At 44.9% G+C, this 64,424-nt stretch overlaps 2 protein-coding genes and 1 long non-coding RNA gene across 3 annotated transcripts; 2 read left to right on the top strand and 1 right to left on the bottom strand.

Moving 5' to 3' along the window:
* Positions 1 to 5,472: 5,472 nt before the first annotated feature.
* LOC113592155 (uncharacterized) lies at positions 5,473 to 41,044 on the bottom strand. The gene is made up of 3 exons (XR_003412282.3): positions 40,899 to 41,044; positions 7,291 to 7,466; positions 5,473 to 6,324 (listed from the first exon to the last, which is right to left on the bottom strand). It is a non-coding gene; the product is annotated as an uncharacterized LOC113592155 (long non-coding RNA).
* Positions 36,358 to 39,451, top strand: rbm7 (RNA binding motif protein 7). The gene is made up of 5 exons (XM_035524860.2): positions 36,358 to 36,584; positions 37,246 to 37,408; positions 37,504 to 37,591; positions 37,679 to 37,781; positions 38,126 to 39,451. Exons 1-5 carry the CDS (start codon positions 36,492 to 36,494, stop codon positions 38,468 to 38,470), a joined length of 792 nt encoding a protein of 263 aa, XP_035380753.1. The 5' UTR covers positions 36,358 to 36,491; the 3' UTR covers positions 38,471 to 39,451.
* A 2,102-nt stretch (positions 41,045 to 43,146) lies between the features above and the next one.
* barx2 (BARX homeobox 2) lies at positions 43,147 to 56,941 on the top strand. The gene is made up of 4 exons (XM_027032919.3): positions 43,147 to 43,565; positions 50,145 to 50,457; positions 53,546 to 53,630; positions 55,085 to 56,941. Exons 1-4 carry the CDS (start codon positions 43,379 to 43,381, stop codon positions 55,394 to 55,396), a joined length of 897 nt encoding a protein of 298 aa, XP_026888720.2. The 5' UTR covers positions 43,147 to 43,378; the 3' UTR covers positions 55,397 to 56,941.
* Positions 56,942 to 64,424: the final 7,483 nt, after the last annotated feature.

The raw sequence follows: 64,424 nt of genomic DNA, 5'->3' as shown, positions 1-64,424 counted from the left end.
TTCAGGTGTGTGCTCTTCTCAAACATTACGAGCTCTAGTCCAATCTTAGGTTGGTCAGGACTGGGCCGTGTGTGTTTGGCTACTTTATTGCTAGCTTCGCGCAGTGAGTGGGCTACAGGCAACGTCTGGTTACAGATCAGTGCAGTAAGCAGCATATTTAACATGGTTTTTCTTTTTTTTTTTTTTTAAAGGATCGATTGTGTAGACATAAGACTCTCTTTGGAGAAAAGAGTGACTGATTAAATGTCAAAATGAAGTAAATATCTGGGACCAGTGTCTCTGACCAGAGAGTTCTGAAAGGAAAAGATGAAAAGGTTTCTTTTATTACCACAGCGCAATGCACACGGACATACACACCTTAGGCGCCCAGCTCTCATAGACAAATCACTTCAAGAAAGAGGTCGAAAAAACACTAAGACTTTTCATCACAAATCATTTGTATGCAAAGTGTGTATCTATGCATTAATGCATGTGTTGTAAACTCAGGTGTATGTATATGTGTGTGTGTGTGTGTGTGTGTGTGTGTGTGTGTGTGTGTGTGTGTGTGTGTGTGCATGTGTGTTTGGGGTTAATTGTTTTTTTATTGAAGTGGCTCTGAATGGCTTTGACTATTGGTCTAGGTAATGTTTAAGTATGATTCTTGTATGATTCTTACTCACAATAAAACTGAGCCTGTGTAACACATAGGGTGTGATTCAGTCTTCACTGACTCAACTGCTCAGTTTCATTCACATTCTGTGTTTCCAGCAAAAAAATAAAAAATCAACATCAGAATCTGCTGAACAATCTAACGTTATGCTAAACTAGTAATTGAATAGAATAAAAAAAAGAGTCATATTTCTCGCCCAGAAAAGTGTTTATAGTTGTTACATGCAAACAGGATGGAGAATGTGTTGCCCACAAGACTAGAAGTGCACTCTGATCTGTGCAAGGTTTATATATGTTCACACTCGACATCTGCTGTAGCTGACACACCTGTCATGCCACCTGTCTCTGGTCACTTTGTCATTTACACCTACCGTACATGTTCTTGGTCCGAGGTTACGCACTGCAGCTCTTCTGATGGTCTCTGCAGCTTCCCAGCCACTCCCTCCCCACACCCAGTGACGTTCTTAACACAGCGGTGACTCTGGCATGGTAGAGGTGTCACAATGGCTGTTCTGGTGGCATGAGTGCACCAGCGGTGCTGCGGGTGTTTTTACACGCGTCTGATGGGTGGAGAGTAATCTGTTGGATTGAGAGTAATCTCAACATTTCACCTGTGCTCCAACATCACCACTACAGAGATGGTGTAGGATGCCTTTGGCAAGAGATGGGGGTATAATCCAATTTCTGTCACACGCTTCCAGTGGTCATATCTTTATTTTTTGTTATCGAGGCCCGGGGGTTTGAAGATGTAGCATGTTCTTCGTCACAGAGAGTCACTCTCCCGGTGAAAGACTCGGAGCCCCAGCTGCCTCTATCCATACTGGCTCCACGTTTATGTTAACCTTCACGTTCTCTAAAGTTCTTCTTTCACTCTCTGGTATTTCTTTACCTTGTCACATTTTTTCCTTTGGATGGCTCCAACACTCCCCCCAACATTCCCACATCTGTTATCCCTGCTGTTTTTCGTATCTTATCCATTTGGCTTTGGAGGTCTGCAGGACCTTAAGTGCCCTGTTCTCCACCACTCTCTGTGGCTTTTTCCATATGGTGCCTTGCACACGTTCCTGTATATGATCCCTGCTCCATTTTAGGTGTTTCTCAGCATGTTTTCCTGCCAGCATCTTGCATCATGCTGTCAGGTGTTGGATTGCCTCAGAGGCTCCTTGGGTCTTGTCTGGTGCGATACATCCCTGCTTCGATCAACTTAGTGCTTAGTGACTGATCTTGTGCTGCTGTGAATAGTGATTCTACGCTGTACTTCAGCCCTGCCTTTTACAGGCATTGGCAGGACCATCTGATGTCAGCCACATCTGCTACGTTACACTCTACGGAGGGACTTACCCTACCAGGTCACCACCTCTGTATCTGTGGTATCCGTATCCCCCCATCGGTCTTTGGATGTTGGATGTGGTGTGAAGCATCCCACGCGATCTGAGCCAGCTGGGGTATCTGGTGACTCGCAGGGCATATTGTTTTTGGCTTTGATCTTATTGTTCCCATTCATCCAGCTCTTGAGGACCTGTCCGACCCCGCGGAGGGACTTGGATGTTGCGGTGTTTCTAATCTCTGCCTCGTCGTTCCAATGAGATCAGAGAATCCTTGGACATTTGTAGCTTCCCTCAAGGTTGTTCCTTTCCCTCTGTCCTGATCACATTTTTACCATGAGCCGAGCACACTTCTTCGGCCTGAATGACATTCTAGTGTCCTTGCCGTAGATCCTTGACGGGTGGATCAGTGAGTCGATGTCCCGTTCCGTCGTGCTGTACAGCTGGATGTCATCCATGTACGGGAGGTGGCTGATGGCAGTTCTGCTCCTGAATCTGTACCTGTACCCACTCTTATGGAAGATCTGACTCAGAGGATTCAGGCCTGTTCAGAACAGCCATGGGGATTGCCTGTCTATCTGTCTACCGCTACAGAAGTACCAAAATTGAATGAAACACACAAGGTTTCCAGAGAAACAGGATGTTTGAGACAGAGGTCCTTCATCAGCTGTGCAAACAAAGCATTTCTGAAGTTGGTATCGGTTTTTGTTCAAAACAGTAGATGTTTAAATCATAACATTCACTCCATGGTGTTCTAAAGTTCAGAGAGTGTAGATGAGTTCTTTTTCTTTAAGTTTTCCTACTTCATTGCTGCCATAGCAACAGTGGCAATGCAAAAAGATATGTCATTAATGCAATGCCTTGTCACTGGAAACAACTTATCCTTAATTCAGGTGCTCTGAAGTTGTTCAGAATTTCTCTTGGTTTCTGTGGTGTATCAACTGATCCTTTTGTGCTAATTGTTTTTGTGGCTGTGTTAATAGATTGACATGTAGCACATCTATAATCAGTTTTATATATATATATATATATATATATATATATATATATATATATAAGTGTTTGCTGTTTGTAAGTATACACAGGGAGTATATATAGAAAGTGTCGCTGTTTAAGTATATTTACACACACACACACACACACACCTCACTTCATACTTTTTATAAATATGTCAACCCATCTTCCCAGGGAAAAGAATAACACCTAGAAAACAAACAAAAAAACTGACAAGATGTTCTTGGTTCTTGTCAGTGTTCTGGCTGGGGTGATACAAAAAAACCCACAAGAAATTATGTAACATTTTTTTATTTCAGTCAGATTACATTGCTGAACCAGACTCCCACCCCATAAAAACTGTAAAGAGAGACAGAGAGAGAGTTAGTGAGAGAAGGAGAGAGAGAGAGAGAGAGAGAGAGAGAGAGAGAGAGAGAGAGAGAGAGAGAGAGAGAGAGAAACATCAGACTATCGAGTTTCTTTTAGAAAACTTAGCATCAGCTGGTCCACAGAGCCTAAGGCGAAGATGTTCCACTTCAGCCAGAGAGGTTGGAAATGCCACTCTTACACGCCGACGCAGTCACTCATACTGCCCTTCATTACGCCTGACACAGCTCAGTCGGCTAAATGTTTCAAACGTTTGAAAAGGTTACGGTGGAAAAGTGAAGTGAATTGTTCATGTTATGTTCTGTCCAATTACATACATTTGTGATGTTGCGATGTTTTGAGAAGACCATCCAGGCTTTCTGGTGGGTGGCAATTACATGAAAATCACTTTACAGCTCTGCACCCTGGACAAGTGCATTTTGTCATGTCTAAATATGTAACAATACAGCTGTGTTGTGCAATTGTGTCCACATGGTGTGGCTGTCCTAGCCTGGCAGGACCTGGATGTGAGCCTTGCTGGCTGCAGCAAACTTGGTCTCACAGTCTATTTTCGGCGCTGCGGTTATTTGGCTGCTATAACGCGGCCTTAGATGTGTCACTTTAAGATTATTGTGAAATTCCAAGTTTCTTCAGCAATTCGTGGGGGAGAGTTGCGAACTGTGACCGGTGAAGTTGTGCCTGCATGGCGGCCACGGCGGTGGTTTGCTGAGTACTCCCTGCACCCAGGCGTTGTTTAAAATACAGGATCCACATTATCATGTGGGGCTGTTCCCCCGAATGGGATAAACTCAGAGAGACTGATCTACGTAAGGCAGCAGACAAACTCTGGGGGCGCGAGGAATGCACTACAACTGAGACAGTCACACGTAGTATATGTGTTTGGTGCAATCAATTCACAAGTGGCAAAAGGGTGAAAAAAGAAAAAGCAATGTGCAGTGATGAGGAAAAAAGTGTAAAACACACACACACACACATACACACACACACACACACACACACACACACACATACAAAGTCCACAAGGAACAGAGATTCACTTTGGATTTCTCCAAAGCGTTAAGTCTGCCTGATCTAAACAGCTCTTGAAGGTCACACGGGTTGCCCGGAAGGAGAAACCACTTCAGTCATTGTGTGCTCTCAGACTTGGACGTGATTACTGCCACTGAATCATACCCCAAAAGACAGCTTAACTCCCACTCCTCTGCAGCGGTTTGGCTCAGGGCTCCAACGCTAGAAGTCAAGAACTCATTAATCAAATTAAAACAGATTCAATTCATATAATGTTCTGTGTTCTGAAATATTCATTTCTTTGCCAGTGAGATTGGAATTGAATTTGTATTTGAATTTGTGAGGATTCTACAATTGGTTCATAATCGACAAAAGACACCCAAACATTTCAGCGGATGGGGAGACACCCAGCAGCAGGGCCCTAGTCATGTATAAGCAGATCATTTTAGTAAAAGCAAGATTTTTAGAGTCACATTGAAGTTCAGAGATAAAAGCGACCTGTTTCTCTGCCTTTCACTTTTCTCTCCTGTCGATCTTGTCACGGCACGCTCTGCTTCCCACTGTTCACGTGGTACGGCCCGCCGCATGCAGTGGGAGCTCACTGACTGTCTGGTTTGTTCCCACACCCCTGTTGTTAACACACACCTGCACCTGGTGTGTCTTTATGTGTGTATGTATTAAACCCCTGTTGGTGTGTGCCTCATTGTTGGTCTTTGACTCTTGTTTGTGGTGCTGTTTGCGACTCTGTGTTTGCCGTTCCTCGTGTTCATCCTGCTTGTTCCACGTGAGTGCCATTGTGTTTATCGTTCATGTTGTGTCTAATAAATGTCTGTCTACGTCGAGAGAGAGGTCCGTGCGTCCTGCTCCTTGCCCTGCGGCACTCGGGCCGTCGCACATCATTTCTAGATATCTTTTCTTGACCCCCCTCCCTCTATTCCAAATGCAAAGCAGACCTAGTGAACACTTCCTAGTGTGCTCTCTTTCTCTCTCTCTCTCTCTCTCTCTCTCCCATCCCTTTCTCTTTCTCTCTCTCTCTCTCTCTCTCTCTCTCTCTCGCTCTCTCTATATTCTTCCTCCCTGCCACTGCATTTATCATCACACTTACCTTTATAACACTTTTACCTTTGTAACATTTGGCAGACGCCCTTGTCCAGAATGACAAAAGTTCTTTGCAGTCTCAAAAACATCCTCATGCTAGTATAGAGAGAGGTTAGTGTCAAGAATATTATCAGGCAGAAGCAACAAAGCCAGTAAAGTTTCTGTCTTTTTTTGTTAGTGGATATTTAAGTGCTCAGTGTGCTCAGAGTTGTACAGGCATCCAGGGGACACCGTCCTGTAGTGTCACAGCTGTACAGACGGCCAGGTGACACCGCCCTGAACTGTCTCAGCCATACAGACAGACAGGGGACACCATCCTGAAGTGTCTTAGCTGTACAGCCAGGGGACACTGGCCTGGAAGGCAGCCTGGTGCAGAGTGGGGTTGATTAGTGCTGTTAGGTAGGTGGGAGCAGGTCCAGGTTTGGCTTTGTAGACAAGCGTCAGTGTTTCAGATCTGATGTGAGCTGCTGCAGGAGTCAGTGGAGGGAACGCAGCAGGGGTGTGACATGGGAGGACTTCAGGAGGTTGAGAAGAAGCCACGCAGCTGCATTCTGGATGAGTTACAGGGGGTCTGATGGCACAGAGGGGAATATCCTGCCAGGAGCGAGGTGCAGTAGTCCAGTCTTGAGACCACAAGGTACCGAACAAGCACCCGAGTGCCTTCCATGGAGAGAAATGGCCAATTTCTCCTGAATTACCCCAAGGTTGCAGGCCTTGGCAGTTGGAGTGATCCAAGAGTTCTCTAGTGAGATTGCAAGGTCTTGACTTGGGGAGACATCTTTGGGGTTATATAGCAGCCCAGTCTGGCTGGGATTTAGCTTCAAGTGAAGTCGTCTGCTGAGGATGCTGTGCTATGAGTAGAAACCTTTTGGAGTGTTGGAAAGTGGAAAAAGAAAATGAGTTGAGTGCAATCAGCAAAGCAGTGGTTTGTTACTTTTGAGCTTACAATAAAGTGACTTTCTCTTCTCCTTTATTGTGAAGGTCAGAGAGAGAGGCAGTAGCCATGATGCACAGGCTCTAGAGGTTTTGGAAACCTGAGGAATGGCAGGTTCCTACTCCTCCAACCCTAACCCCCTATCCCCTCCAAGCCTAACCCCCTATCCCCTCCAAGCCTAACTCCCTACCCCCTCCAAGCCTAACCCCCTACCCCCTCCAAGCCTAACTCCCTACCCCCTCCAAGCCTAACCCACTACCCCCTCCAAGCCTAACTCCCTACCCCCTCCAAGCCTAACCCCCTACCCCCTCCAACCCTAACCCCCTACCCCCTCCAAGCCTAACTCCCTACCCCCTCCAAGCCTAACCCCCTACCCCCTGTGCTACAGGTGCCCACCTCGCTGCCTGCATACAAAGGTTCCATAGCCTGTTGGTCCAGTGCTGGAGTCAGACAGCTTTAATTAGCTCTGCTACAGCAGTGGCTAACAAGCTCTGGAATGAATGCTTTGTTTACTGCTTTCACAGACTAATTTTTCTGCCAGAGAACTGTTTTTAATAAAGCAATTAAACTTCCTGTAGTATCCCCAGGGCAAAGTCATTTGAATCTTCTAATAAAAGGAATAAATAAATAAATAAAACAGTTGTGGCTAATAATAAACCTGGCCACTTAATCCCTTTACTGTTGCGTCATTAAAATCGAACTAAATCTGGAGTCCTCATGTGGAGCCCGAGCATGTGAACTACACGCATGTCAGTCACTTTCCATTGTTGTTTTGAACAATTATGTGTTGAACAAATGAAAGGCAAAACTGCTTGCCTGACGGTAGCCGTCCCTGGACTCCCTGGTTCAAATAAGTGACAAAGGTGCAAAATAAATGTTTTGCTGACAACCTTTTACCTGTACCTCCCAGGCTGAAGTGAGCGAACCAGGCGGGGGACTCCCAGCACGGCATGAGCAGAAGAGGTGTCATGAATCACTGGACCTAATGACTCCACCAGTCCACGAAGTGTTAGACCGAAAAGTGGATCCCGCTGGTGTTGTTAGTGTAATTAGCTTTTACCATGTGCCGGGTTCTTTGAGAAGAGGGGGAGAGAGAGCGAAAGAGAGAGCGAGAGAGAGAGGGACAGAGAGAGGTTAGCGAACGCCACATAAAATGGAAAGCATTCAATCAGTCATTTATAGCCCAAAGAGAGAACCTGTAGATAGTGCTCCCTAATGAAACAGGTGAGAGAGAAACCGGCACTGCAGTAGAGGCTCTGCCTGTGTAAGTGTCCCTGAATGGAGCCAACGCAAGTGTAGTGGGCAGGTGTGAGGGGTCTGTCAGGTGGAGCAGAGGGACAGCGTGACCTCTGCTTGATGGGAACACTTCAGATAGTCTTGCATCAGGAAGATGAGTCTCGTACTCCACATCTGCCCACTTTTAATTAACTCAGTCAGTTCCAAAGGGAAAGACTTGAGTGTGTGTGTGAGTGTGTGTGTGCGCGGGCGCGTGTGTGTATGCATGTGCGTATTCAGCTTTTTTATCTAGAAAGATGAAAAGACAGAAAGCCTTCCACCAGGCTACAGGGAACAGAAAAGTGTGCTAAAAATGGCCACAGATATTACCGAGCTTGAACATTAACAGGCTGTGGTGAGTATGGGTCCCCAGCTTCGGCTGGTAATGGAGCCGGCAGTCATTTGGGGGAGAAAAGCATTGTAGGGAGATTTAAGAGGGTCACCTCCACCCTGGCAGCCTGCATCTCTGTTTCCGCACCCCGGGTTGGGCTCCCACGCCAGCCGCTGGTCCACCGGGCACGCTCCGGCACAAAAGGCTACACGTGCTCTCGGTAGGAGAGGACAACCAAACACAGATGAGCTACACGTTTAAAGACCAACGCTCGTCTCTTTGGCAACACTCGGGTACCTTGCTGAAACACTACCTTTAATCGCCGGTTTCACTTACGCAAGAAGAGCGCGTCTGTAAACAAACCCGAAAAGGGCCGAGAAGGTTTATTTCGGATCTGCTTAACAGGAGGGCATAAATAGTTCATTGCACGCCGAGGGAGAGGGGATCGATCGGCCGCTGCCATCCTCGCCCCTCACTCTTCTTCACGTGGCATCTCCGTGTTCTTGTGGTGAGCAGGAGTGGATCGGCGGCCCAGCCAGCATGGGTGGCTGGGTCAATGTCACCTTGCCTGGTGCGGGGAACAGCACATCCCGTGGGAATAGGTGTAAGGAGAACCTGGTGCAGACAGGGTGAGTCCGATGCTTCAGAGTGACACAAGGCAACGTCACTGAAATTTACACTGCAGATGAGTGAAAAGAGCAATGACTATCTGCTCTAATACCTCTGATTGAAGAAATCAGCTTATTATCCAAGCAGAGAATGAAAACCCTAAACCAGGCAGCAGGCTTGAAGAACTGCCACTGTGTGTACATGCTCTGCTTTGCCTTTTGATGCGTATTTGTCCTATTGCCATGACGATAGCTGCAACACAGGAGCAGCTGTTCTCTTAGATCACACGACCAATCACATTCATTGGCGGCATCACTGTTTGGTTGCAGTTACAAGACTTTGCTTGTGTAGTCTGAGAAAGGCACACCAGATTGTATTCTCCTGTTCTCCTTTCCATTTCACTCCCTGCCAAATTCGGATTTTGCTGGAAACCCATATTGGCCTTAAAGGTAAAGTGTATAAAACACAGCGCCCACCTGATAGCAACCTTAGTATCTCAGCCCCTCCCACCTGTCTCTCCCACAAACCTGCAAACCTGGCAGTGGCTAAAAATACCTGACATTTAGCCTAGCTTGGAGGAGAGAGAGAGAGAGAGAGAGAGAGCGAGAGAGAGAAAGAGAGAGAGAGAGAGAGAGAGAGAGAGAGAGCAAGAGCAAGCAACCTTGAGGCTCTCTTCCCATCTTCCTCTCTGTGGTGCGTTGGGATGTTAATTGCAGGTCATGGTAAGGTTATGAAGACCAATAAAAGTGAAGAGTGTGTGTGTGTGTGTGTGTGTGTGTGTGTGTGTGTGTGTGTGTGTGATTGTGTGTGAGTGTGTGTGTGTGTGTGTGTGTGAGATTGCGTGTGAGATTGCGTGTGAGATTGTGTGTGTGTGTGTGTGTGTGTGTGTGTGTGTGAGAGAGAGAGGGGGGGGAGAGATCATGAAAGCAGCATAGAGAGGATAAGAAAGAGGCCGACCCTGGCGGTTGACTTCGTTTCTAGTATTGTATCACAGCGACGGGGGCGTATCTCTGGGCTAGTTAATATGTGTCAAGAATATTTCAATGACAAACTGCCCTTACAGATATGTTGGCTAAATGAGGTGGGCAAAACTAGAGAAGGAGAAGAATGGGAATATTACAAAAATGCAATTCAATCTACGACCCTGCTATAGAGAGTTACTGTACATTTCTTTAGAAAACTAGAATTAGAATTAGGGGAATGTATGAGTTCAATGGCATACTGTCATACAGCGGAGACCAAGGCAAAGCAAAGTTTATCTATAAAGAACTCTTCATACACAAGGCAAATAAAGGTGCTTCACAAATATAAAACTTTAATAGACAAGTGATTTAAGGAGAAAGTATAAAGTTAATAAAAGTTAAATTGAAATAAAAAATAAAGGCAGGTAAAGGATAAGAGAGAAAAGATCAGCAAGAACACTGTCCCTGAATGCAACAAGCAAAAAACAAAAACAAACATACAAATAAACAAAACACTGCTTTAAACGGGAAGCTTGTGCTAAAAGGTTGGTCTTCAGTTGCACTACTGGGGTGCTTCTAAGGTGCTTCTAAGGTTCTTCAGCATATAAGTGCTGCTTCTCTGTGTTATCATGTGGATGGAACAACCAACTAGTTCCTATTGGACTCATTTCTAGGGGTGTAAGAGTCCTGCTTGGAGTATATTGTTTGAGCATATCAGACAGACATGTTGGCCATAAACCTTTTAGCGATTTATAGACATATGTAAGAGTACTTTAGTGAAGTAAGCAAAGTGTAAGACCGAACTGAGATATATTCAGGGTTGTACCTTAGTAAGACAGAGCCGAGATATATTTAGGGTTGTTCTTTAGTAAGACACAACTGAAGTATATTCAGGGTTGTACTTTATTACAATTTATGGTTATGCTCCAAATGGCTTTTTAATTAATCATTTCTTCATTGTGTTCTGTTTATTTAAAGATTACTTTCTAGACACGGGCTACTAAACGCAATGGGTTCTGTTTGAGAACAAACACACAAAACAAAAACACACCAGGTCTGCTGTGCATTTGGAATAGAGGGAGGGGGATTAAGATGTCCTCTGTGGATGTTGACGTCTGGAGCAGCAGTGTGTCCAGACCACTGCCCGAGACCTCAGCATCCAACAGCCTTCGAAGAAGCTCCATCAAAGTTTCATCAGTCCATTCAGCATCATAGTACACAACACCTGGGCAAGCCATAAACTGCAACTCTCAGTCTCACTCTCCATTCACGTCTCTCCCATTAGACTGGCAGTGCCGGGACCCGTATGGGATGCCAAGCCTCTGACCAACTCAGCACCGCAGGTACTCGTGAGGCTGTGGCCCCGGGTCATTTTTAACACAAAATCCGCACTATGAGGTGAACTTTGAGAAAAGAAAACATTGTAAAATATAACTACAAGTTCACTCACCGGGACTAGACTGCAAAACAGAGCAGCAAACTGCCCCTCCCAAACTGGAGCTGAAGCAATCTAACCCGCTCATCTTCTCTTTTGTTATTCCTCTTTATTGTCATATATATGCAACGGTGACATATATAACAATGAAAAGGGTGATGTTAACATTGCAATGCATACCTGTATGTAGACACAACTGGGCAGCAGAAATGGCCTAGGGTACTAAAAAGAGGCAGCATTGATTTGTTTTCTTCCCATGAATCAGTGAAACTTGCTTTTGATATTCTATTCTTAGGTCAGCCTTGCCACCCCACAACTGCCATTAGCAGTTACAAGCCTTTAATCTTCCGAATATTCCCACACCCCAAATTATTTTTTCCATTTTAGGTTTATTAAAACAAATTAAGGAGGATCTGGTACCAAGACATTAGCAGTAGATCCTTTATGTCCTGTAAGTTGTAAGGTGGGAACTCCATAAATCAGATTTGTCATTCCTGAAGAATTTTTGCAGTCCCTATCATTAGTTCTCCAGTTCTTCCTTGGACTGCTTTTTGTAGGTACTAACAACTGCAATCCTGCAACACCCCACAAGACCTGCCGTTTGGGAGACACGCTCTCCCAGTCATCTTACTCATCATGGAGTCACTCCAGCCCTTGCCAGAGTCACTCAGATCCTTACAGTTCTTTCTGCTTCCAACACATCAAGAGCTTCAAGAATTGACTGTTCACACGCTGCTTAATATATCCCACCCCTTGACAGGTGCCACTGAAACAGGATTACCAATGTTATTCATGTCAGTGGTTTCAGTGTTATGCCTGCTAGGACTAGGGCATTCTGTCTGCTAACAGCATTTTCCAGGTGTGTGTGGGCAGATGCCCCATCACTGCCCTTCAGTGCCAACTGCCAGAACATCCTCCCTACTAGGGTTCCAGGGAAACCTGGGCAGCTGATAACCAGGGTAGCACTGGAATGGGGTACATGCAGAAGATGAATGGATCAGGCTTTCTGGGCATATTTGGCCCCTGGGAGAAACCTACACCAGTCACCATGCCATCTCCGCAGTATCTGTGGAGATAACAGACAAATTCCTCATTGAGTCTCTCTACCTGTCCACTGGACTCAATGTGATGACCTGAAGGGAGACTCTGATACCCACATGCTCCATAAATGCTCCATAAATTACTAGAGAGAGCAGATATCTGTGAAGTGTGAAAAGTATAGGCCCTAATATTGAATCTTGCTGGACTCCCATTCCAATAGTTCCCACAAATGGAAAAAACATTTGCCAATATTAGCTGAAAAGGTTTTTACACACAGACAAGAACCAGTATCAAACAATTCCCTTCAAGCAAATTATGTGCTCAAGGCATTCAGTAAGAATTTTGTGTGTCATCTGTAGCACTGAGATCTTACAGGACAGAATAGTAACCAGACTTAATCATTACATCACCTTTAGTAAGGCAGATCTTGTGCTATGAAAGGTTTTAAACCCCACTGAAACATTTTGAGGAGATGCCTTTTTGTTTTTATTTTAATTAAGCCACTATTGTGCAAGAACTGCCTTTCCCATAACTTTAGAAAGAAATGGAAATTTTGCCCTGGGCCAAACATTATTGTGGAGCTCTGTATCAAGATCAAGAGAGGGAGATCGACTGATAAAAATGGCAATATAACTTGTGATGGTTAGAAGATTAAAAAGAGAGGATGTAACATGACCTGACATTTGTAATCATGCTAATAAAAAATGCAGAGACACATCTATACTATGTTTCAACTGGTTGGTATAATACACAGCTAATTGTATTATATAGCACATTTTATTTCTGTGGTGAATTCTGTATATATTCTCAGGAAAATATTCTCTCTAGTTGTTTTATTGGCTTGTTGAAAGGCACTAAAATCTCATAAGACACTTGAAATTTGCCATGGTTCCACTTTTTCTTTTTTTTATTTTCTCAGTCAAGAGCCATGTTAGTGTCATCCAGTTAAGTCAGGGATTTTAACATGGGTCGCCACATTTTAGAAAAAGAGCAAGAGTGCCAAGAATGGTGGAAGAAGGAGAACAAAAAAGTCTAAAATGTTCCTTTGCACTCAGTTTAGGAGATACGGCTACGGAAAGGTTGTTACAGAATAATTTATATAAGCATCTGAGAAATGACACATAGGGACCAGAGAAAGGGCTAAAGATATCTTAAGACCGCATGACAGAGTGCAAAGCACCCAGACGCTGGACAGGATGTTGATGTTTACAGCACACTGACGTCCTCTTCTCCACTGAGCACTTAACATCAGTCTCCAACCAGCTTGTTCTACCTTTAATCTCCTCTGACCTTGATGGAGCTCTGGAGAATCTCAAACAGGAGAATATTCTGGAACCTGCTTCATATCTTTTGAGTTAGTCTGTTCTGGCGCTTAGGCTGGAGGCATAAATACAAACACGTGCACACATACGCACGCACGCAAACACACACACACACACACACACACACACACACACACACACACACACACACACACACACACACACACACACACACACACACACACACACACACACACACACCTGACACTTACAAACACTTCTCTGGTCCTTGCACTTATCGCCCCTGTTCACCAGCCAAGAGGGAGGAGCAACAATTTGCTTGCTCCTGAGCCTAGTGATGCTCTCACCTTGGCACTGAGCCAGGGGGGCGAAAACTGCCTGCAGGAGCTGGGCACTGCCCGTGGTGAGGCTGGCCAGGTGGCATAAACCAGAGGTGGCAGACAGATGACTTACATTGAATCACAATGATTAAAACATTTTGCATCTTTTTTTTCATTGGGTTGAGTATCAGGACAGGAGACGTGATGGACCTGCTTTGAACCTCATCTGGAACCTGTCTCTACTTGCCTAGTTGATTCACTGTCTCGGTGCAAATTCAGCATCTGCTGTGTGTATTAGTATGCCAATTAATATTTAATTTCCTACTTTCTGTGAATGTATCCATGAATGAGTCCAAATATGAAACATGGAGTATGACAGGTAGGATATATCCAGCAATGTTTAAGAAAGTTTACATGTGCACTGTGATCAGTTTGCCAGCTGAGTGGATGTAAATAGAAAGTTTGGTCCATGAAACATGCTTTTATACTGTACTTTCACTGTAACCAGGTCCAGCCACAGTAAACGCTGCAGCTCTATCACAATGATTTATTTCTTTAGGAGTCCTTCTTATTTTATACCAGCATTTTATACTGTCATCCCTCTAGAATCAAAAAGGCTAATAGACATCGTCAGTGTCTCTATGTTATTTCTTAGCATGTGTAAGAGACACACACAGGCCAGAATGGGTTTTGCTCTCTGAGGCTCTGATATATGACACATTACTGAGGAAGGCTATATTCAGTTATCACCTCACGGCAGTTGCGAGAGGGAGAGAGAGAGGGAGTGAGTGAGTGAGGACAGAAACAGAGGAACAGATAAGTACAGCGAGGGAGAAAGATGGGAGATTAATAGACGTACATGTTGAGGGAAACGGGGATGGGAACGAAAAAGGCAGGAAGACGAAGAACAAGACGGCGGGAGCAGTGCAGTGCCAAAGAGAGAGAGAAAGAGAGCGAGAGAGAATCACTGCTGGGATGAATGCAAGTGCTGGCGCCATGCCCAGTGATCCATGGTGGGCTCCGCCCACACAGAGGAACTGGGCGGAGCCCTCGGCCCCTCTCGCACTAGTCCCGGCGCCTTGTCTGAGAGTGAGTCACGGCGCTTTGTGGGCTCGGTGTAGCAGCAGTCTTGGCTCCGACCCAGGGGCAGGGGGGCAGGGGCTGGGGTGTGGCGGCATCCCGCGTACGGCTACTCCACTCCCGTTGCTTTCGCATCACTGCTGTTTACACGCCATGCCTTCGGTTACAATTAGCAGATTATACGCTACAGATGGACGAAGAGAAAGTCTGGTCTTGGCAACCCTGTTTACCAACAACGTGCCGGCGACACCCTGGCAGGGGCACCGGCATTGCCTGGGTGCAGACAGTGCTTCCCCACCCTGGGAAACGCACATGTCTTGCCTAATTTCTTGCCTCCAGTGTTTTGCCAGACTGCAGAGTAGGTGGTGAGTGAGTCAAAGCTTGTGCTATGCAGAATGCTTCCGCACAATAAATCGTATCAATTATGCTCGTTGAGCTCCTCTCCAGACAGACAAAGACACAATTGCCAATCCATCGTAGAAAGCTAGCCTCTCGCAAAGATAATCACAGCCCAGGATTATCTCTTGTGTTATGATAATCCCAGCAAAGCTGGGAATGCTGTGGATGTACACTGAAAAATGTACCTTCTATCCAGAGCTACTCAAGTTTCCTTCTTGAGATCTTGCACCATCCTTAAATGAGTTCTAACACACTTTGTGCTAATATTCCGATGCCACTGAAGGTCTCGATGAACTCAATCGTGTGTGTTAGATTAGGGAACTTTTTGGACCCAGAGATGGGTTCAATTCTATTCTCTCTAATGCAGGATGATATTGGGTGAAGACTGAGCTCTACTGCAGCATATGTGCAAATACGAAACATTAGCACACTTCCTCGAAATGTCTTTAAATCTCCTAGAATCTGTGATATGATCAAGCTCAGTCTCTCAGTACACCATCATGCCTTTCCAAGAAGCCTCTTCCATCTTAGACTCACAAACTTACAGATCCTTACAGATCCTTCACATCCTGTCCAATCATTTACCCTTTTTGAGTAAGCCTGGTGTTTAATCGGCGTCCGTCCTAGGTGATGGGATCTATGTGTCTTTGTGGGGGTGGTTGTGGGGAAGCATGTCTCAAAGTTGACACACACACACACACATCAAAACTGACAGGAGCAGCAAGTGCCCAGTGATCTGGGGCTACAAGTGTAAGCTCCTCATCAGAGTTGCAGCTAAGGAGGCACACGCGCCTTCATTGGATGGCCCTCGTACAGCTCCTCGTGTGTTCTTGAGGTGTCCCAGCGGTCACGGACAACCTCTGTCAGCTGCCTTGACCCGTGCCAGCTCCAGAAGCAACACTCCTCTCTCTCTCTCCCGCTTCCACAGTCTCCCAATGAGAAGAAAGCGCGGGAAGCAAAACGAACCTGATAACTGACAGCCTGTCTTTCCATGTTTGTGTGTCCTTGAATTATTTAGAAGGCCTGCATTCCTTGGGCAGTGCCACTGACATGTTTACCTCTTTTCATCCTTCATTCAGCCTTTCAGGGGGAGAAATTGTAGGAAAAACCTGAAAGGAAATTGTTATTCACCAACAAGTCTTCCCAATAAATGATCAGTTCCAAAATAATTCAGTTTAATGGCTGAGGTTTGGGACACTGCTTCACTGAGAGTCGGTGATGGCGAGGTTAAGGAAGTCGCTCGTCCAGAGCTTCATGATTTCATGAAGACATTATCATAATGTCTTCATGTGTGTAGGCTGCCAAATAGCAGAACATCAAAATGGCCCACGCGATGACAAGAGCCAGTGAACAAGGTCTTTTGGAGGTAAACGTGTCGGCAGCCTGCAAGCGGTGCCGTACAAGCGTCTGGCTTCAGGGCTCCCACAGGCCAGACATGTGCTAGTGCGTCGCACGGTTGAGCAGTCATGCCGTCCTGAAGCCAAAGACGGTAAAGAGTGAGGCGAGTGAGAGACCGGCACTTCGTGGCTATTATTAACAGCTGCAGGCTCATGTCGCCAGGCGTACGTGGGACTGTGAGCCCTCCAGCCGGGTGCACACGGGATTGTGAGCCCTCCAGTCCGGCGCACATGGGTCTCAGAGCCGACGCAGCTCCGTAGTGGACTTGGCGGAGGGGCCGGCGCCTCCTCCGCTTGGATGAAGGGCGCTCCTTGTTTGGGGTTTTGCGTCTGCAGCTCCATCACTTCCCATCTTCCTCCCTCCTCCCTCCTCCTCGCAGGCCTGTATGCCACTGCCCCGCCACACCAGCTAGTGTCAAAACAGTTACGTTTAAAGGCTGAGGTCAAAGCCCTGCATCCTTATAGATGCTGTATGACACCCAGTGCTTGGTTTGGCCTGCGTCGCTCACTCCTCACTCCCCGCACACACCAGGCGCTTGCCGTCCTGCGTGGTTCTGTCTGTAGCGTGACTTGATTTTCCCCTGCTGTTGCTGTGAGACTGGCTTTTGACTTTCGTTTTACGGCGTTGTACTCTTTGCATCCAGGCAAGTGTAGCATCTAAATTGGGAGGCTATGCAGATTATGTCCCCTCCCTCATGTCTCTGATAGACACATCACCAGTCCTTTTCCACTGCATCAATCATGCCTAAAACTAGTAACACAATCAAAACAGCTAATGGCAACCACCACCAAGCAGGGCTGCTGACGCAAGTTGTATTTTTTGCTGATGTGTGTGTGTGTGTGGGTGTGTGTGCGTGCGTGCATGTGTGTATATGCATATATGTGTGTGTGTGTGCATGCATGCATGTTGGCATGTGTCTGTGGGTCTGTGTGCGCACATGGGTGTATATGCATGTGTGTGTATGGTGTTTGCGCATGTTTTTGTATGCGTGTGTGTGTGTGTAAGTGCACGTATATGTGTGTGCGCGTATGTGTGCGTGTGCGTGCACGAATGAGGCTGTGAACACAAGTGTGAGGCTGACCACGGCATGAGTGTCCCATCCATTTTGATCAGGTAGGATAAGGAGGAGAGACGAGGTCCTGCCAGTGTGACGGGTGTCCTTGACTCCTGCCTGCCGTCATTCCTAAACACTGTCAGCTGAGAGGAGGACCCAAGGGAGAGCAGGCGACGGGCTTTGATGGACACGTCGGTCGATGCGGGCCGCGCTAGGGGTGTCTGGGGTGAGCAACAGGCACAAGTGACGTGATGTCTGTCTGCCAAACCGTGCAGTGTGCGGGGTCATGTGTAGACAAGCGTGCGCACACACACACACGCGCACACACACGGCTTAAGATGTGCTCATAGCTCAAAGACCACCACACTAGAGAAAAAGCCGTTGGCGTGTCCTGCTGGCGGTGGAGTCCTGGTGAAGAGGTCAGCCTGGGCTGGGAGCTAAGCTGCACGCCTGTGTGGAGGTCATTTCGATGCAGCACAACTCTTCCTCTCTCTTTATTACTGGGATATACAGCAATGATGCTACTCACTCTTGCGTGAAATTGAAGAACTGACATGCTATGTTTACTTTTTCTCTTCCCCCCCCCGGTTTGTCTTTGCAAAGTTCAATATCAAATGGGAAGGTGGTCACTTAACTTTTCCTTTCTTTCGATCTTTTGTTCTTTCGCTCTTTCTTTCTATTTCAGAATGCCCGGCTCACCAATGTGTGACTGCCCTTTCGAGGATTTAATTCGCCCCCAGGACCCCTCACTTTCCCCCTCCTTGCAGACGAACACAACGGGCGCGCGCTGTATCGGAGGAGTGGCCGGCGCTTGACCCGAAGACAGGTGGCGCTTTTCCCTGCGGTCAGACCCCCCCACAGGCAGGGGGCGCCATCCTTGCAGGCAAAAGGCCACCGGCGCCGTACGCGCCTCTGACTTGTTGGCGCCGGCAGCTGAAGGCGAGTGGGGCCTCGGATGTGATGTTATCTCCGCAATAATATTTACACAGCGAGCGAAGCCATGGGGAGCAGAGCCAGCGCAGGGCTTATGTAAATCACGGCAGCGGTGCCGTTCACGTCCCATTGGTTCTCTCGCTGTGTCATGTTGGTGGTAAAGGCCTCTGCTCTGTGATGATTAAGTCAAACACCACATCCTGTTCCCGGAGAAGGCTGGGTGTGCAATGAATCTCTGACTCCAGCATTAGTTTAGCCATTATGAACCCTTTTACTAGCTAGTAGATACAAATGCCCTTCTATTAATTTCAGCATCATTATGAATCGGTCTCCTATAACGACATGAAACGAAGTCCGAATTTACGATGACCTCTAAACGAGACAACACTCTTGTTGTTGGCTAACTGGGAAGATGGGAGGTGCTGTATTTTTTTCTCCTTCAAAAACACAGCAGAGTCATCCTTTCACATCTACAGCACGCACTCACACCTCAGACACAGCGTGTCCAGAGGGCGGCGTTGGCCAACAGGATGCCGTGGAAGGCGATGGTATGGTCAGCGAAAAATGGCCGGAGTTGCACGTGATCGGTAGCGTTTGGAAAAAGCAAAACAACTGCAGTGGATATTGGAAGAACTTTTTGTTATGCTCAGCAGGAAAGCCCTTTGCTCAGTTTGGCTGCTGGCCTGATCTTTATGAAGCAACCCAGGACATATGAAGCGCCTGATTACACATCCATTCATGATGACCGTGGGAACAAACTTTTCTGCCATTGAGGGATGCGTGGTGAATACAAGCCATGATCCGTCGGTGTCAACCAGGTCAACCCACAGTAGAATTCATTATATCCTTCACCTGGAAATGAGGGGAAAATGTCAGTATGATCCAGAACCCTGCAGAATTGCTTTGCTGTTGCATGACCCTACAACTGCTCCCGGGTAGCCTCCGTGCACACCCCGCAACCTGCAACCCTGCGAGACCTGAGGTACACCAGATCCTGCTGGCATAGGCCAACCCACGCTCACCGGCTTGCTTCCCACCATCCATGCTCGTTAATGCTAGGACACACCGCCTGGCACCTGGGTGTCCTGGAACGCCGGCCTCCGCCGACTTCCCCCAAGCTGCCTGGTTGGCGGTGAGGGCAGGCCAGCTCAGGTGTGCTCCAGGCTGCTTTGAAATGCTCAGGTGCGTCCAGGAAAGCTTTTAAGACTCAGAATTCTCAGCCTTCTCATGCACGCCTGCTGCCTCCCGAGCACTAGCGCTTCTTCTCTGTCTGTCCATTCATTTTTGTTGCGTCCCATCGGGGCGCTGAGGCAGCAAGGCTTGTACAAACCTCGTCATCTTGACTGTTCAGCAGGACTTTTGTTCTCCTCTGCCAGAATGTCCCCATGACTCCTGCCCTACTTTCTGCTTCCATTAGGCTCTATTCCCACAGGCTTGCCAGACTTCTTTTTTATTATGTTCTTGTTCCTCCACAGGTAAAGTTGAAATTTTTCCCCCCCCCCAGTACACTCAAATTTACCTGGAAAGGGGATTTGATCTGATTGACAAGTTTGCTCGTCCATGGCACTCTCAGTCATTTCCTACACACGATGTCCTTGCCTTGTCCTTGATCTCAACATTTGCTCTCGGTATATGGACTGTTTACTGTAGATTGGTTTTGGTGATAGAGCGTTTGACATGGGGGGCATGTTAATGACATTGATTTACTCCTGATTGACTTTCTGGGTACCACGGGGATAAAGAAAAGCCTTGCATATATGGAAAACTGGAATTTTGATTTGGATATCCATTTGGGAAGAGAGAGAGGTAGAAACGAATGGTTAGAAGTAGTCGGAGAATGATAAAAAATAATTAAAAAAAGAATAAGAAAGAAAACAGAGTGAAAGAGAGAGCCATGTCCTTAGGGAGCCATGCTGGAAAGACAGAAGGAAAGAGATAGTCAGAGGGACAGTCAGAAACAGAAATAAAGAGACAGGGATGGAGAGAAAGAGACAGATGGCAAAAGAGAAAGAGAAACATATGGACAGAAGGAGAGTGAGACAGAGTGAGCGAGCAGAGTAAGACACATTTAGACACTGCCCGTCTCGGATTGAGGATGGGTGGGCGAGTGAAAGGGACGATGGGAAACGCAAGGAGCTCACACACTCACCGTTCGCCATCTGCATGTGGGAGACGCAATGTGACAGCTGAGCAGAGCTGGAAGGCCAAAACGGAATTCACGGGCACTAACCGCGGGGTCAAGGGGACAACGTGGGAGGAACGCTCGAGGGCGGGGTTGGCTTGAAGAGGAGGGGCTCGGGAGATGGGCGATCGAGGCAGGGCTAAGAGCAGGGAGCGCTGATTGGATGCACAGCGCATGATGAAGGAAGGACTGAAAGCCTTACTACAGCTCCCAGTGTCCTTTGCAGTCAGGTGACACCGGGGCGAGAAGGAACCGTGGGGTATGACATAAGAAGGGCAGTATGATGAATGACCATGGCAACACATTTCTTTGGCTCCAAGGGTCCACCGCCAGGCCGTGAACACCCTATGCAGCTTCTGACAACTCACAATGCCTTGTAAGATCACAATGGCATGAAAAAAGTGACACACACTCCACTCTAAAGTTGCAAACATCATGCTATGTTTATAGCGTAATCTTGCGACCTCCCTACTGCAGCGTGAAGGATAATATTGCATCCCGGCCGCATAACCCTTCAGCAATAATGAACAGTGGCAATCGCTTATGGACAGATATGTTAAGCGCCACGGCAGATTAATCTGAAATGTCGGATGCCATCCCACAGGGAAGCACCCTGCCGCCCACCCCACCCCCCCACTCCCGCCGCTTCCTGCCGTGGGAGACGGGAGATAAGTGGAGTGGGTGCTGGGCACGTCTCACCGCCGGCACCCGCTCCCTAAAAATAAACACTCCGTAATTTGTCGCCCGCAGAGCCGTTTAGCATTCCGGAGCCATCCGCTGCGGATCTGGATCTTTTGAAGCCTAGCCCACCTCGACTGGAATCGAGGCCTGGCTGATGTCGTGGTTCCACCAGAGACACTCCTGGGAATGACACGAGACTCTGCTGAGATGTTGCCTAGGCAAAGTTATAGGTTAAAAAAGGAGAAAAAACACAAAACTAAACTAATAAAGCCCAAACTAAAAAACATATATTTCTGCTCCATGGCCCCGCTGTTGCTGGAAAGATGGAGAAGCAGAGGGTCACTCACAGCCTTCTGGGGTGCTGGGGTAGGTGAGGAAAGTTTGAGGTTTGCTTGTTAATTCCCCTCCCTCTCACCCTCGCTGAGGAAAAGATAAAGAAAGAAGGCAAGAAAACAAAAAAATCGACAGCAACCCACATTTGCTGGTTAAAAATATCCTTCCTCCTCTGCTTCAGGGACAAACCCACACACGGCACCTGCCTTTTGTTTGTTTATGTCACGCCGGCAGGCGAGCGGGCGACCTGCTCTGCTGTGGCCCTGCCAGCCGTATCACAGCAACTCTGGCTTCCAGCCCCCCCCGGAAACCCCGTGTCTGTCCACACATCCCTCCTCCCCACCCCAACAGAGACTGGCCACCTACACTGATCGCCACACTGCAAATGTCATTAAGGGACATTCTATCAGGCACCTTTAAACACAGGTGAAGAGAGAAGTAGATAGCTGGATAGATAGATCGATAGATAGATTGACAGACAGACAGACAGACAGACAGAAAGACAGACAGACAGATAGATAGATAGATAGATAGATAGATAGATAGATAGATAGATAGATAGATAGATAGATAGATAGATAGATAGATAGATAGATAGATAGATAGATAGATAGATAGATAGAGTAAAAAGTTAATGTGAGAAAAGAGTGACAAATCCTCCATCTTTATGGGTAAGGGGCAATATTTCTGTGAAGTGGGTATGAGGGCGAATCGGCGCGGAGGGAATCAGGCCGAGCCACTCGAGCGCAGCGTCAAGCCAATCAGCTCTTTCCCCTTGCCGCAGACCAGCTAATCCGAGCAGCAGACTTGACCATAATTGGATGAGGCCAGGGTGGTGGTTGTGGGGGGTGGGGGGGTGGACTCTCTCCTCTCTCCATGCACCGCACACTAAGAGTGGGGAAAAAAGCACATCCCTCACATGAAGCTTTTTAAAGGCAAACTAAGCCTCCATCTCTATTTTATTCAAGCTCCATAGATACTACCTCTACTAGCCATCCTACTCCTATTGCTACTAAAGATACTAAAAAAAAGAAAAATGTTCTTAAAAATGATGTTTTTTGCATGATTACCAGAATAATGCAAACTAACCAGAGGATCCTCAAGGACATTGTTGAACAGCTCAGGTCTAAAAAGGGTAGTGAAGCTGAAATACAAGTGCTCTTATTTGAAATGAACATGTTGAGTCAGAACAACAACAACAACAACAAAACAAACAAAGAAATAAACAAAAAAAAAAACACCACACATGCTCCTCTCCAGAGACCCCTGGGATTGGTGTCTGGCAGAAAAAAAATCACTTTTATTAAGATATAGATTATATTGTAGTACTTTATTAGTACTTTATTGGTACTTAAATATAATGTGCCTGCTACTTCAGGTCTACAGCTGAGAACCTGTAAACATGTACAGTTCAAGATCAAGTTTATTGATATAGCACATGGCATATTCAGGTTCAGATTCAAGGTAATTTACATAAACTGAAGTAAAAAATAAACATAATTGAGAACAAATACAGAATTTAAAAGAAAGGGTAATCAAAATACAATGAAGGTAATGGAGAAAATGGAGAAAAATGATGCAAAATGTAAGAAACATTTATAGATCAAAGTCAGGTTTAATGATCCCAGGAGAAACTGCAGAATGCTCTGAGACCAAAGCGAAAATCAAAAAACATTTTCAAACAAGACGTGCTACAGTGAGCACCGTTCCGGTTATGTGTGGCATCCTGGTGCTAGTCAGCTTGTTCTGCCACTCCACCGGGCACGCTCACTTCACCGGACACGCCCACTTCACCAGACACGCACACTCCAGTGGGCACACCCACTCCACCAGACATGCCCTCTCCACCGGACGCGCCTATACCACTGCGCAAGTACACTCCACTGGACATGCCCACTCCACCAGACATGCCTACTCTATCGAACAAGCCTACACCACCAGACACGCCCACTCCAGTTGCATAAACTCTTGCAAAAAAGTGCTTCAAAAATGGTTATGCTTATATTGGCTGCAAGGCTAATGTTATGGAACCAATACTTGAAAATATCACCCACCCTGCTTCTCCACAGCCTGGATCTTCACATCTTGGTCCTACTCAGCCTGGTCCTTCTCAGCCTGGTCCTACTCAGCCTCGTTCAAAGTCTCTTGTGCATTGTGGTGCACAAGTCTTTTTTCACAAGTCTTTTTTCATAGAGGATGTCTGTTACTAATACAATACTACAACCTGTACCTGTGTGCTTCCTTTATGATATTCCACCATAAGCAGCTGGCATTACCACTCTATTTCTGTTAATCTGTATCTTTTCTCAGGAAAAAATGACACAGACATCACCTTCTGATGTACTCTAGATTATTTCCAACATCCTAACCGTGAAGCAGCCCTCTCCAGGATTAAACAGGGTTAAACAGTGGACACATGGGACTAATAACACTGTCTATTTCCCAGGCTCCCCACTCAGTGGAGCCCCTTAGGACCACTACCCCATCCACGCTTTCATTCCAACCCGGCTGTCAGTTCTGTTAAACCAGGTAACCAAGGAGAGTGTCATTTATCTACCGCACAAATGTAAAGAACCGGAATGTAATACAAGTGGTAACCAGCCGCGGGTCCTCAGGGAATAGCTCTGGTATAAAATGGACACAACGCCACTGGAGTGGAGCTAACACAGAGACTGAAAACTCTACAGTAAGCCTTGCGGGCTATCACGCTCAGAGATCAGGCCATTTTCCAAACTACTGTGGTATTGATCTTTTTACGTTTCATTCATAAATTACCCTTTCTCATGTTTTACACTGCATTTGTGCTCATAATTCATATGGCTTAAGTATTATGGATAGTTCATTCACTGGCTGCATGTGTAAGAAGGCCTCTGTTCCAACCCTTGCAAAGGATACTTGATATGGTCAGACAGACATCCTTTGGAACAAAGATAACGAACGGATTGGTAGCCGCTGAAGGAAGCAATTGGCTGTTTGTAACTGGGCAACAATGTAAACAGAGTCTCATATATGTCTCTTTAAGTCTTCTTTCTCTCTGATGACTAGTGAAGGGTGACAACACCCATGTTAGGACCTTTAAAAGTTTCCTCTTCAGAGATGGTAAACACATGCTCCCCAGCTGTGAGTGCTAAAAATTAACTAAGAATTTGTGGCTTCCTGGCTCAAGGCTAAAAGAACACTAATTTCCACCACCAAAGGCATTTTATCTTTTTTTTGGGGGGGGGGGGGTGCCTCATTATTGTGTTACAAATCACTGTTTTTCGTGAATCTCCTGATGGTTTCTTAGGAAGAGTAACATGATCTGATAACACCCAGTGATTAAGTAAACAGGCACTAAAGTGTGGAATTTTAACAGCTACTTAAGATGTTCACTCTGCAGCCCCTCAGTGACAGTCACTGTGCATTATAATAACTCGGCTCATATGACACGAGAGGAAATTGCCCCATTAACATTTAGCCAAGTGGCAAAATAGCAGAAAACAAACACTACCACCTCTGGGCATGATACAAAATCAACTCTAATCAAACCTGAGCAAATTAGGAAAGCATTATAAGTGTGGAGCCCAAGCACACACACACGCACGCACACCTGAATATTCACCTGCTTTTTTTCCCAAATGCATCCAAACAGTGCATATTAGCACAAAGACTGAGGATTTATTACCCATACTGTCTTTCTCTCTCCAAATACCCAGGGGAGGACCTTTGTTTATATCCAGTGTTCTTCTGAAGTGCTCTTATATCTGCATGCATAACCCCAACGTCAATTCATATGAGCCATGTAGCCACTTCAGTCAAGCTCTCGCTGATTCATGCTACCCTAAACCCAGCCACAAGCTCCCATGTACCCTGTGCAGTCTAGAACCTTGGTCAGGCTTCTAGCTAAACACATACACCCTAACCAATCCCTTCACCCTCGTACTGTATAACTACATACAACTTGTCATCTCCATTTTACAGGTATGAGGTCCTGTGTGTGCGCAGAAGACCCACATGGTAGGGTCAGACCCATGTCCTGTGCCCCGCAGAGCAGTGCAGATGATTTATGGCAATCTCTCACCTCTTCCATATTCTGCCATCCATACATGGTCTTATAATTACACTGAATGTCTCCCCTCCCTGCTGCAATCATGTGGATTGATGTGCATAATTTATTTACTTTCCCACAGACTTCAGATAAGAAGTGCCAAGCTATGACACAACCTTGGGAGGTTCTCTAAGCGGACTTCTAAAGCCAGCGTGTGGTGACAAGCCACGCCCTCTGTCGTGGGCCGGTTAATATTTCACGGGCTGGTCCTCAATTAGAGCGCGTGGGTGGGGTGCATAAACCAGAGAGCCACGCCGTCTGAGTGAAATTAAAGAACACGTGGCGAGGGGGTTGGGGTTTCAGCCGCATCCAACCAAATAGCTTAGTGCACCCTGTGGAGCGGAGTTTAGCGCACAACAAGTCAAGTGAGAACGTGCCTCCTCCGACTGGTGAACTCTTTCCAAAGGTTTGCTTTGAGGCGCATGCAGGGTCCACAGAGCACAGGTGCCCGGTGCGGCGTGTCGACGCTGAGGAGTGCTACTTCACGCCACAGGCAACGCTTTTCCGCCCACATCCACGGTTGTAGGCCTCCGAATTTAGAAAGCAATATTTCGCGCTGCACCAATGGGACGTCAGCCAAATATGTGTGGACATCCCGTCAGTAAGTGGCTGAAGGATTGATGTAATATGATGGCCAGGAGCAAAGCATGAACCCTAGTGTGTGGGTGTTGATACACGAGCTATATTTAGAAGCATTTCAAGATATATATATATATATATATATATATATATATATATATATATATATATGGAGACAGAGAGAGAGAGAGAGAGAGAGAGAGAGAGAGAGAGAGAGAGAGAGAGACAGACAGACAGACAGACAGAGAGATGTTCAAAATTACACTGAAGGACACAAACCTTGCACTTTCCACTTTGCTTGCACAGCTGATGAAGGATCACTGTCCGAAACGTCCTGTTTCTCTGGAAACCTTGTGTACTTCACTTCATCTTTTACTAAAGTACACTGCTGTTACTCACCTTGAAATTTCTTTGTGATTTTATATATATATTTATTTATATAATATATTCAAAATGGTAGTGAAGTACACAGAGTTTTCAGAGAAACAGAACATTTTGGACAGAGATCCTTCATCAGCTGTGCAAGCAAAGTGCTTCTGAATTAGGAGAAGGAACCAGTTCACAAATTCAGAAGCACTTTGCTTGCTGATGAAGGACTTCTGTCCAAAACGTTCCGTTTCTCTTTCTGGATATGTCTACATCGTTGAATCTCTCTCTCTCTCTCTCTCTCTCTCTGTATATATATATATATATATATATATATATATATATATATATATATATATATATATATATACACACTCTATATACAGTGGTGTGAAAAAGAGTTTGCACCCTTCCTGATATCTTATTTTTCTGCATGTTTCTCACACTTAAATGTTTCGGATCATCAAACAAATATAATATTAGACAAAGATAACACAAGCAAACACAAAATGCAGTTTTTAAATGAAGATTTTTATTATTAAGGGGAAAAAAAAATCTAAACCTACATGGCCTGTGTGAAAAAAGTGATTGCCCCCCTGTTAAAACATAAATTAACTGGTTTATCACATCTTTGGAAAGGCGAGTTCAATTTTTCTAGCCACACCCAGGCCTGATTACTGCCTGACAAAGTGAAGTAGACCAAAAGATCCTCAAAAGCTAGACAGCATGCTGCGATCCAAAGAAATTCAGGAACAAATGAGACACAAAGTAATTGCAATCTATCAGTCCGGAAAAGGTTATAAAGCCATTTATAAAGCTTTGGGACTCCAGCAAACCACACTGAGAGCCATTATCCACAAATGGCGAAAACTTGGAACAGTGGTGAACCTTCCCAGGAGTGGCCGGCTAACCAAAATTACCCCAAGAGTGCAGCAATGACTCATCCAAGAGGTCACAAAAGACCCCACAACAACATCCAAAGAACTGCAGGCCTCACTTGCCTCAGTTAAGGTCAGTGTTCATGACTCCACCATAAGAAAGAGACTGTGCAAAAATGGCCTGCATGGCAGAGTTCCAAGACGAAAACCACTGCTGAGCAAAAAGAACATAAAGGCTCGTTTCCAGAAAACATCTTGATGATCCCCAAGACCTTTGGGAAAATACTCAAAGTTGAACTTTTTGGAAGGCGTATGTCCCATTACATCTGCCATAAAAGTAACACATTTCAGAAAAGGAACATCATACCAGCAGTAAAATATGGTGATGGTAGTGTGATGGTCTGGGCTGTTTTGCTGCTTCAGGACCTGGAAGACTTTCTGTGGTAAATGGAACCATGAATCCTGCTGTCTACCAAAAAAGGAGAATGTCCGGCCATCCGTTCGCGACCTCAAGCTGAAGCGCACTTGGGTTCTGCAGCAGGACAATGATCCAAAACACACCAGCAAGTCCACCTCTGAATGGCTTAAGAAAAACAAAATGAAGACTTTGGAGTGGCCTAGTCAATGTCCTGACCTGAATCCGATTGAGATGCTGTGGTATGACCTTAAATAGGTGGTTCATGCTCGAAAACCCCCTGACATGGCTGAATTACAATAATTATGCAAAGATGAGTGGGCCAAAATTCCTCCACAGCACTGTAAAAGACTCATTGCCAGTTATCGCAAATGCTTGATTGCAGCTGTTGCTGCTAAGGGTAGCCCAATCAGTTATTAGGTTTAGGGGGCAATCACTTTTTCATAAAGGACCATGTAGTTTTGGATTTTTTTCCCCTTAATAATAAAAACCTTCATTTAAAAACTGTATTTTGTGTTTACTTGTGTTATCTTTGTCTAATATTTTAATTTGTTTGAAATACAAAACATGTGGCAAACATGCAAAAAAAAAAAAAATATATATATATATATATCAGGAAGGGGGCAAACACTTTTTCACACCACCGTGTGTGTGTGGCGCTGTATGTGTATGTATATGTATGTATGTATGTATGTGTGTGTGTATATATATATATATATATATATATATATATATATATATATATATAGTAGTTACACACAAGCTGCACTCATACTTATACACATTCATAGGCAACATGAATTGCAAACTGGAAGCAAAAACTAGATAGTAATGTCCTGCTGGACTCCACATGTGCATTATTACATGAATCCTAATATATATATATATATATATATATATATATATATATATATATATATATATATATATATATATATATGTATGCTTGTGTGATGCACCAACACGTTTTGCTGCTAATACTGATTCTGAAATTCTGAAGCACTGATTCCGTAGTACTGATTCTGAAGTAGTGATTTAGAACTACTGATTCTGAACTGCTGATTCTGAAGTAATTCTGTCATGCCAGTACAAATATCATCTTGCCACGAAGATAAATTATGTATGTATTGTGCTTTGTATAGGTACTGTCCACCAAAAATGACTTTGATCAAACTGGGCAATATGAATCTGCTGATAAAATATCTCCTTATGCAGTGTAATTAATATGACAAAATGACATGAGCATTACTGATCTTCATTCCATTGGAACGATCACAGTGGAATGGTTAGGAGCCTGCGTTAAGGCCAGCGTGAGGCTTCTGAAACGTCTTGGGGGCAACGAAAAACAAACAAATTCTGGTTTTAATTTAACTGTAATAACTCCGGCTGTATAAAGGCAACAAAAGAACTGTCGCTATCATCTGGTGGGTCATTCAAAACTTCTATTGCAAAGGGGACCATAAAAACCCCATTTTTCACAATGAAGACATGGTAAAGCAACATAACATTTATTGGCTGAAGGTTTACAAACAAAGGGCCACTCTCAAAATGAATCAGGCACGTTGTTAACAAGTTTATTAAGCTATTGATGTGATAATTCCACTACAGACGTTTGTTGCAGTGACGGCATCGTTACAAATCTTTAAAATGCATCAGCAACAAAAAAATATACAATGGAAAAATGTGTACACCAAATTAATATCCATTGAACAAACTGAATTAAGCAGTGAATTTTATTACAGACATGGTCTCCTCTCCAGACTTCCATTGGAAGGATATTTTAGTAAACGTCCAGTAAATGCCATCAACAAATCCGGGCGCAGATCAGAAAGATGCAGATCAGAAAATAAAACCAAACACACCAAGCAGTTTTGGCTGCATATTGCATGTTCAGGTTCCTGGTAGGTTTTCAAACATGGACATAATAGTAGTTCTTCATAGATCTTCCCTACACCTGTCCTTTGCTTGGAAAACAACGGGAAAAGGTAAGATTCCAGGACCTAAGCAAATCTTTAAAAAAGAAACCCATAATTCACGAAGCAGCAATGTCTGTGGAAACTGCACTGACTGTGTGAAGAGGAGGATTCTGGGACCTTGTTGGCACCCTTCGGAAATGCTGGCCTAAACCAATCTGCTTCCTCTGGCAAGTATGCAGCCAGATGAAGGCGCTTTTTGCATGTCTGTGTCTACAGTGTCACGGATTCCTGAGCTCCAAGCGTCTCACTCAAGGCCGCGGATTGTCCCATGCCTCTCTGATGTGTCACACTTCAGATATTCACCACTAAGACAATTACTCGCCATCGGAGTTTTTCGTACAGGCCTCACATGTAAGACACATTTTTCATCTGCCCGCATGGCACTTGGGATCAAATTAGGTTGCAGGGAGAGCACTGTGTGTGTAAATAGGATGTGTGTATAAAACAGCTACGCTGATGAGGGTGACTTCTCTGACATGCGGCCTGTTTCCAGCAGCAGATTGTGAGGCATCGGCCACCTTGCTGACCCCAACAGGCGAGCGTTGAATGGGCAGTATAGCAGAATGTCTTTTAGGCCTGGGACCTGGGCAAGGACATAAGGCACACGCGGGACGTCCCTGTCTCCGATTATTGATTCGGACTCCCGGGTGACTCTTCCTTAATTTTAGCAGGAGAGGTCAGTGGACCGAGGGGCAATGCGCTTTATGGAAACAAATCGATTTTAATGACTAGCGATGATTTGGGTTAGGTTCATGTTAATTCCACAAGATTAAATTCACCAATGGGACAAACTGCTTGGTTGGTGTGTAATTTTCTCCACCAGCACGCAGCCATTAACTTGAGAACTGCGGAGAATCGACGCACGGCGCTCGGCCCAAACGTCTTCCTGACTGCCTCAGACAAATGCTAGCACAGCTGAGACTTTTCATTTCCTCCCTTGTTTGGGTGATACTTTGGCTGCCCGAAAATTTGCGCGAAGACCTGACTTTCCGACGGCGGCCAGCCACCGTCTGGATTGATTGATCTGCGGCTTCAAATGTGGCGAGAGTGTGCACTGGCGCTCCGAGCCCGCGGGAGGCTGGAGATTAGAAATGCACTGTTCCTGCCACCCATCCATTAATTACTCCCACATGCCTGCAGCTAACACAGCCGTCCTTGCCCAACAAAGCAGGGCGCAGTGCCTGGGACTCTTCCGGAGAGAGTTCGCTCACTCCAGGCAGGCTGGGAGATGGAGAGGAGCTCTGGTTCACAGCAAAACGACCTTCGCACTGTGCATGCAATGATATAACTTTACTGTGATCATCAAACTCCACTGAGAGTGAGCAGGGGTGTGTGTGTGTATGTAGAGTGGAGTGTGAGGTGGGGGTAAAGGAAGTGACATGATGCTGAGGTGCTAATGGCCACCATGACACAGTGTAAGTATGTGAGTGTGGGTGTAGGAGTATTTCTAAGTACTGCAGCCCTGAAGCAACTGTTGGCTGTAGGGTCACCCTGCCTGGTTATAATTGGACTTCCAGTCAGAATGTGATTTCATCATACTTTACAGCTAACAAGGCCATGAATCAACACAGACAGAGAGAACTCTCATCCAAGCTGTGTGGACAGCACACACAGACACACACTATACAATGCTTATCACCACAAACTTTTCCAGCTAATCAAAACCTGAGTATGTAGGGTTAACCACAGAATGTTGGGTTTCCTTTGTGAGTTTGGCTCTTTTCAATGTTTCATGCTCATACCATCTCGGTCAGTCTCTTTCTGCTCTTGGCTTGCTCATTTGGGACTGAATCCAGGATTTCTGCTATGCTGCCTTGCAACTATGTTTCCTGTAAATCTGTATACAAATAAACATAATACATTTGTGGGATTTTGCTGATGCTTTTATCCAAAGCAACAATTATGACTGAATACAACTTGAGCAACTGAGGGCCTTGCTCAGGGCCCCAACAGTGGCAACCTGACAACGGTTGGGTTTGAACTGGCAACCTTCAGATTACTAGTCAAGTACAGCTAAATGCTGTAAATATAAATGTAATGAGGAGGAAACCTTGAGAGGAACCAAGACTCAAAAGTCCTCCTCTGGCTGACAACAGACACTACAAGAGTAACAATGTATACATTACATGACCTGACTTGTAACTGTCCTTAATCGTTGCATGTAAAGGGATTCATTTGTTAGCTATTTAAAAAAAAAAAATCCTCTAGATAAAAGACATGCATGAAGTCGTTATACGTTCATCAGACATCTTCGGCAGCTGAAGCTCCAGGAGTGAGCAGCAGCATGTGCTGGCAGCTTTGCCGTACGGGAGCATTCCACTAGCACACAATACCTTGTGGCATAGCTTTCCTGGATTTTTGCAGGACTTCTGGATCCCGACTGGTCTCATCAGCATGCGTGTCTAGACCCCCGGCCCCCTATTTGATCAGCTTTCCTCAAAGAAAGGAGGGCAGGAAAATCCCGCCTTGTCACCAGATGTGTCCTGCAGATAAAGGATCGATTTCCTACGGATGAAAGTGACGTTTTTTTTTGTCATGAATAAAAGAGGTCAGAGGCGCTCCAAACCCGTCCACTTTTTCCTCTGAGAACGGGGTTTCGAGTGGCGTTGCACGGTGGTTTACATCCAGCCGTGAAGGCTGCCATCATCGAGTTACAGCTCTACTCTGCAGCGCACCTCCAAAGAAACACAGGGACATTCTGAAAGGGGGGGGGGGGGGGATTTTAAAATCGGATTTCCAGCACAAGCACCCAAGACGTGCGCCCTGCGCAGCGGTGATTTTTGATGTCCTGCATTTCACACGAAACATTCCCTGCCTAGGAACAGCCTTGCTGTCCGCACACATTTTCCAAAGTTAAAAGGTAATGTTCAGCTACCCACCCTAGCTGACCGGCTGACCAGTGCCTCACGTCTTTATGACCTTCCCTGTAGAATGTGGTACAACTGTTATGAGCAAAACTGTGAGAAAGAGCAGGCCACAACAGCACTCTGTTTTCTATAAGACGAACAAATGTAAATGTAGACAGGCAGTCATTTTTTACATACTTAATCCACGTATCCTCCTTTATAAAGCAATTGCATCTAATTCCACCACACCTGACTCTAAGGTTCAGATTCATGCAATGCAGTCATTTGCGCAAACTAGTCCATGCCTGACTCTATACTGAAACTTAGCCTGATCTAAACAAAAGACAAAACATATGTTGGCATTTCACCCTGTTGTCTAAATGTCTAAGTCTAGCCCTTATTTAACTTTCTAGCAATGCCAACCTCCTTAAACTCCCTGCTAAATGCCAGGGGCTTCTTTATCTTAGTCCTTTAAAACCACGTCTCCGTGTCTCACATATGTATAGTATACGTTACAATATACAACGCTTCTGTTTATGTGCTCTTCTAAAACGCATGTACATGTATGCGTATAAATGCACTCCGCAGAGTCATAAATAATTCCAGGCATTCGTTCACAGATGCGCTAAGAGATCTGCCAGCCAGGTGCATTAAACATGACTGACCCCTCTGTTCCCGGTGGCAACGTTCGAAAAGCCCCTCGGAGATTGCCGGAGGTTACCGCGAAGGCAGCTTTCTCCGGCCGTTAAGACATGTTCAGCTCGGCTCGGCTCCATACGACCGGCAGGGTGGCTCTCTGCGAAGACACGGCGCGGCGGATGGCAGAGTTCAGCTCAGGCTTTCTCCACCGCCGACCGATAAGTCTACCGTTCCGCGCGCCCCGCGTCAACACCCGCTCTTCAGTGAAAACGCTGCTGACTCGCTAAACGCGCTTTCACGCCAGTATAAACGATGAATCTCCTGTGTTAATCGTCCCAATGTTTGGCACTGTTGCGCCCATTGGACGTAGACACGTTTAAATCTAGGGCTCAGTAATGCTTAAGTGTTTTGTTAACTCCATTTGGATTTTCTAGTCTTGTAACGGTCGCGTCAATCAATTAGTTCAACCAGGCTTGTATAGGCACTGCATTCAATAGTTGAATTAATTGAAACCTTGACTACATTGAAGCGCACTATACACTGAAAAACCTGAAAACACAAATGCCAACATGGTAAAGGGGACATTTTGACCTTGTGTTAAGATGTCGCTGAGCCTAAAATGAACATAAAAATGGAAGAACAATTGAAGTTACACGTTAAGTCAATAACACAAAGTGGAAGCCGTTACCGAGATAGGTCAGGGCACGTCAGTCAGATACGGTGAGGTTAATGAAGTCACTAAAGGCTTATTATGTTATAGGCACTCATACCAGCGCAGTGCTTTAATTCTGGCCAGATAAAGGGATGTGTGATGAGGTAATTCCGTGTGTAATTAGTTTTCCCTTTAATGGCGGCTTCCATCCAAGTCGTGACAAGCAAATGCAAATACAACCCCGGTCACCCCCACCTCCTGCCTCGCCCCGTCCAGCATTAAGCGCACGACCAGTCTGTCTGTCTGTCCAATCCTATGGAAACCGTTTTTAATATTTCATATAGAGAGCAGGCACGGGGCAGCAAGATGCACATTCTTGTTCTTTTTTCCCCTCCTTATTTCTTCTTCGTCTGACTTTTATTGAATAGACTAAACGAAAAGCGCAGTGCACTGTGAACTTCTTCAGCTGTTTTGAACTACAAGGAGAACTAGTGAGGATCAACACTGCCATCTTCTGTTCAAATGTGTAACAACACTCACCCCATACCACTTCACCCCAACCCCCACCCACCAAAAACACCATCATAACCTTAACACAGTAGTAAGCGGTGACATCAACGCACTGATGAAAACACCTTAGTTCATAAGTATTATTATAAAAGGCAGGCATCATGTTCTTTTATAGTAAAGGCTCACTAAAGACTGCCATTTCTCAGGGTGGGAAGCCTGGAAGCATCTTGCTGAATGGCCCATTGCCTTTACCACTGCTTCGACCTTCAAACATTTCGCTTCACGAGTGTGGCAAGACTCTGGCGACTGACCAGTGTTAAACATAGTCATTTCTCTGCAAGCTGAGCTGAGACTATGCGCTTGCACTGAAGTGTAGCATGGAGTAGACTAAATGAAAGGGTGCTCCTGAGAGACTGGTACAGGGCACAAAAACTCACTTTTTAATTCAGATTGTCACATTGCACTTGCACATTACCTCCGAGAAAGTTGGCCGTGCACCTGATACAGCCAGCGCTTGGGGTCAACTAGAAACATGAACAAATCACAAGCAAGGTCATATTTTAATGCAAAAAGCATTAAAGCATGGAGAGGTTGAATACCTGTTTATGTGTTTATGTGAGACTGCAAGAGGGCCTGACATTCAACCGTGCTAGCCATTACATCCATAGCCATTTCCCTTTTCCATGCTCAGATCATTTGTTCCACAGAATTCCAGTTTCTTGATGCTAGGCAAAGCTGCCCAACAATGTCATCACTGGCCCACAGCAGAATAGGGCCCCGGTGAGAATGAAATCCCTGCTGTGGGCAGGTGAAATACGCGTGCACTCATTTTGGAGGTGAGGGTTACACGGGTGCCGCCTCGCGGGGCAGGGCTAGCCTAGTACATTTTGAACTGCCAGTTGGAAATACTACGTTGGTATTTGGATGCAGAACAACAGAAGTGGCCTCAATACATCACTGGTGTTTATGACTGAGCACACATGACTGACTCCCCAACCAGTCATGAAATAACGGAAACCTAGGTTGGGACGGCAAGCGTGCTGAGATTCCAAAATGTCTAGGCATTCATGTGTATCTTTGACTTGAATATGAAAATATGATGAATATTCATCATTTTCAGCACCAGTAGTGAGACCACATTAAATATCACAATTCTCTGTGACACTCATCCGATGTCCCTAGCACAGGAGGGAATAAAAAAATTATATAAAATAATAAGATTTATAAAATTAGCCCTATTAATACAGGAGCCAGTGTCCAGACCTCCATCTTAGCTGATTAGGATGGCATGTCTACATTGCGTCTCTTAGACTCTGGGCATGCCATGCCCGAGGCGCTACTGAAGATACCTGTGCCAGCGGTTTGATCTAGGCATGCACTGGCTTATTATCACATTATTTGCAGAAACAGGGACCACCTGCGGGCTTGGATCTGCTGTGTCGCTACACAAAACCGACACAGCAGAAATGCGTTATATGAGACTACCTGCCTGCAAAAGCTAGTCTATTATACATCACCACACACTGGGTGAATACAAAAGCACAGGAAACGAGGTAATGTGGGAAGCATCCATTGTCAAAGCCCAGTTTGACGCCCGCAACCGCAGGAAACGTCATGGTGCACAACTTGATAAATAGGCGCGTGTGGAACAGCGCCTCTTCAAGGTTATACAGAGAATTGTTAAAGATTGTCGCAAAGCAATAGCTTAGCACAACGGTCACTGTCGACGTATGGTGTCGTTTTTACGGCATTAATCTGCAGATCTAAACATTGCTAACGCGGGAGCGCGCATAGTTGGCAATTTAGGTTAGTGCGTTCGGCCTGTTTCGCCAGAATGGGGATAGCCGATGAAGCAGATCGGACTCTTTTTGTTGGTAACTTGGATCCCCAAGTAACCGAAGAGCTTTTGTTCGAGTTATTTTTACAGGCAAGTTGCCGGTTCTCACTAGTCTTAGATAACCATCTAGGTTAGCTAATCAACTAGATAGCTTGGTTTGGTATTGGAAGAGTAGTTAGTTAGCTAGCTAGCAAATCAGCTAACAACTAGCTAGATAGTAACCTTGAAGACTGAGTCTGTTAGTTAGCTAGCTAGTTAGCTGATTAGTCAGGACAGGTCCAAACTGTAATTACACCTAGCTAGCATTGTGGTCTGTATGTGGAAAATTAGGTTTTGAGTGTAGCGTCTTAGCTAGTAGCTAGGTTAAGCTCCATTTAGCGAGGTTAGCCAATATATTTGATATGGTGGTATGTTAACTGGGGTTAGCCAACCTAGGTTAGTTAGCGTTAGTCAAGCTAGCTATCTTAGTCTAGTTATTCTCTTCATTGGTAGCTACTGTAGCAGTCTAGCTAACTGTTGTTTGATAAATGTAACTCGAAACGTAATGTTCTAGTTAGCTCAGCTAGCTTGCTATCTTAACGCTGAGATGCTTGACTCGGTAGCTGTTAGGCAGACAGCGAGCTAGCTAGGTTAGCTCATCGCTTTTGGTTTAATAACGCACCATAGCTAGCTGCAATTACCTTACTGTGTTCGTTTTGATGATGCTTATGAAAGAGCTAAAGCTGTCTGATTTCTTTCCCCGCTGGTGCAGGCTGGTCCTTTGATCAAAGTAAAAATCCCAAAGGACAACGAGGGGAAATCCAAACAGTTTGCCTTTGTGAACTTTAAACATGAAGTCTCTGTCCCGTATAGCATGAACCTGCTTAACGGAATCCGGCTTTTTGGAAGGCAGCTAAACATACAATACAGAGCAGGTGGGAGCGCCCCCCCCCCAATGATTGTTAATGTTGCGAACTGGGTGCTAGTAGATACGCTAACGGTGTTTATGACTCTTATGGGTCTCTGACAGGCAGCAGTCATATTAATCAAGAGGGCAAAAGTCCTGCAAATTCCCAGAATCCAAGTCCAGCAAACACACCTACTCATCGCGGTGGCAGGTATATCTCGCAGCTATATTTTGTAGGGAGGTTTGTTTGGTGTCTGCTTATTTATAGAAGGTGTCCGTGCCCTGTGTTAATGTGCAGATATGACAGGACTCCAGAGCAGATGGGCTCTCCATCATACTCCCCACCTCAACACTTCCAGAGGTCCTTTTCTTCACCAGACAGTCTGCAGAGGCAAGCTCTGGTGAGCACATCTTTGTTTGCTACTAAGTGCTTGTTCTTCTTAGTGTTCCTAGTGCTGAATACAGCTAAACACATGAAGCAGAACACCAGGCATCACAAGCATAGATGGTGGACAACATACGATGTGTTTCCTTTTCACTGTCAGTAAGTGGTAGAAGGAGGTGTAGATAAATAAATACCACAAGCACAATTCCGTGTGTGTGTGTCTGTGTATGTATGTATGTATGTATATGTATATGTGTGTGTGTGTGTGTGTATATATATATATATATATATAAAATTTGTATTAGCTGCTATCGGGTAGTTCCACGAGTGGTTAGAATTTCTCTTCCCCCCACCCCCCAGATAAACAACATGTGGCAGGTCCAGATGCAGCAGCTGCAGCAGCTGAATGGAGTGTTCGCTCTTGGCATGCAGCAGCATCAGCAGCAGTTCAGGGGTGGGGTCTGTAGCCCATGGCAACAGGACAGCTCCGCCCACAGGGGCCAACGCCACACCCAACAGCAAGACAGCGGTGGCCATCATGGCCGGGAGCACCGGCACAACAGCAATGACCGTCATCACCGCGATGGCCAGCGAGGCGAGTCCCATCACCATGACGACCGGAGCGTCAGCCGGAATAGAGACTACCCCCCAGACAGACACAGAGACTCTAGAGAAGGCAGAGATGGACGCTGGAAACGACACTGAGCGAGAGTATGGGTTAAAACCAAATTACACAAAAACAAAAAGCTCTCTTAAACAAGCTAGATGTAGAGGTAGGTGAAGACCTCCACAGCTAACTTCTTTAACAGGCTTTTTTAATGGAAGAAAAACAGCTGTTTTATATTGTTTTCTAAATGAGACCTTTTTAAACTGTTTTAAACTGATGTGTGTTAGGGGTGTTGTCTCCCTTTATGTTGTATGGACGAAGATATGATTGGACAAATGACCTAATAATTTTATTTAGTACAAAAAGATGATGCATTAAAATATGACTAAAAAGAAAAGCATCCACATTGTCAAAAGTAATTCACAGAAAATATCACTTCATTTTTTTTAATATGTATTCTGAATAGTTTTAATGCTTGCTAGAATAGGTAGATTCCAATATGTCAGTCTAGTTCGTTTTTTTTTTTGTTTTGGTTTTTTTTTTTCCCTATGGGATTTTATGAGAGATGTAGCCTATATAGAGCAATTTAATTTTGATTTTGGGCCCAGTAATTGTGTTTTGATGGGCCAGATTTATCTTGGAATTTATCACGTAATACGTTGGTCTACTTTTTTAGGGCAAGCAGTGACAGGCTGGTCACTGGCTTTCTAACCCATTGCAATCAGCAATACATCTTTTTGTATGGTGAATGGATAGTACACAAGGGCATTCATGCATTTGAGCAGCAGGGATTTTTTTCTTATGGTGACTATATGTATTCTGGCAAAATAAGGATTTTGCTATACCTGATTCCTAAACTGTTTGCTAGAAAAAGACAACAGATTTTTTTTCATTCTGTGATTTCTCAGGAGATTTTTGGTATTGAAAGTAGTGTTCCTAGTGCTCTTTTGCCTTTCAGAGATAGTTTGTTTCAGATTTTCAAATATGAACTTGTTAAACCTGTGTACAGTGACATTTTTCTCTTCTGACCAGAGAAATACTGCAAAAATAAACACAGCAGCGTTTTCAATGAAATGGTCGATTTGCCATCGGTGTCCATTTATTTGTGCTTTACGTCGTAAAGCACACGTTTTCCTCCAGTTTGTTCCTTACTTTTTTCTGTGCATTCGCTTAGGTAAGAACAAGAAGCACGCTTAGAACTGAAATAAACGCACGAGCCTACACCTTGTTCAGCAAAGGTAGGTTTTAGCGTATGCTATACACACCTAATGTTTCCAAAACGATTCGGCTGTCAAAACGTGCTTGTTTTTTTCACTGGACAAACTACGCATAGCCAACCACAAGTAAACGTTTAGGTACTGACAACTTTTCAAAATGGATGAGTAGACTTATATGAGCGTTGGCATGGGTGTGTCATGTTGGATGTTTACAAAATGAGCACATTGGCATACTACCGCAAAGCAAGTTTGCTGCGTAGCTGGGGTACGGCTGTATGGCTTGATGTGAGAAAGCATGTAGTTTCGACTAGCGTTATTTTTACACTCCGTGGAAATCATATGCATTCAGCTACTTGCAAGTCTGCATCTACCAGGCTAATTTCCCCCCATAGAACATCAAAGAGACGTAACTCCACGTGGCCGAAATTCGAATCAAGAAGACCTTAGCGCTCATGTTACGCCTCGCGCTGCTGAAGGATGCATCTGTCGCCCGCAGTGCCACGCGTACGACAACGTGACAGACGAAGTTCTGTAACGTCCACGCTAAGGTCATAGCAACCCTTCCGAAAGAGCTTAGCCTGCTACCAGCGGCTCCCGTTGCGTATCACCTCGTTCATACCGACAAAGCCTCGCGCTCCATAAGTGGAGGTGCATTTGCACCACGCGCATAGAGGCTCTTTGTCTTACCACTAATTTGGCGAGGATCGAATTGCGCCCTGATGCTTAGAAGCGCTTTAGATAAGTGCGCGGCGGTAGCGGGAAGAGCTTTGTTGGAGAGCGCTGTCTTCTGTATTTAACCTGCTGCTTTAATTGATTTAGCTGCTTGGCGTCACCGGCCGGGGAGCCGCTGGCTAAAGTATCCCCACACGTAGCCCCACAAGTGCGTGCCGGTGTGGAGACATTAAGGGAAGCGTTGTCCCATATGGCCCTGTCCAAGAAGGACCTCGGCGTTATTCCAGACCTTAAGACGCGACGACTAAGATAACGGCTCACACACTTCGGTGTAACCCGGGTTTCCATCACCGGGATAATAGAAATCAGGTCGCGGGGTTCATAGGTGCCATGTCGACCCTCCCCACCCATGTCTCTAACGCAGTTGTTCCCATCTCCTCCCTTTGATCAAACACTCACTCCCAAGAGCGTCAACTTTCCAGCGCAGATCTTCATATTTCCTGCGAATAATCCCCCGCACTTTGAACACCGCGCTGGTAATCTCGGCCCTTCTGTAAGTTATTTTTACTCTGCCTGGGAAAATGATAATCATTTCGAGAACGGCTTGGAATCCTGTAAACGAGAACCCGACACTAACCTCTCCCAGGGAGTTCAGTTTAGTTGATTCTCCCCCCGCCGGACACGACATCAAAGCAGAGATCCATCCGAAAACAGCCCCCTCCAAACGCGTAGTTCTCGGACCGGCAAAAGTCGGAATGAGACTACAAGTGCGAAGTACCGGACTCGTCGCATACAAAACAGCGATGCGGAGGAAACAAATGAAATGCGACGTTATTCGGGCTTTCCGGGTTGATCGATGAAACCTTAAAAAATGCCATTATGTGCGGCTTCTTTGGTCATGCGCGTTTCAGTCACGTAAAACGTTTCATATTAAGAGCAGAGCCTGATTAAGATTACGAATAGTGCAGTAAGACAAGAATTCGGTCTACCTTTTCTCTTCATTTTTCGCCAGTAGGCCTGTTTTTCATTTTTTAGGGTGAATTTTAAACGAATATTTCAGATAGTAACAGACTAAATAAAGTCTAATACGCCATATAAAACAACTTCTTTTTAATTTTTTTCACATTTAAATTTAAGTCCACTAGGAGCGAATATCTATGTGGATTTCTATAAACATATATCCCCTCAGGAAACAAAAACATTTTCAGATATTTTAATTCAAATTTCAGTTCTAATTGACATGTTATAAAATTCAGGTATGCAGCTTCTGAATCGTTCCGTGTATGTTTAGTATTTTACATGTTTCCATTAAAACGTATTTAACATTGGAAAAAAACAAAAAAACAATGGATTATAATATTGAGGAAATAAATGTCACACATTATGACGGGACCAACTGGCTAACTAACCCGTAAGCTGAAAGATAATGTAGGACTTCTTTACAGTCTGTTAATGTTGTTTTTAGCTTTGTCGAGCGAGGTTTCGAGCCTACGCCCACACTTTGTCATACTTCATCGCATTGGGTCCTTTTCACATTGTAATAAATAACCTACACTACAGATACACAGTTTTGCGGGTGATTAATTAGTCACGAGCACATATGACTTTTCAAACGGTTTAGAAAACTTTGTTACCTATATGAGGCCAAAGGGATCGAAGGTTTGCAATATATGAATGTACTGAACACTTTAATGATTTGCACAACGAAACTGAACTGTTAAATATATTGTGTTCAAGTAGCCTACATTATCCGCCAAAGAGCCCTGGGTTTCTATGAATAACTGAATCTGATTGTATAAAATAAATAAACCCGCCCGCGCTTTTAAAATTATTTCAGATTTTGTGGCACAAACAAACGCGTCTAAATTAACGTAATTGTTCCAAAATATTTTGTAGAGCTTTTTGTAGAGCTCCGCCAAAGCTTACTTCCAAAGCGTGCTTATCTAGGCCTATTTGTAATAGGAAAATCAATACCAAGATTGGTAATAATACTAGACGCAGTTAGGCTACTTCTTATTGTCTGAGAAGTTTAATTGCTATATATTAGCGTATTAATATAAACAACATCATGACGACGGCAGCAACGACAGTAATAAATGTGTAATAAATGACTGTCATTTAAATTTTAAATAACTCATTGGAAATGATGTTTTGTATTAATGAACACAACGTTCTGCAACAAAATCGCTTATTGTAGCAGATAATCAAAATATTAACACCCCAAACTCTTCTTTGTTTATTTAACTTTACGTTTTAATCGTTGTGTAGGCACTGCATATCATATAATCTATTCAGTTTCAATTGCTTAAACATCCTCCGTAAATCTATTCATGCTTCAAACTCCGTCTTAGATCTGTGTAAGATACACATGCAGCATTCAACGACCAGTGACGAGTCCTATATTTGGTTAACATAATGCTGATTCTTTTGCATATTCGAATAAAGGTTTCGAAAGTTTCTAGTTTTTAATAAGAGTTTGAATTGGGCTTGTCAATATTTGATGCTAGTATATTCGTGGGAAAAACGTAATCTATAAAGCACTACTACTACTGCTTCTACTGCAACTACTACTACTACTACTAATAATAAATGAAGATAAAAAGAAGACAGATTGCTTATGCATGTTTTTTTTTATTAGAACTGTGAATAATTTCATTATCGTACTGTTGGTTTATTGGATTACATATGCCATGTTTAATTGAATCATCGAGCATTGAAGGACGAAAAAAGGAAATCGATCGCATCGAGAGAGAGAGAGAGAGAGAGAGAGAGAGAGAGAGAGAGAGAGAGAGAGAGACTGACATAGCGTGTGCCCACTTTTGGAACAGTGTCGGGAGTTGGGTTATATAGCGGCTGCTCTGAGTGCAGCGCACGCTCAGAGTTTTCGAGCTCACGGAAGTATGTGAGCGAGTGAGGAGGGCTTCACTATTGAGGCGGTCTCTCAGTTGAGCACAGCCACCAAGGCGAACAGCGCGCTACAAATCCGGAATCGACTCATGCACAATGCTTGTCTAAACCAACTGCATCTCACGAATTTGACACCGTTTTGCACACTGCCAGTTTCTGAGTTTTGATCCAGTGAAATAACTCCGCCAAGGACAAGCAGGACGGGACACAATGCACTGCCAAGCCGAGTTAAGACCTGCCAACGCCGGGCAACTCAAAGCAGCCAGACGTCGGTACAAGACTTTCATGATTGATGAAATTCTTTCCAAGGAAACTTGTGATTACTTCGAGAAACTTTCTCTTTACTCGGTGTGCCCTTCTCTGCTAGTACGACCAAAGCCGCTGCACACGTGCTCTGGTAAGTTATCTGTTTTAGTTCTTTTTGGTTAAACGAAAAACAGCCATTTACACAGCACATCACAAAATAATACATGCATCGATGTCATTAAACATAAATCTGTAAGAAATGTTTGGTGACGTTTCATATTAGTCCGAAAATTATTTTAAAGCACAGTCAATTTCTGTACTGGTCACAAAATGCCACTGAAATTGTCTATAAAGGTGAGGCGCACCTGTTCGGAGTTGTATAGTCTGTAAAATCTTTTCAGGTCTTTATATGCGCCGAGAGAACTTATCGCTTAAATAACAACAACAATAATAAACGATAACAGGGCAGACGCCCCGCGTAAAATCGACATCCTGTGTGAAATTTATTACCAGTTCATTTTAGCGATTGGTCTTGTTCTAATTGGGTTAAATGCTCGTGCGCTTACGGCCCACGCACGGCCAGCTGGTCCGCGCGTGCGAGGGTTTGACAGCTTCAGAGCAGACGTGTTTGTGCTTAGCTACGGAGCTCGCGGTGGAGCACGCAAACGAGCGCCTGAGCGCACTTACACGGAGGAACTCATAAATCAGGTCAGCAGAGAACGTTTGGAGCATACACACGCGATATAAGCGAGTCGATTGCAAATTATTTAACGGATTCATGAAACAAAAAAAAAAGAAAAAGCAATTATCTACACAATACCGAACATTACAAACCCCGGGTGTGCTGTGCTTCCCGGCCCAGTAATGGTTTACAGGTCATCAGATTTCTTTTTGGACAGGTGTTTTATTCTACTTTTATATATACTTTTTATATATATATATATATATATAAACTTAATAATAAGTATAATAATACTTAATAAGTATTATTAAGTAGAATCTTTAAACTACAGGCTACATTATTTCTTATACTAAAATATGAAAAACTATCTCAGAAAAATTGTGTTGGTAATTGATTATCCGTTGGATAACATAAATAAAATGCAACTTTCTTTTGGACTAGTACAATATCGCTTAACTTTATTGTTGATTGAACGTAAAACACCTTAGTAGGCTGCCCCGCGTTATGACGTCGACATTTAGAAGGTTCTGGTCAAAGCCGCGTGGTATAACTCGCTATTATGCGCATTTTTAGGTTGTTGGTGTGGGCTCTAAAGCACGAGTTGCTTTCTCAGATTTTGGTATGTTTTGAGCAATAAGCCCAAAAGATGTGTTTCTTAGAATCATTTGGACTTAAAGAAAGCTGCACGCCAAAATATGGAATGATCGCAGTATCTCGTCTAAAAAAAGAAAAATAAATAGAAAACCAAAAAAAGCGATGTTACTGTCGCACTGCCGTGGAGGTGCTACCCAAAATGTTCCTCCCTTGACACACCGCGGCAATTAGTCCACAGTAATTAACTTTTGTCTTTTAAAACATCTCGCTCTTGCCCTAAGGCTCGAGCGTTCAGTTGCTTTTTTTGTCGCACCGTTGTTTCATACTTGGAATAGGTGTGTGACACACACATAATTGCGTGCAACCTAGGCTCAAGGCTTTGCTCTTAGATTCTGACTGCAATCAGTGAACAATTCACTATAAACATTCATGCGTATTTTGCTTATAGGCCATGAGTGGTCGGGCAGTTTTGCACAAGTCTGCCGCGCAATCCAATTATTCAGAAATAGGAAGACGCGTCACTTAGCAGCGCGCGGTGGTTAATGCGTGGCAGTACTTTTGTAATTAGTATAAGGATAAGGAATTATTTCAGCGCATTTGTGAATTCTTGCACCAGTTGCGCGTTGTCCGCCGATTTTAGCAGGGGCTTAACTCTACAGTTCCACGTGAAAATTCCCACAGGGCGAAACAAGGCCACAGCATTAGGGCACATAACATCTCGCATCGTTATGACCATTGGCGACAGGGAGTTCAGCTAAAATGCAGCTGTACCAGTTTACTTGAAGTGATACGGAATACACGATTTGCCGTGTAAAATGGTCAGACTAAGTGTTCGTCCTACTGATTATTTTTTTTACTTATGAACTACTGTTTTTACTTATGATCTACTAATTTATCTACTTTCAGATTTACTAAACGCAACACAACGCTTTTGTGTCCTCTTGCATAATGTCGGTGTTTTTGCCCACCTGACCATGCCTTAAGATATTTTTTGTACGCGATATTCGTACCAGCTGTTGTACATGTCCAGTAGTTGTGACAAATCTGAAATAGCTTATTTAGAGCTGACGTTGTACAACTCTATTCCTTATACCTGAGGAGTAAACGGCGAAATGGCGAGCCATTACACTTCAGTACGTGGCCGACGAGACAAAATAACACAAAATATCCCCAACTCTCTCTCTCTCTCTCTCTCTCTCTCTCTCTCTCTCTCTCTCTCTCTCTCTCTCTCTCTCAGATACACACACACACACACACACACACACACACACACACACACACACACACACACACACACACACACACCCTGTGTTCCGTTGCTTCCTATCTTCTTTAATGTATAGGGCTACCTATATGCTGGAGAGGTAGTCTGTAGTTTTTGGCAGCTTGGGGCAGAAGGATTGGGTGTCCATTCCAAATATCGGAACCCTACGCCCACCGTCTCTTTTTAAGCAGACCTGGTGTGAGACATTCTATACGCCAATACTCCAGTGGCTTGTAATTCTGAATTTAGACTTTGGCTGGCACAGTGGCTGGCACTCACCGAGATCCCGTTGCCTTACGGCTTTCGACACACACAGCAGAGCCGTGGCATCTCGAAGATGCCATCCACTGCTGTGACCACGTCGTACCAGAAGGGGCCGCTGTAACATATACAGATTAACTGGGTGTGTGTCAGTAAATTGCGGGAAGGGAGAGTACAGGAAAATGCTGCTGAAAATGAAAAGTTAAGGGTTAGTGTGTGCTCAGTGTTGTGTTTCAGAGAGTCCACAAACTCAGATGGCTAATATAGTTTAATTTATGTATTGTCTTACTCAGATCTTGTTTAGAGTAATTCAAATAATGTCTTCAAACTCAAACATCCATAGGGTAAATGATAACCCTTACTTAGTGTTCTTAAATGTCCCATGACAACGGTGATTTAAATAGTTTCTGTTAAATGGGATACAGCAAAACTATTATTTTACAGTTTGGAGATAAGAATATCTGCATATCAATTTCTTAATCAGCATGTAATCACGCTAATCACTTTCCCACCATTAACCGAGGCCACACGGCAAGAGTAATGAGCCACCTTTACAGTTTGACTGAACAGACATGTTTATTTAAGACTGCATTTTTTTATCTTGTTTATTTATTGTTTATCTTGTTTATCTAAGATTGTATTTCTGATGGAGAAGGGACCAAGTGTTCAAAGCCAAGCTATCCTGGGTCTCTGCAGAATCCATTTAGAGAGCGAGAAAGAGAGAAAGCAGCCCTTCTGAGCCAGGGCTAGTGTAATGGTGGGCCACACGGCTTCATTTAGAGTCTCGTCTCTCAGCGAGAAACAGGCAGAAAGCTTATCCGGAGCGTTTGTGCAGAGAGACGAGGGAGATGAAGATCGTGCTGGCGTAATCTCCTATGACCAGGACGGTGAAAAGCAGGGCTTCTTTTGCACACCGAGAACAGAGAAGACCTGCTGCTTGCTTGAAAAGCTACAGCAAGGTGGGCCTTGTGTAGTTCTGTAAGATACAAGGAAGACATCATTTAAAAAGGAAAGAAACATACTCACACACACACACACACACACACACACACACACACACACACACACACACACACACACACACACTCACACACATACACACACACACACACACTCACACACATACACACACACACACACACACACACACACACAAGCAGTGTTACTGTGCGATGGTACCTAAAAAAAGGTGAGGCTCTGATTTTCATACTGTTTCATACTATTGCCTCTGTGTCTTTGGGGCTGAGACCTACAGGTGATCCATCTGGGGATCTGGGGTTTTATGCCTACGGGAATTTAAGAGTGCTGAAAGAAAATTCACAGGCTTGTATTTCAAGTCTTAGCACTTCTATAACACTTAGAAGCAAGGCGATACTGACAGCTGTTCCGCCCGACATTCTCCTTATCGTGTTCCACCCCAGCGCTTACCTTTTGACCAGAAGAGATATTGTTAACGACAAGCTATCCAGAACGCGGCCGGGACATTCAGACCGAGAGTGTGGTGGTGGCGGCCTCTCTGTTAAGACTAAAATAACTCTTATCAGATTGGCTTATGCTACTTTATCAGAAATCTGTCATGCATGGCTGAAATGACTAAACGTTTGGCTCATCACCAAACGTCATACCGAAAAGAAATGTGTTCCTTTCCAACCCCCGAACACTCATTCAGGTTCATCCATTAAGTTGGTTTGATAGCTACTGAGTGGAGAGTGAAAAATTTCAGACATCTAATGAACCTCCACTCATGCTGTCAGCACTCATCTGAAGCAAAAACACTGCATACCGTCTTACCGAAAGCTCAAGTGCACGTCGAGTGCCAGGTGAACTCATCTCCACGGCATCCGATCCCTCGAGGAGCCGTAGCGAAATTGAACGGGACTGGTGGAGAGCAATCATGAGCTTAAAGTTTTGCTACCGGGTTCAGTTGAAAAAACACAGGTTTCGCCTTTCTTAGAAGGGCTGTGTAAACTCTGACAGTCAGACCACAATAGATGACTGACAGGCAATGGGGCTGAACGCTGCAGCGCAAAGCTATTCAAAATCCAAGGCATGTTGCAATAAGGAACTGTAACTACCAGTTTCCCCATGGCTAATTTCACATCTCATCTCAAGGTTCATTTTAGAACGTGTGTTGTCCATGAATACATTCATCTCCTGATGCAGGCTAATGGACCATAAAGGTTATTATCGACGTCCCAATCTTTAGCTTGACATCAGAGCCCGTGTGAATGATGTAAGGTGCCCCGTGTGAAGAGTATGTCCTTGTTAGCGTTCACACAGCACTAAGAAGAGCACAGCATTCGTGCAATCGGTGGAAACACTGTTCCCATGAAGTGTGCACATGTAAACAGAGCCTGCATATTTCTGCACTCAGTAAGAATGCATTCAGTATTGACAGCTTTTACAACCAGACTGAAGGACGAGGGCCAGTGTATGATGGTGATCAGTCTAGATTTCCAATGATCTGTTATGTATTAAAACCCTTACACTTAAAAAGTGTAAAGTGTAAAAAGTGCTTAATTTCTGGAAATGTATATTGAATTGTGTCTGTGTACAAGAGAGAGAGAAAGAGATGGTGAGGGAGAAGAAGGGAAAAAATAAAAAAGGTGAAGAGGTTCCATGTCTGAACATGCAGAACATTCGTGGTGAGCTCAGCCCCTCTGAGATGAAGTCATCCTCGCTGTGTGTGCATGCTTGCCTACGTGCACATGCATGCAAACATGTGTACATACCTGTGTGTTGTGTGTGTGTGAGTTAGAGCTGCTACCCAGTCATTGATCTTTCCATCAGTCAGCTTGTGAACTTGTAATGCTTCTTCAGTAAGGCACCTGCTGACTAAAATAATGAAAAGGTGCACCATTCATGGCTTATCGCTAAGTGATCAAACTATGTGAAACACTGAGTGAAACATTGCTTTGAGTGGGTTATCCCGGGAGTCATATGTCACATAAATATAAATCTCACACTGTTCTTTCATTCTTTCTCTGTTCTTTTCTAATGAGTTAATAACACAAGGATCATTGTATTTCTGCGGTGACCTTCTATAAACCTGTTATTACTCTCAGCTTAGTTAAGTCCTGCTCTGCATTTTATGGACTCTGGCGTCTAATTTCTGTCTGAGAAAGAGAGAGATAGAGAGAGAAAGGAGGAGATTAAGGTTCGGGTTAGGGGATCACTCCCAGGGACAAAAACACAGAGTCCCCTCGCAAATTTATTACCCAGAGTGCACTGCGACCACGAACACAAGTATCACAGTAGAGTCATTATCTTGCAGGGGCTCAGAGGTTCTGTGTAAAACAGCCGTTGCGTCATCATCACAGTGTGGTTCGCAGTGCGGTTCAGTCACCTACATCAGGGGGGTCGGACCTCTTCACTTTTCTCTCTACCATTAAAGTGACAGGGGACTCGCCATTAGGGGGGATTTATTTCAGTTGGACATAATGGTTGCTTAAATTGGCCATGCAACAACTATATACAGCCTCACGATGAAAGCAACACAATGGGTCTCATGGTGCAATTTAGGGTCAATGTTCTGAACATAGATTATGTACACTGTTGGACTGAGTTGCAGTGTCATTTGGGTGTTACCCACAAAATCCTTTTTTACTCTTGTTAAATCCTGTCCTCAGACCATCTGAGAGACCCGAAGAGAACCATATCTTCTTCTATACTCAATATTAAAAACTATACTATTTCAGTGTGTCAAAGTTCATTTAAATGTTATCTCTTATGAATTTTCCCATATGTGTTGTCATTATTTGACAAATGAGAATGTTCTTGTTTGTTTATTGCCTGCCCCCCCCCGTCTCTCTTACTGCCGCTAATGCTCCTAACTTCCCTACTGCCCCTACCTCCCTTACCTCCCCTACTACCCCTACCTCCCCTTTGCCCCACTGCCCCTACCTCACCTGTCTCTCTCATACCCCCAGGCCCTTCGTCACTCAGGGCATACCCCCTACTGTCCGTCATCACCCGCCAGCCTCCGGGCAGCGTGCCCCAGCTCGCTGAGGCCTCTCCGCCTGGCCGGGTCACCCATTTACCCCTGCTGTCGCCCCAGCACCCAGGGGCCGGAGAGCCGGTGACCAGCGAGACTCCCGTCAGCATCAGCAGCGAGTCAGAGGCGGAGCTTAGTGGGCCCCGCCCAAAGAAGCCCCGCCGCAGTCGCACAATCTTCACCGAGCTGCAGCTCATGGGTCTGGAGAAGAAGTTTCAGAAGCAGAAGTATCTTTCCACGCCAGACAGGTGAGCACCTGCCCAAAGTGGCTCAACCAGCTCACCTCACAACACGGGCAACTTCCTGTTTACTTTTACTTTTAAAAACTATGCAAAATGGTGATTTATTTTATTGTTTTTCCAATGTATGAAAATGCACCAAAGTGCAGTTATGATGTGGTAATGGATACCAGGTCTGCAGTAAAACACCACAAAAGGTATGCAGAAGCTGTTGACTGATGGGAACTGTGAGCCAGTGACTGATAACATCCTGATGTCTGTATTTGTGGAACAGCTAGTAGTTACTGCGATGCATACGACCATGCAAGACCTACTTTTTAAAGTCCATTATGGCAAACAAGTATCAGAATGTTTTCAGTGTTGGTAAATCAAACAACCTTGAGCGCGGTCATCAGTCATACGGGCTTATGGCGCAAGACTTTAAAGCCAGTAGAAACCAGAACTTTCAATGACATGTAAGGGTAATGGATTTTCAGACTTAGAAAGGCAGAACCCGAAGCAGATGTTGGCCACTCAGTAGCACCGATTATCATTGTGACATTTTGATGAATGTTTTTGGGAACGTCTTGAGCGAGGTTAACTAGCGTGAGCCAAAGGATTACGCACTTTACGTGCTGTACTCTAGACACGGGTTATATATAACCCTGCATTTGAATACCATCAGAAAGCCTTTAAGAGAAACACTATCCCCATTCAAGAGAACAGGGACATATGCCAATAACAGCAAACAGAAATGTATTACACTGATTCTATGCCAATCATTTAATACACATGCAGGTGTATATAAACCACTTTAGAGGTTTGTGCAGGGTGATGAGGTAATCTAGATGTCTTAGATCACCTCTCACGGCTCAGTTCTTCTCCATCTTTACGCGTTTTCCATTTTAATTTGGGCTTCGCGTTTTATGACCCAAACGTGCAGACAGAGGTCCCCAAAAGCCCTCCACTGTCCGACCTACCAGGGCTGGGGAATGTATGAGTCCTTCGGCCCTGCTCAGTCAGAGGCACTGATGTATTTGTTTCTGCCTGAAAAAGAAACAGGCTTTTGGGCTGTGAGTATTCAGCTGAGCTGAGGCCAACTCTTCGGAGAGAAAATGTGACAGTGGATGATGAAAGGGTCCGGGGCTTGGCCCACCCACAATCACACTTCACCTGGAAACCTGCAGCTTCAAACACCTGCATACACTCTGGTTTTAATTCACTAATACACACACACACACACACACACACACACACACACACACACACAAACAGACATGCCCCCACGTAGACACACACACATAGACATGCCCCCACATAAACACATATACACACACACACACACACACACACACACACACACACACGCATACCAGATATACGCTTACATCTGCTGCTAGGTTTTACTACTACTTAGAGCTAATTGAAGTCCCAGCTGAATGAGAAACCCAAACTGGGGGAATTCCTGCTCGAATGAGGGGATCACCACACCGCCTCAGGTCTGAGTGCTGCCACGGCCCCACACAGCCTCTCTCTCTCTCTCTCTCTAGGTCTCTTTCCTTCTTTTCTGTCTGTTTCTCTCTCTATCTCTTGCTTTCTCACTATCACTTGGCCTGTTTCTTCCCCTTTCAGGTTGCTCTTTTTACAAGGCAATGTGATTCTTTTTTTTTTTTTTTTTTTTTTTTTAAATTTCAGAATTCATTTGCCTCAGAGCTGAGCACGTGTAAGCAACTAGACAATCAAAACCTCATAAAAGTAATGAGCAACATGCCTCAACAGATCATAATGATTTATGTCATTTTGTCATAATTGTTTTTATGAAGCAGAAACGATTATAATCATCAAGACCTAGTCAAAAATAACTTTCATAATGTAAGCTTTAAGAACAAAACCCTTAAAGCTATCTAGGTAAAGGGTAAAGTAGTTTGTATATATATGAGTGTGTGTGTGTGTGTGTGTGTGTTTCTTCCCTGAACGCTAATGTTGAGCAATAAGTCAGAGAGGCAGGTCCAGCCTTACATGATGGAGATGGAGATTATGGGACGTTTTCAATTGTAGGTTCTCTTCATCTTGATTTTGATAGACAGCAGCACAGAATTACAGTGTGGTTCAGTCAAAGGTTTTCACCCTTATAAATGTAGTTTTGTTTGCTGACAAACTGAAGTTTTTGACTGTAACAGATTACATTTTAAGTGGAACAAAAGATTGAGCAAGAAAGACAGAGAAACAGAGAGAGGGAGAGACAGACAGAAAGAGAGAATGTGATAATCTACTAATTTCCAGCAGATCTCTGTACCACATTTGAAGTGACTGATCACTTCGGTGCTAACTTCTCTGGCCTGTCAGAAGACACTCTGAGGGCAGACATGGGCAAGAATCTCCGGCCGACCGTTTGATAGCCTGCAGCATTTGATACGCCCCCCCCCCCCCCCCCCCCCCATCCATATGCCTTGCCGCGGCTATCGTGTTACCATCCAACCAATTGCCACATTAGTCATGGAAGTCATGGAAAAGCACTCCGGAGTGGCAGAGGGAACGTCGGCTGCCCCGAGCCGAGCTGGGAGTGCCCTTGATGGGATTACCTTTTCCTGCTGAAATAAACAGGACGGGAGGTCTGCGATTTGAGTCAGTCTGAGAAGAGCGTTGCGATCAGTCACGTAACCCCTCTCTGATAGGTTGGGGCAGCTTCAGCGATTAGGTGGACCCCTGGAGCACAGACGGCCACCCACGGCCTTTCAGTGTAGGGCAACAGGTGTCTCGTTGCATCAGTACCCTTCCTCTGCACTGCCAAGTTAACACAACTAGTGTTGTTTGCTTCCTAAATGGGACAAAAGGCATGTTTTTGAGTGAGCCTTGCCCACATCTCTCAGAGGTGACATTTACAATAGCAGCTTCATTGTTCGTGTCCAAAGTCAGTGATAAGACTGCTCTATACCTGCTCTAGTGCTGGCTCTTCCTGTTGTGCTATATTGTATTGGATATTGTGGTATCTTATGTATTTGCTCTATGTGTCTTGTGGCAAATTACATACTGTTTTTATTTGTTTGTGTGTGTGTGTGTGTGTGTGTGTGTGTGTGTGTGTGTGTGTGTGTGTGTGTGTGTGTGTATTTGGGCACAGATTGGACCTGGCTCAGTCTCTGGGACTCACTCAGCTCCAAGTCAAGACCTGGTATCAGAACAGACGCATGAAATGGAAGAAAATGGTAAGTGAAATATATACAGTACAGTAGGCAGTATACCAAATACATAATACAGTATACTAGAATACCAAATACATAATACAGTATAGTAGGTGGTATACCAAATACATAATCCAGTATACTAGAATACCAAATGCATAATACAGTATAGGTGGCGGTATACCAAATACATAATCCAGTATACTAGAAGGTATACCAAATACGTAATCCATTATATTAGAATACCAAATGCATAATACAGTATAGTAGGTGGTATACCAAATACATAATCCAGTATACTAGAAGGTATACCAAATACATAATCCAGTATACTAGAAGGTAAACAAAATACATAATCCAGTACACTAAAATACCAAATACATAATACAATAGAGTAGGCGGTATACCAAATACATAATCCAGTATACTAGAAGGTAAACAAAATACATAATCCAGTACACTGAAATACCAAATACATAATACAGTAAAGTAGGCGGTATACCAAATACGTAATCCAGTATACTAGAAGGTATACCAAATACATAATCCAGTATACTAGAATATGAAATACATAATACATAATACATTCCAGTATAGTAGGCAGTATACCAAATACATAATAAGGAAATAATGTAATAAAATAATACAAAAAAACAAGACAACAATACAATAAAATAATAAATAATACAGTAATAAAATGAAATTTTGATACTTTCGCACATATCTAACACACATTATGATACGAATTACAAAATGAGGATTCTTGTAGTGCAGCAGAACGATAATTTTGACATTTCATTATTGGTAAAATGATTTATAACCAAAAGGCAGAGTAATACTAGTTGGGGTTGGGCCTAACTGGCATAAAACAGATGAGGCAATGGGAGAAATGGAGGCTCTGTAGCGGTTAGCAGAGGCAATCAGCGTCTCCCTGCCTATATCTTTATCTTTATCTTTATCTCGGATGGGCACAACCCTCTCTTTGAGTTACTTCTGGTGCTATAAATTATCTGCACATTATCATTATCTCCCTTCACATTGTGTGACTCACCGAGTACCTCTGGTTTCACAACAAAACGGACCACCTATCAGAGAACCTGGACCGTGTCATTAAAAATCCATTACACAGTTTTTAACCTGCTCTCCCCAGACTACTCCAAATACAGCAAAATGTCAAGCTATAGCCAAGGGGCACTGTGTGTGTGTGTGTGTGTGTGTGATGATTTAAAGGACAGTGAAGGGCCGTGTCAGTGCTGTCAGCCTGATCGAGGAACCAAAGCTGTGGTGCATGTTTCTTCTGAGATTAATGAGCGCACCAACACGGTCCCTCAGCGCCACACATTCCCCCTAAATGCTGTAATAACCACATTCACCTTTGACCTGGGCCCCATTTAACCAGTGTGTGTGTGTGTGTGTGTGTGTGTGTGTGTGTGTGTGTGTGTGCGCGCGCACGCACACGCGTGTGTGTGTTTCTTTAGGTGCTGAAAGGAGGGCATGAGGCCCCCACCAAACCCAAAGGCCGGCCCAAGAAGAACTCCATCCCCACCACGGAGGAGATCGAGGCAGAGGAGCGGCGACTGGCACAGTTGGCTGCAGAGGAGAGGCAGCGCATGGAGGTGCGGGCGGAGGCCCGGACACAGCTACAAACCCATGGGGAAGCCTTCCTGCCACAATCTCAGGACCTGAGCACCAGTAGCAGACTGAGCGAGCCTCTTCTGGCCCTGTCCCTGGAGACTCCAGGCCAGGACCAGGCCCTGCAGTTAACGCCAGACGCCGTGACAGCGAGCTAAACCTGCTTCGTGTCCGTCATGCCGCTCTCCCGCGCAGCCTAGGACTGAGAGTGTACAAAAGCACTTAGTGCCTCTGATCAGCGAAGCACCAAAGACATGAATGGGGTGAGGCCGACGCCCCTTCCGAGCCGATTGGACTAAAACACAGTCAGTTAACTCTGCTTGACATGCTTCGGTTACCTTTCTGACATCAGTATTTTATGATCGGCAGGGTACAGCCAAACGCACAAAATCGCATCACACAGGCAGTTGCACGTTACTCTGTCACAAGTGCATCATGTTCTAAATGGGGAAACCATACGTGTTTTTTTTTGTTTTTTTCCTGAATGATTTCTTCTTACATCATAACAACATCCCAGATCATTGCTTCTGTCGAATGTGGTCCATATGTTTACTGCAGCACTGTGCTCTCTGCCAAAGATAATATAACTTAAATACTAAAATGCCCTTAGAGTGCCTTTTCTTCTTTAACAGCGTACCCCAGTAAATGCCAAACATGAGACAAGTATTGAACCCAGGGGTATATGTACAGTCTTTTATATATCCACAAATATGACTTTGTAAGCAAGCTTGCCAATCATGGGCAAAAACAGAGCTCTGTTTAGGACTTAAATGGAAAATTGGTAAAAAGCAGCTATTTTGTAAACTTTCTAAATTTTCTGTATAGTGGAGCTAATATGCCTGTTGTCGTCTGTAATTTTTAACGGATCGTCTGAAGAGCTTATTTCCGTTTTTTGTAGTGTGTGACAGCTTTCCGTATCATCATATCCGAATATCTGAGTCTTGGAATCTCTATGTATTAGGCCTGCTTGCGTATAGTCGAGCTTAATTTAAAATCTTTCAAACCCTTTCGCAGCGACATAGTCCAAGAGGGAAAAGTACATATTGTGAGGAACTATCTTATCTGATACGTAAAGTGTTTTTTTTTTTCTTATGTCTGGGAATGAACGCATGCTCAGTCCTCCCTCTAAAGTGTTGTTGAGCTGAAGCAGGCAGCCCGGAAGCATCGGAATCTGTCAGCGACGTGGGGGAATATAGTAAATCACTGTCGATGACGGTAAAAAAAAACAGAGGAGAAGCTGCCGGAGACGCCGCAGACGCATGCAGACGCACGCCTCCAGCCAGCTGCGCTAACCGTCGGCACAACCGGAGCTGTTTGCGCCTTTGCTCCACGTCGCATGCTACGCGCAATCCTCGTGGCCACGTCTATGTAAAGCTGTTGTGGTTTTTTTTGAATTTGTTTGGAAAAAAAAACATACATATGAAAACTGATATATATATATATATATATATATATATATATATATATATATATATATATATATATATATATATATATATATATATATTCATATAAATTCTGATGCACATGTGTTTTGTTGGTGAGCCAATGATGTATTTTGTTTTTCACTTTATCCCAAGCAAACTATGTAATTTCTACCTTGACTGTGTGTGTGTGTGTGCGTGCTTGCGTGTGTGCATATGTGTGCGTGTGTGTGTTTCATATTTAAAGACATTTAATAAAGATGATATTCATGTACACTGGTCAGGAGTCACTCAGAGCAGCATATCTTCTCCAGTGGAATGTCGTCTTCTTTTCCACCTCGAGGTGACAAGGCAGATGTGCTGCCCAGAAACGGAAGGTGTCTTGTTTAAGACGCCAAGCTTTAGGCAAAGATTCCAGTCTCAGAAACCCCCCACTAACTTATCCCTGGACATTCAGAACAAGTGTCTTGCATTTCACAGCATATCTGTAGTTCCGTTTTTTTTTTTCAGATGTTGCCAGAATCAGTTTTCCAAAGGCTATGGAGAGCTGACACGGTCAAGTCATAAAACAACTAGTTACCGGCGTTCGTGCTGCTATTCTACGCTGCGTCTGCGGCCAGCCGAAACGCGAGATAACGCTGCGTGCGCATACACACAAACGACTCGTCTTGAGGTAGCGAGGCTCGGCCGATCCGAGTAGCATATAAACAAGCGTGCTGCAGTGTGATGACTGGCACATTTACCCTGCACTTTGGAGCTGCCCCGCAGTAACCCCGAGAGCCCCACCGCAAGCCAATCCGACTAGTTTGCAGTACAGCGTTCATGTGGGAAGGTAGCGTTCATGGATGATCGCTTGACAGAGTGTAAACTAGCAGCGACACATAAAGGGAACTTCTATTTCCTACACAAACACACTGGACATGCTTTCGAGCTAGCAATGCACGCGCATTGGTGTTCGTGTATGTACGTGTGTGTATGGGTGAATTTCTTGGCTTGAGAATGCACGAAGGTGCGTGCACGTGTGAGGAATTTAGGTGAGGGTCAGGGTAAGAGTAGGCCTGAGGCTAGCAGAGGCAGGTGGGGTCACGTAAAGGTGCAAAGACTGGAAGCTGTGCTAGGAGTGATAAATAAACCGTGTCTTTGGAAAACGTTCCAGAAGAACGTGCTGCTTAGACTCATCTTTTGTTCTAAATGTCACAACCTTCACTGGCTCTTCTGGCTAGGAGTTTTTAAATACCTTTAAAAGTCAAAGGCAGTGCTCAGTTGCATTACCGAAGAGCACAGTGCATACATGCATGCATACATGTAGTAAGCCATCATTAACGATTGGATTTAAATCCTCTCAATCATTGCAAATATTTAACAGCTGTTTTTAGCATTTCAGGACACAAGAAAACAACCTGCCCAACTGTTGCAACTCCACTGCAAACAGATCACTGACTTCGACTCGACTCCCCTGCGAACAGATGTTCGCTCGACTTTCCACCACCTCACAGGTGCACAAGCACACCAACACGAAGTACAAGCAGCGTTCACACACGTTGCACAGTGACACGGTCGACATGGCGATGACTGACGACCTTAACAGGCCGTAGGCGGCGGCGGAGCCTCTGTTTCCTTTGGCTTCATTTCAGTGCGTGAGGATCAGAGACTGAAGCAGGAATGAAGCACCTTCATCTCCCCAGCACGCTTGCATCCTGGCAACATTTACATCCTCATCGCCGTGGAGAGACTGGAGCTCTTCATTCGGGACTTTTAGTGTCGATCATGCCTGTATGTTATCACCACTGTCGGTAAGAGTTGTAGGCAGGGGACTGTGCAAAGAAATCCTTGGTTAGTCAACTTCAGCCTGCTGGATTCGGTACATGACTACAAAGACATGGTATCTGATCAGTGCACGTGCAACTCCCAGCAGAGAACAAGACAGAGAGAGAGCAAGAGGGGTATTACAACTGTGTTTTGGCATGGCAGGTCACAGCAGGCCCGTGGCACTCTGGGTAATTGTTGTGCGGCGAGGTGAGGAAGGATAATGGAAAACAGGTAAGAGCAGGTAAGAGCAGCCCTAATTGAAAAGGCTGTAATTTTCTCGTAACCCCACCAGGTTCAGGCGAGGGTCAGGCAGGGTGCCGTAACGTCAATCTTCCCGCCTCTGCCTGCCCAGAGCCCCAAACCCTCCATCCATCGCACGTCTTCACCTGTCAGCTTAGCTCCCTCCCCAGTGCTTTCCAGTTCGGCGGGGGAAGGAAAGCTTGCTGGCACATCCGTGCATCGCCTTCCATCGCTGTTCTGACAGGGGAAGCGTTTTCTGCGTGCCACGAACTGAAACCACATCTCCACCAGAGAGGCGGATCCTCCCCTAAACTACACAAACAATGACCCTCCTGTCCTCCCCTGCCGAGGGTGAAAACCTGTGCTTGCCGTAAACACGAATGAAGTCCATACACAGCCGATAGTGGGACTGCACCTTAACCAGGTCTGATACAAAAAACCTGCCTGGAAGTATATTGAATTTCGCAAGATTTCTAATTAGCACAAATGCAATGTTAAATAAACTTTTTTTTTTTGCATTGCTGATCTTAGTAGACGATATTCAGCATATTGCAAATGCCCTATTGGTACAGAAAGTATTGTACATTTTTGTACAAGTTCTGTAGTTTTAAAACAAACAGACAAGTAATTTAAGAAAAAAATTAAGAATTTATACTTCTCGCCATATGATTTATTTACAAATACTTGCCTTACAGCAAACAGTGTCTGACTGCTTCATGAAATTAAACCATTATCAGCGTCATTTCTTTTTCCGTCCTAAAAATCAATTTACTCCTCTCTCCAAAAGGCAAGATTTCCTTTCAGCTTTGAAATTATGGCACCAAAATAAATTCTGTTTGACATCATCTGTGGGGGAGGCCCAATCAATTTGATTGTCTTTGAATCCCTTCCTATCATTAACCAATCAGCAGCTTGGGCAGTAATCAGTCTCCTTCCCCCAACACCTCAGGAACAGCAGCACGGAGCTCTTGGGCTCAGACAGCTGCTGGCTTTGTTTCAGAGCTTTAGCTAACGTATTTAAAGGAGTGATTAGCCTTCTACCAGCCGCCCATGCTTGCTTTTAATGCTGATATACAGGTCAACATGCTGTCAGGCGTCTGCCTCCCCACCCCCCACACACACACGCAGATACACACACACACACACACTCACACACACACACACACACACACACAAACACTCACCCCTACACATACAGACACATACATACACGTACACACACACACACACACACACGTACACACACACACACACACACACACACACACACACACACACACACACACACACACACACACACACAAACACTCACCCCTACACATACAGACACATACATACATGTACACACATACACACACACACACACACACACACACACACACACAAACACTCACACACACACACATAGAGACACATACATACACACACACACACACACACACACACACACTCACCCCTACACATACAGACACATACATACACGTACACACACACACACACACACACACACACACACACACACGTACACACACACACACGTACACACGTACACACACACACACAAACACTCACCCCTACACATACAGACACATACATACACGCACACACACACACATTCACCCCTACACATACAGACACATACATACACGTACACACACACACACTCACCCTTACACATACAGACACATACATACACGCACACACACACACACACTCACCCCTACACATACAGACACATACATACACGTACACACACACACACACACAAACACTCACCCCTACACATACAGACACATACATACACGCACACACACACACACACACACACACACACACTCACCCCTACACATACAGACACATACATACACGTACACACACACACACACACACACACACACACAAACACTCACCCCTACACATACAGACACATACATACACGCACACACACACACTCACCCCTACACATACAGACACATACATACACGCACACACACACACGCACACACACACACACACTCACCCCTACACATACAGACACATACATACACGTACACACACACACACACACTCACACACACACTCACCCCTACACATACAGAAACATACATACACGCACACACACACTCACCCCTACACATACAGACACATACATACACGTACACACACACACACACACACACACACGCCCACACACTGAGACACACATAGACACATACACATATATACAAAAACACACACAAACCCTCATAGGCTCCCTTGTGTCATAAGTTCATTTCCGCGTTTGGATGATAGGAACGTAGAGGGCATCACTGATGCAGGTAGCAGGCTTCGGGGTTTGTGAGGTGGGTGAGCGTTAGCAGTTTTCCCAGCCAGGGGCCTTTGCACAGTGGACCATGACCCTCCTCTGTCTTTCCTTCACCTCACAACCACCACACACCCCATGACGTTTCTCAAAACTGTAAATGATTTTGTAACACTACATGTTCCAATAGGGTCAAGGGAGTCACCCGCTGGTTCTCACATGGACAGAAACACAAGGTAAAACCATCTGCATGTGTTGCGGGTGCCCGAGTAACTCACCAGGCTGTAACTCACCAGGCACTAACCCACCAGGCATTAACCCACCAGGCACTAACCCCACCAGGCTATAACCCACCAGGCACTAACCCCACCAGGCTATAACCCACCAGGCACTAACCCCACCAGGCTATAAAGCACCAGGCACTAACCCCACCAGGCTATAACCCACCAGGCACTAACCCCACCAGGCTATAACCCACCAGGCACTAACCCCACCAGGCTATAACCCACCAGGCACTAACCCCACCAGGCTATAACCCACCAGGCACTAACCCCACCAGGCTATAACCCACCAGGCACTAACCCCACCAGGCTATAACCCACCAGGCACTAACCCCACCAGGCTATAACCCACCAGGCACTAACCCCACCAGGCTATAAACCACCAGGCTGTAACCCACCAGGCTGTAACGCACCAGCCTGCAATGACGGAGTCATATTGGTAGGGTGAGCAGCCGCAGCGGGAGCGGTTACTGTCGCACAACTGCTGAAGCGATAAGTCATCATGCTACACAGCTGCAGCCAGACATCAGAGAGAGACAGAGAGAGAGAGAGAGAGAGAGAGAGAGACAGAGAGAGAGAGAGAGAGAGAGAGAGAGAGACTGTTACTGCAGTTCACTCTGCTCCAGGATTCTGGAGCTGCTCCTAACTGGGCTACGGTGTGCATTAGTTCAGGCCTTTCATTCGGCGCGTTCCACTCAGCGGCCTTGAAGTCTCCCGCCAGTGCAGAGCCAAAATCATAAAGTCTTTCGAGCTGGTTCTTTGTGCAGCCAACTTGGCTGTGCGACTTTGAAGAGACATCCCATGCCTCTCCTAGCATTCCTTCCCCTCTCCACCACTTCTCTTGCAGGCCCTTTTCTCTGCTTTCCCAGTAATGATTAAGGGACTCTAACGCGCTTCATTTAATCACGAAATGCGCACTCCTCATTTTGCACCAGGAAGCAGTACTCCAAGCCAAGAAAGCGCCCCTGAGCGCGCGCCCCCGAGAGCGGCTGGCCATGCACTGTGTAATGTAGGATCAACTGCCTTTGGAAATTGCTGTGCAGTTACGTATTTGTTGACAGGCTATTTCAAAAGTGTTTTGTTGGGCCAGCATGCTCCCATCTTACATGAGCAAATCCCACGAGGAAGACGTGATATTCGGATTCTGACGCAATAATTTCCCCCCTTTCCTATTCGAACAAACTTTACATAAGGAGTAAACAGACTTAATCTCATTGCATTCGCATATTCCAGTGGAGCTCAGTCTTTGAATGAATCGTTTGTGTTCCATTGGCTGAGAGCGCTAAGCCTAAGAAAACATCCTATACATTATTTTCGATCTCGTGCAAACACGAAGCCACTGACGATTTCCTGACACTAATCCCCCGCTAGCACGTTCCAGTGTCAGTGGACCAGATCTCGAAGCGCTCGCCTTCACGTCTCAGCGCGAACAGAGAGAAGGAGCGTCAGCTCCGTTAATGTCAACCTACATGTTTTTTATTTTTAATTCTCATTATTATCATTGCCATTGTTGACAATTCCTGTCAGCTAGTGTGTCTCCGCACGATCTTTTCCATTCCAGGAGACACAATGCATTGTTTTGTTTTGTTTTTAATTTCGAGCCTTTACGCTCCTGTCAAGTGTGCTCACATATAGATGTCAGGATTATCCTGCAGTGACCTGCTCCCCGCGCCGGCTGATGTCAGAGGTCACGGGATAGCCGTTGGGCAGGATTACTCCATTTAACTGACAGCCCCAAAGCCAACAGTCCAGAAAGGAAGTAAGGCTGTGGGTAGGCCGGCCTGGAGAGCTGGTCTGAAGACTGCAGGGCAGGCCGAGAGCATTCAGCTTTGGATATTTGTTAGAAAACTTTAGAGAACTGCACATACACACTCTCACTCACTCATACACACACACACACACCCACACACACACACACATACACACACACACACACACACACACACACACACACACACACACACACACACACACACACACACACACACACCCTCTTACCATGTGCGCATGTTTTTTTTCGTCCATGCACTTGTTATGATTTACGGAAACCTTGAAAGTAATGGACTCTAAAATAAAGTGGCAGTAAATAACGTTTGGGTTAATAACCACAGAACTATATATAAAAATCTAGGCGACCTTTAAAGAAAACAAGCTCTCTGCACATAATCGTCCTCGTGCTCGGCACGATTAAGCGCCTTGTGGATTTTTAGGATGCACCCGGCTCCTTAAAAGAAAGCAAGGCTAAAGTCATGAGCGTGCAGGTAAGAGGAGCTCAGGCTGACAGCTCCCGCCTAGTTCGACAGGTACGGCGGGGATCTGCAGGAGGGGAAAAAGGAACAACATTACACCTCTAAACGGTTTTACGGGCATCGACTCGGACTGGAAAGCTATTGCAGACTTTGTCATAGTGCAGCCGATTCTTTTTCTAAGAATCCAGTAGACACAAAACCATTAGCAAATCTGTAATGGTTCTGTAGAAAATGAACTATTTTCCCCTCTCTCTTTCTCTCTCTCTTTCTCTCTCTCTCTCTCTCTCTCTCTCTCTCTCTCTCGGTATCTATCTGTTTGTGTGTGTGTGTGAATGTAAATATTGATGTACAAGACAGGTCTCTGTAAGATAAGTAAAGCTACATCCACATTCCATAATTAGCCTCTCCATAAAACAAGACACACACAAACACACACATGCAGATTGAAGAAAGAAAGAGGAGAGAGAGAGAGAGAGAGAGAGAGAGAGAGAGAGAGAGAGAGAGAGAGAGAGAGACAGTGCTGGGTGCCTGTCAAAACCATCAGTAACCACAGTGCCACTATACCAGGGCTCGACCCCTTGGCCCCGCCCACACCTCGTGTTACTGCTGGTTGCTATAAACATTTGAGTTATTTGCAATGAGTATGCAATTCTGTAATATTTCCTTGGAAATGTTATCTTGCTGGGGCTTTGGCAGCATATCATGGGTTCAGAGATCTCATGGGGCCATGCCCTGAAAGAACTGTGGGTTTACAACCCCCGGGCAGAACAGGCTTCCAGCCAACCAAGAACAAGCATGATTTCATAAGCACTTAACTGTGATGAAACCAGAAGGCATGGCATGGGGAAGGAGAGTGACATATAGGTGTGTGTCTGTGTGTG

Source organism: Electrophorus electricus, chromosome 6, assembly GCF_041902795.1.
Source record: "Electrophorus electricus isolate QZ-2024a chromosome 6, ASM4190279v1, whole genome shotgun sequence".
NCBI classification, from domain to species: Eukaryota; Metazoa; Chordata; class Actinopteri; order Gymnotiformes; family Gymnotidae; genus Electrophorus; species Electrophorus electricus.
The sequence above is the reverse complement of the archived record's forward strand: the minus strand, read 5'-3'. Positions and strand labels throughout refer to the sequence as shown.

Coding starts and splice junctions, on each gene's coding strand:
- rbm7 (XM_035524860.2), top strand. CDS start 36,492: ATGGGGATAGCCGATGAAGCAGATCGGACTCTTTTTGTTGGTAACTTG. Junction 36,585..37,245: donor TGTTCGAGTTATTTTTACAG/GCAAGTTGCCGG, acceptor CCGCTGGTGCAG/GCTGGTCCTTTGATCAAAGT. Junction 37,782..38,125: donor GTCTGCAGAGGCAAGCTCTG/GTGAGCACATCT, acceptor CCCACCCCCCAG/ATAAACAACATGTGGCAGGT.
- barx2 (XM_027032919.3), top strand. CDS start 43,379: ATGCACTGCCAAGCCGAGTTAAGACCTGCCAACGCCGGGCAACTCAAA. Junction 43,566..50,144: donor GCCGCTGCACACGTGCTCTG/GTAAGTTATCTG, acceptor TCATACCCCCAG/GCCCTTCGTCACTCAGGGCA. Junction 50,458..53,545: donor TATCTTTCCACGCCAGACAG/GTGAGCACCTGC, acceptor ATTTGGGCACAG/ATTGGACCTGGCTCAGTCTC.